This window comes from Bos indicus x Bos taurus, chromosome 12 (genome assembly GCF_003369695.1).
Source record: "Bos indicus x Bos taurus breed Angus x Brahman F1 hybrid chromosome 12, Bos_hybrid_MaternalHap_v2.0, whole genome shotgun sequence".
Taxonomy (NCBI): domain Eukaryota; kingdom Metazoa; phylum Chordata; class Mammalia; order Artiodactyla; family Bovidae; genus Bos; species Bos indicus x Bos taurus.
In genome coordinates, this window is record NC_040087.1 from 60,306,062 (window position 1) to 60,378,150 (window position 72,089).

Here is a 72,089-nt window from a genome sequence, read left to right on the forward strand (position 1 = left end):
CTTTCTTTGGCTTCTCTCTTCTTTTTTTTAACAGTGTCCTGTGGAACATTTTTTTTTTTTTTTAATTTTAATGAAGTCTAATCCAAAGTGTCTAATTTTTTCTTTCATAGATTGAGCTTTTTAGGTGTTATCACTCTAAAAAATCATTACCAAAACAAGCTCACTGAGTTTAGCTTTAATCTTATTTTCTAGAAGTTTTGTAGTTTTACATTTTACTTTTATGTAGACTCACTTGATAATTCACAAGATAACCTGTTGGAATTTTGATTTAAGATTGCATTGGATCTATAGATCAGATATGGAAAAATTTGTCATGTTAATATTGTCTTTCTGTGCGTGAACCTGTTACAGCTGTGCATTTATTTAGATCATCTTTGATTTCTCTTATCAGAGCTTTCTATTTGCCTCATATAGACATTACAAATATTTTATGAAATTTATACCTAAGTTTTTCTTCCTCTCTCTGCCCTTCCTTTCCTTCTTTCCTTTGTTTTTTGAATGTTTTAATTGGAGGAAAATTGCTTTACAACATGTTGGTTTCTTCTTTGTCCCCCCCACCCCCCACATTTTTATTTATGCTAAATGTAAATGATGTTTTGTTTTTTAAATTGGAAAGAAATTCCTACTGTTCATTGCTTGTGTATATCTCTATACAAAAGTGTTAGCTTCTTTGTATTTATAACCTGAAACTTTGCAATAATAGGTTTTGTTTGGTGTTTGTTTTCTATTAAGATTTTCTATATAGACAATCATGTAGTCTGTGAAAAAAGACAGTTTTACTTATTCCTTCTTCTAGTTGTTCACCATTTAGTATGAAGTTAGTTATAGATTTTTTAGTTGATTTTTAAATCAAGGTGGAGAAGTTCTCCCTTTGCCTAATTTCTGAGTTTGTTTATCATGAATTGAATTTGTATTTTTTTCAGATGATTCTTTTACATCTAATCCCATGACCATGTGATGTTTTCTTCTTTAGCCAGTTGATGTGATGGATTACCTTAATTGGTTTCTGAACGTGTAACCAGCTATACATAGCTGAAAAAAATCCCACTTGGAGAGATTATTTTTATAAAATAATAAATACTTTTATCATTATTTCTCCATTTTATTATTAACTTGTTGTTTGTAATATTTAAAACGTCTCGATTTTTAGTCACCAGATAAATGTGTACACATGTGTGTACCCTCTCAACAAATTTCTGACACTCTAAAATGAAAAAGAAGTAGCTAGAAGTTAATCTGTAGTATGTTAAGTGGAAGGGCAAAGCTTTCATGCTTTCTCTTTTTAAACAGTTATTTTTTTAATGTTGGAAACACTTTGAAGAATTACATATGTAGCAGCTCTTTAAAAATGAAAGTTGAAAGTGGTAGAGTCACTATATCACTGTCTCATGAGAATACTTCTATTTCCTTATGTAAAGAAGTTATTACAAAAGCAAAAATCTGGGAGGCCGTCTGAGATGTGATGATGTTACATGCTTTCCCTCACATTAGGTATTTGTCAGTCATTTACTTGCTTTGTTCTTTGCTTTCTTGAAATTGTGTTCCCTTTCTTCGTGTGCTTCTTGTAATCACAAAGGACCTGCCATCTAAGTGAATAAATAGTCCTCTCTTCCAATTGATTAATGGAAACCCAGAAATCCTGTTAGCTACTGATGAATAGTAACAGATACTTTGCATCTTGCGGCATCAGAGGATTAGAGTGGACCACTAGCTCAAAGAAACTGGACCATTTAACAAATATGCCTGCACTCAGAAGCATGCATTGTAATATTTATGGATCCTAAAAGAGATGACTAACTTTGATATATATGTATATATACTGTTATTCTGCAAAGGTTCTGTAGTGATGAAATGCCTTTGAAGAAAATTGCATAGATAAAGTCAATAAGAATACATGAAGGCCACATTTTTCCCTAGAAATGGAAGAGGGTTGTATTGAAAGCTGCACATTACTTCAGAACAACAGGAGGATGAAAACCCTGGTACACAGGATGATTGTTTAGGTGAAATTTTTTTCAAGGCTCCATGACCAACCAAAGTTTGAAGTATTCACTGTTGTCACATTCAGGCTGTTTCGTAGGAAGAAATTAAATCAATTTGAATTTTGGTTTTCTGAAATTTCGAGGGAAAATAAGCAAAAAAATAGCAAGAATCTAGCTACCTAAACTGCTTGGGAGCTGGCAGTCTCACTCACCGTTATCCTTCTCCTGCACTTTTAGGATATTGCTATTCTCCAGTTGCTAAGTCCTATCTGACTCTTTGTGACTCCTTGGACTGTAGCCTGTCCTCCACTATCTCCCAGATTTTGCTCAAAGTCATGTCCACTGAGTCAGTGATGCTATAATAACTCACAGTATACTTATTTATAAATTAATTAGGGTAAAATGTGTTCTTAATGGAAGATATTAATCTACCTTTAGATTCAGCTGGTAATTAGCTTGAGTAAGTTAGGAAGGGTCACATGCTGTAATTCTTCACAGGCATCTTGTGAACATATTGAGTTTTCTGTAATACAAAGAATAAATCCCCTTTACTACCTTATATTATCAAATTCAGTTATAGAGATGACAGTTGATGATACATGGTTAATCCATTTGAGAGTGGCAGGCTCTTGAGTGCATTTTCTTTTTCAAAAAGGAAGTGAAAATTGTTATTTTACAACTTTGAAGATAATTCTTAGTGGATTGTGAAATGGGATGTTGATAAATTAAGACTATGAAATATGAATACAAACACATCATTTATTCTACTGTTTATGTTAAAATAACCCATAGAATCTTATAAATCAACTTCAATAGAATGCAATTCAAAATCTCCAAAATTATGTCACTACTTGCATTTGGTTGTAACTGTAATTGCTAAGTGATCCAAGATGCTGGCGACTCCCATTGATTACTTCAGATTATTGACACAGTTTTGTTTTCCTCCCATAGTACCTAGGGCTGACTTATGAAACTGCAAGGATATTGAGGAAATAGCAATGTGCAGTTTCCAAGGCGAGGTTATAGTAGACATTGCAGTGTACACTTTTCCCTCTTATATCACTTGTTCGGTGGAAGCCAGCTGCCATGGCAGGAGGACCTCTCAATAGCACCATGGAGAAGGCCACATTGCAAAAAACTGATGTATTCTGCCAACATCAGCAGGAACAAACTTTGTAGGAAGCAGACCCTCCAGTGACAGTCAGACCCTTAAAGGACAGCACCACAGTCAATATCTTGATGTCACATGATGAGACGCAGATAGCCAAAACTGCTTCTGATTTCCCGATCCACAGAAATAGTGAATAATAAGTATTTATTGTTTAAACTTCTATTTTAGGGAAAAACTTGTTGAGCAGTAATAGAAAACTAATAGCAGTCTGTTAGTGAATAATTCCATGAGGATGATAGTAAACTGGGACTTCACTCTATATGTGTGAACTAGCTAATTATTGATTTGTTAAATTTTGTTGACATTTTTCTAAAATGTGTATGCTGACCACGTTCTATGATAATGTGAGGAGCATTTGGTCCATGCTTAGTGCTTTGTCATAGGTGTACGTAGCCTAAATGGCCTAAAGACACTGGGGCTCAATCCACTTAACAGTATTGCTTTTCTGTTGCTGATAGTTTACTGAGATACCCTTGTTTTCTTACTGTGTGAAACATTTTGTTTGGTACGTTTTGGTACCCGAACAATACTGTTTTACTCTTTTAGAGGAAGCCATATGTGTTATTTATTCATTGTATTCTTTGCTGACTCTCCATGATTAATATATACATTTTTCTTTCCCTAGAAATGAAATTATGTGTATTTTACAGTCCCATTCCTATTTAACTATTCATTAAATTGTAACTTCCTTATTAAAATCAAAGGCAGGCAGTCATTATTATCCATGTAACATAGTAGCCAGCCTGTACTGACATTTGATAAGCATTGTGATAATGTTAAAAGTTTAACATTATCTATACAGCAGACATGATGTTTACATTCATTGCTCATGTAACACTCATAGTAGCCTCCTATTCAGCATTGAGTGTGTGTTTTTATTCCACTTTTAGAGATAAGGAAGCTTGAGTTTCTACCTAGTACACATTGACCAGAATTACTTGACCAGTACAGAGGAAACAGGAGTTCCTCTTAGCCATAAATTATGTTCCAAAGCTGTCTTTTCAGAAATACAAAAACTGGGGATATTAAAAATTCTTTATTTTGAAATTTAGACATCATTTTTTGCCAGGTTTCTATGCCTAATGAAATCTGCTTTCTGAAAATTTTTCATTTGTTCCTTCATTCTTTACATGTTCATCCAGTGCCTATTATATGGCATGTTTTGCATTGGCTTCTGGAAATAGTCAGCAAGAAAAGAAATGATCTGACTTTGTGGAGCTCATAATTTATTAGAGAAGAGCTTTTAATCAAGAAAATACACGAGTATAGAAGTGTAGTTAATTATTTTAGTGTTTGAAAAGGGATGTGTAGTCCTAAGTGAGTGTATATACCCAGGAGTTTTGTCCAAGATGTAGCATCAGACAAGGCTGAACTTAGAACTAATAAATGAGTTAGTGTTGTCCATTCAAAGGGAAGATGGAAGTATTTTCTGGCAGAGAGAACATTGAGTGTAAAATGTCTAAAGATCAGATCTGATCAGACTGGGGAAAGAGGAGGGAGCTTTGTTTATTTTGGTTTATTAAATCTTGCCAAACACACACACACACACACACACCCCCTTGGAACTACAGTCCTCCAAGGAGATTTTTCTACAGTTCATTAGAAATAGCGTGCGTAACAATAGTGATGTAGATAGAGTAGTGGGAAGGCCAGTTTCATAGTACAGAAAAAAAAAAAAAAGCTGAGATTAGAGAACACCAGAAATTACACCTTTTGAAAAAAAAATCTAACTCCACAAATTTCTCCTGGAGAATGTTTAACAGATTGTGGCCAACTATTAAAGATGTCTTATTTTTAAAGAATTATCATGTTCAAAAATAAAAGGGAAATGCATTTAATTAAGAACATGTTATATTTTAATACTTAACATCTAAAAACACTTTTTAGGCAAATATATTTTAAAAGACATGAAAAGGTGTGGATTTTAGAGTTGTAACTGAGAAGTTAAAATTTTTACTGGCTCTAAACATCCAGTTAGAGCCAAAATAATTTGGAAATGTCACATATTGTGTTTAATAGTTTTGTTAACTGCTGCCAGCATCTCAGGTATATTTGACCTATTTAAATCATAAGTGATCACTCATGAATGGTGCCACGAGTAGGTACCAGTAGGGCTAGATGTGAATTGTCAGCAAGAAAACTAGAAAATATAAAAAGCTAAGCAACTGAAATATAAAACAAACTAAAATTAAGTCAAGTAAATCTTGAAAATAAATCTCCTACAAGAAGAACACAGTTTACAGACAAGGAACTGCTCCTATGAAAATTTAATTTAAAAACCAGAAGATAGCTCTGCTTCTCTTTAGAGCCATTATCACCCATCAAGAGTGTTAATGATATCCTGAGATCCATGTGTCAGCATAGATCATAAGCATAACTTATGATGATATGATGAACACAAGGACCATTTCAGCCTATAATATCAAGAGTGTTCGGCAGATATGGTGCTTTTATTATGGGATATTTTCATAAAGAAGGAAATTGAAACAGCTTTAATAGGAAACAAATCAATTGCAGAAAGAGATACATCATGCTCAATGAATCTTAAATAATGATCATAATATTTATTCAGTACAATCATTTTTAGCATCTTTCTACATTCACTGACTGGCACGTTTGAAAGGTACAATCTTTAAATTATATATTTTAATCCAGGCGACTTTATCAAGCTTTTGTATTTTCTTTCTGAGAACATATCACACTATTTATGATGCTTCTGTAAATAAAAAGTCAAATCATTACTAAAAAAATTAAAAACAATCAAACAAAATAAACCACATTGTGTTCTGCAAAAAATTGAATAAAGATATGTCTTAAGTGCCTATTATAATTCGTCACTGAGAAATATGCAGAATATTTGGACCCAGTTAGAAAATTAAAATATTCAAAGTATTCTAAAGTAAATCAATCCAAAATAACCTTGAAGATATTACACATTAAGAAGACAAATTATAACAAATTTAAGAGATAAATGAAAATATTCTCCAGTCATAGTTCTTAGAACTTTAATATCAAATGCAGAATAACTAAATAAAAAGAAGAAACAAAGATATTTATATTGCAATGATTTTTTATTTAATAGCAAGAAAATTTAGTATTAATACTTGTATAGTATCAATATTTAAGATACAGTAAATTACTTTTGCTTTACATGTGTGGCTTAACTATTTGTGGCTGAAAATTATCATATTCTCTGTTTACTGCTTGTAGATCACTTGAAAAAATACCTATCCTACAGGAGAAGACTCTTGAGAGTCCCTTGGACTGCAAGGAGATCCAACCAGTCCATTCTAAAGGAGATCAGTCCTGGGTGTTCTTTGGAAGGAATGATGCTAGAGCTGCAACTCCAGTACTTTGGCCACCTCATGCAAAGAGTTGACTCATTGGAAAGGATTCTGATGCTGGGTGGGATTGGGGGCAGGAAGAGAAGGGGATGACAGAGGATGAGATGGCTGGATGGCATCACCGATTCTATGGACGTGAGTCTGAGTGAATTCCGGGAGTTGGTGATGGATAGGGAGGCCTAGCGTACTGCAATTCATGGGGTCACTAAGAGTCAGACAGGACTGAACTGAACATTTTATTCAGTCTCTTAAAACTTGTTTTTTTTCTCAGTTTTGTCTCCATAAATTTTGTCAATAATTGTATCCTGCTGCTGCTAAGTTGCTTCAGTTGTGTCTGACTCTGTGCGACCCCTTAGATGGCAGTCCACCAGGCTCCCCTGTCCCTGGGATTCTCCAGGCAAGAACACTGGAGTGGGTTGCCATTTCCTTCTCCAATGCATGAAAGTGAAAAGTGAAAGTGAAGTCGCTCAGTCGTGTCCGACTCTCAGCTACCCCATGGACTGCAGCCTACCAGGCTCCTCTGTCCATGACATTTTCCAGGGGAGAGTACTGGAGTGGGTTGCCATTGCCTTCTCCCAATGATTGTATGACCTCTCACTAACTCTGATCTTAGCACATCAGTGAATAATAACTTTAAGAGTAACTTTAATAATTTCTGGGATATTTTTCTTTATTTTAAATGTTTTACATCTTTTCATGGAGGGCAGATGTGCCATCAGAAATATAGAATGCTTAATTAAAGCATAGATCTGCTTAAACTGCATTTTTCCACTGACATCTTTGTTCAAATGGGCAAATCCGAATCAAACATTTAAAAAGAACTTCAATTAAACCACTTTCTCAAAATTTTCTTACTTTGTATCTTTAGATTATTTTGTAGTTTTTACAAAACTAGTTTATAAATAAAACAATCCTGGATGTGATTGCTATCTTCAGAAATACTTTCTATGATCTTTAGCAAGCACTCAATATAATAATTTGAAGGTAATATGCTAATAAATCAAAACCCTTAATGTTTTTAACGTGGGAAGATAAATGCTATAATATGACCAGAATATAATATAATAAATATGATTTCTCAAATTTTTAATAACTAATGTATCACTATTTTTAATCAATTGACCAAATCAACAATTCTGTTCTAAAATCTAGACAATAAGTCACATCATCAAACAACGTAAGAATTTTATGGAAAGGAGTAAAATTACAGATAATTTTGTTTTCTGGTGTTGTCTTGTATGTATGTGCATGCTAAGTCACTTCAGTCATGTCTGAGTCTTTGCAGCCTTATGGACTGTAGCCCAACAGGCTCCTCTGACCATGGGATTCTCCAGGCAAGAATATCGGAGTAAGTTGCCATGCCTTCCTCTTGGAGATTTTCCCAACCCAGGAATCAAACCCATGTCTCTTACATCTCCTATATTGTCAGGTGGGTTCTTTACCATTAGTACCACCTATTGTCTTCAAGTCAGTCATTCAGTCATGTTTGACTCTTTGCGACCCCATGGACTGCACAAATTTAACAGATACAAATTGGTATATGTATTTGTATCACCAACTCCCATAGCTTGCTCAGACTCATGTCCATTGAGTTGGTGATGCCATCCAACTATCTCATCCTCTGTTGTACCCTTCTCCTCCTTCCTTCAATCTTTCCCAGGGTCAGGGTCTTTTTCAGTGAGTCAGTTCTTTTCATCAGGTGGTTTTAGATCGCCATAATCAAGGTGCTACAATTTTTAGGTAAGGTAGCTTAGTTTTCTATAAATGGCTTTATAATTATAAATTTCCATCAGTAGTGGATATGTTTGAATTTCTCACTGTCTTCATCAACTCTTATAACCTTTGTTATTTTTTTCTTTTTGATGATTGCCATTCAGACAAGTTTGAGCTGATAGCTCATAGTGGTTTGTAATTTGAATTTCCTTGCTGATTTGCAATATTGAGCACACTTTGCTATACACGTCGGCCATTTGTACATCTTCTTTGGAGAAATGTGTATCCAAGTCCTTAGCCCATTTTTAAATCAATTTCTTTCCTTATATAGTTTTGAAATTAACCCCTTATAAGATGTATGATTTGCAACTATTTTATCCCATTCTATGGGTTGTCTTTTCATTTGTTTGTTTCGTTTGCTTGCAGAAGCTTTCTAGTTTGATAGAAAAGGAACTTTTCTATTATTTGCTTTTGTTCACTGTGTTTTTGGCATTAGTACTATGAGATCATTGCAAAGACCAATGCATATAGCTTTTATACTGCATATTCTTCTAGGAGTCCTACAGTTCCAGGACTTACCTTAATGTTTTTAATTTATTACACATTGATTTCCTTGTATGATGTAAGATAAAGTGTTCAATTTACATATATATATTTTTGAATCTAGATATATAGTTTTCCTACCACTAATGTACAAGTTTCTAAAAAACTAAACATGGAGCTACCATATATTTCAGGAATCCAACTTTTGGATATTTATCCAGAAGTATTGAAATCAGGATTTTGGAAAAAAATATTCGTGCCTCCATATTCATTGAAGCAATGTTCATAATGGTCAGTAAGTGGAAGCAGCATAACTGTCCATGACAGAAGAAAGGGCAGAAGGAAACATAATACACATGCACGATGGAATATTCTTCAGTTTTTAAAAAAGTAAATCATGCAACGTGCTACAACATGGATGAATCATGAGTATATTATAAGGGAAATAAGCCAGTCACGAAATACAATGCTCTATGATTACATTTATATGAGGTTTCTAAAACAGTCAAACTAATAGAAACAAAGCAGAGAGCAGAATGGTGGTTGCTAGGGGTTGGAGGAAGGGGGAAATTGGGAGATGCTAATCAAGAGGTGTAGTGTTTTAGTTATGCAAGATGGATAAGTCCTAGAGATCTATCATACAGTATTTTGGTTATAGTTAACAATATTTTATAATAGTTAAAATAATCTGTGAAGAGGGTAAATTTCATGTTAAGTGTTCTCTCTATAATAATTTTTAATGAACTAATTAAATTCCCAGAGAATATTTACAATTGTCAAATAATTAGGTTTTGAAGTATAGAATATACATGGTAACAGGAGCAAATTTCTATTCCTGTCACTCTTTGCAAAGTGTCAGTGGTAGTATCAAATTAATATTTCCTAGTAAATTAGGAAATGTGGACTCAGTGAATAAAGAATATGTAGATTATAGAATTTCAACAGTGATGATGTTCCAAAGAAAAAAGTTTTCTCAAAGAGTTGTTGAAGCTTGACAAAGAACAAAAAGTACCAAATTATGAATATATATTTGAGTTCCTATCATGTATATGCTGGTGCTGCTGCTGCTGCTAAGTCACTTCAGTTGTGTCCAACTCTGTGCCACCCCATAGACGGCAACTCACCAGGCCTCCCTGTCTCTGGGATTCTACAGGCAAGAACACTGGAGTGGGTTGCCGTTTCCTTCTCTAATGCATGAAAGTGAAAAGTGAAAATGAAGTCACTCAGTTGTGTCTGACTCTAGTGACCCCATGGACTGCAGCCTACCAGGCTCCTCCATCCATGGGATTTTTCCAGGCAAAAGTACTGGAGTGGGGTGCCATTGCCTTCTCTGCCTACCATGTATATACTCCTCTTTAAATGTGGAAACATTGGGAAGTGTAAAATACACCTCTCGACATCAAAGACTTTGCAATCTAGAAACACAGAGGTTGGATAATAACAAGAAAGATAAACAACTATGTAAGGCAATGTATTTTAATGGTGTCTAATGAAGATTAATGAGATTATGAACAAAGCTAGTGGAGGTGATGGGATTCCAGTTGAGCTATTTCAAATCCTGTAAGATGATGCTGGGAAAGTGCTGCGCTCAAAATGCCAGAAAATTTGGAAAACTCAACAGTGGCCACAGGACTGGAAAGGTCAGTTTTCATTCCAATCCCAAAGAAAGGCAATGCCAAAGAATGCTCAAAATACCGCACAGTTGCACTCATCTCACACGCTAGTAAAGTAATGCTCAAAATTCTCCAAGCCAGGCTTGGCAGTACGTGAAAGGTGAACTTGCAGATGTGCAAGCTGGTTTTAGAAAAGGCAGAGGAACCAGAGATCAAATTGCCAACATCTGCTGGATCATGGAAAAAGCAAGAGAGTTCCAGAAAAACATCTATTTCTCCTTTATTGACTATACCAGCCTTTGACTGTGTGGATCACAATAAACTGTGGAAAATTCTGAAAGATATGGGAATACCAGACCACCTGACCTGCCTCTTAAGAAACCTATATGCAAGTCAGGAAGCAACAGTCAGAACTGGACATGGAACAACAGACTGGATCCAAATAGGAAAAGGAGTACATCAAGGCTGTATACTGTGACTCTGCTTATTTAAATTTTTATGCGGAGTCAATCATGAGAAATGCTGAGCTGGAAGAAGCACAAGCAGGAATCAAGATTGCTGGGAGAAATCTCAATAACCTCAGATATGCAGATGACACCACCCTTATGGCAGAAAGTAAAGAGGAACTAGAAAGCCTCTTGATGAAAGTGAAAGAGGAGAGGGAAGAAGTTGGCTTAAAGCTCAACTTTTAGAAAATGAAGATCATAGCATCTGGTCCCATCACTTCATGGGGAATAGATGGGGAAACGGTGGAAACAGTGTCAGACTTTATTTTGGGGGGCTCCAAAATCACTGCAGATGGTGATTGCAGCCATGAAATTAAAAGACGCTTACTCCTTGGAAGAAAAGTTATAACCAACCTAGATAGCGTATTGAAAAGCAGAGACATTACTTTGCCAACAAAGGTCCGTCTAGTCAAAGCTATGGTTTTTGCAGTGGTCATGTATGGATGTGAAAATTGGACTGTGAAGAAAGTTGAGCACCAAAGAATTGATGCTTTTGAACTGTGGTGTTGGAGAAGACTCTTGAGAGTCCCTTGGACTGCAAGGAGATCCAACCAGTCCATTCTAAAGGAGATCAGTCCTGGGTGTTCTTTGGAAGGAATGATGCTAGAGCTGAAACTCCAATAGTTTGGCCACCTCATGCGAAGAGTTGACTTATTGGAAAGGACTCTTATGCTGGGAGGGATTGGGCACAGTAGGAAGAGGGGAGGACAGAAGATGAGATGGCTGGATGGCATCACCGACTCAATGGACGTGAGTCTGAGTGAACTCCGGGAGTTGGTGATGGACAGGGAGGCCTGGCGTGCTGCAATTCATGGGGTCTCAAATAGTCGGACACAACTGAGTGACTGAACTGAACTGACCTTCTGAGTTTCTGATAATTTAATATTAATCATTAATCTGTTTATTAGTTTAAGTTTTGAGAAATGTAGAAAAGATTGGATTGACTGCTTAAACATATGTATTCTAATTTTAAATCTATTAATGATCAAAAAGTGATTGGGAAATTTTGTAATCCTGAAGTTTTGAAAGACAATATAGACTAATTGCTCATGTAAAATTGATCATAGCTAGTTATGTATTTTGGACGGTGTACTAAGTCTCTATAATAAAATGAAATGCTATTGGAAGAATATACCTTGTTATTTTTTAAACATTTTGTACCCCCTAATGCCTCAACCTATAGTTTGCACTCAGTAAAGTGAATAGGACTTGTTGAACTAGTATACTTAAAGTACACTTTTAAATTAAACTACCATAACCTTGGCTATACTTCAGTGTCAGTAAATGCCTACATAAAAATAAATTCTCTTTCATTAAATACTCTTCTTATTTCCAGAAAAATTTAAACTAAGTATATTCTATGATCAACTGGCCTTACTGCTGTATAAAGACATGTTCCTTTTGAAACAAACTGTTGCACTGTATTTATTGTCTCAGATTAGTCATGATCTGAAGGTACATTAGAAGGATCCTAGGTTCTTAATAGAATCCAGGTCATTCTAGTTCAAAAGGAATTACTTGAATGTAAGTTGATGTTGAAATTCAGCTCAGGAACCCCAACTCTTGCTGGGGTGATGACTTAGCCATCATCCCAGCAGCCTCTCCCAGGCTTTCTTTTCACTCATATTGGATGCATAGAGTTACAGGTACCCAGGAGAGAATAGCTTCAATATTATATGTGAGGAATATCTCAAGAAGTGAGTAAATGCACAGTCATACACTTATCTTATTATCAGTAGTGGTAATATAACCATTTGACACCATCGCAAGTACACATTCTTAAGTACTCAATACCTCAGTCACTGTTGATCAACCAGCATCTTTAAAGTGAAAAAGAAATGAAAAATCCTCTCTAGACAAATATAATAGCAATCTAATAGTGAGTGAGAAAGTGTCACTTAAGTGAAATGTGAGACAAGTTAGCTTGCACTAAATGTATATGTTACCTAAGAGTTTTGCTTTGATTTAAAAATTAAAAAGAATAAAGATATATTAAATCTTTTTTTAATCACAGCACTGGTTATAGTCAAAATGGCAGTTTCTTTATAAGGTCCTCTCCAATTATGAGGTATAATTTTAATATTTTTTAATATTAGATTAGAATGTTCTTTGCTATTTTATAAAAATTTATAATATTATTTTCAGTATAAATATTCTAGGGGTACAGTGTGTTTCTTGTACAAAAAATGTGTTTCTTGTGTTTTATAAATATTAATTGTCCTTGGATAAATATACAATTTGCCTTTTACCACTCAGTATTTCTAGATACTCTTTTCTTAAACTAACCAGATATCTTGACAAAGCTATTTAGAAAAAGTATGATTCATTTGAAAATCTTCACTGGCTAATTATCTCTTTGTTTATACTTTCTTTCTTGCCAACCTTCTTTTATGTTTATAGCATATTCGACTTGATAAGAGGAGATCAAACATAACAGTCAATGACAGTTTTATTAGCAGCTAAGTTTTTGTCTTTGTTATAAAACTGATGCTGTGCACTAAAATTAAGTCTGAGGGAATAGATTCAATTAATGCAAAAATGTTATTTCTTGTCAAAATAATGAAAGATTGTAAATTCCTTTTATTCTAACAATCACTTACTATCAGTTGTTAGCCCCCTTATGTTATACAGTTTAAACATCCAGTGAATTACAGTTTTGTTCCAAATAATGATTTTTTGAAAAGATAATTTAAAAATCTCTAGAATTCCATAAAATTGACTGCAAATAACCCTCTCATCATTTTTCCTGAGACTTTCTATATAATATAAACAGTTAACTATTGTCTTTTTATTTTATATTTTTAATTTTCTCATCTTTAATTAGTATTGTCATAACAGACAAATGAAGTATCCTTCAGAATCTGCAGCCTCTTTGAATTACATACATGTTTCTTCCCAGCTAAAACACATACTGTATCCATCTAATCTTTCTAAACAATAATTGTTCTCCAAAGAAGAGCCACATGTATCTTCACATATCAGTTAATAACCTCTCTTCTTGTAATTGAGTCACAAAAGGTTGAGTCTTTTACAATTTTTGAGAGCTCCAACAATTAAATGTTTTTATTTTTATTCTGTTTGATGTTTTATTGCTGTAACTATGTGTGACTCATGCACTAGAGAAAAGGGTAATGTGCTTCTGAAACGGCTAAATGCCCCACAGTGAAACACTGGTCCTATATCAATTCATCTTTCCTTTGACTTTAATACTAATTACACAATTATGTTATTTTACTAAAAAGGCCAGAGGAAAAAGACTGATAATCAGAGAAGTTAATTTTCAAGTGAAAAGGTCAAGGTCATGTGTAATTATTTTCCTTTAGAATTCTGTTCCTCTAGGGTTAAAAAAAAAGTATTAGGAAAAAAATCAGCTAAAGAAACTCAGATACAATGTACCCCTTTAAATCTGGAATTTTGCAGAGAAGAGTAGTAGCAGTAGAGAAAAGGCAGTACTAATTTTGACAAAGGCAACAGGAAATGGTTTGGTGAACTATGACCCTATAGTAAAACTGAAGTCTAATCCATATGTTATGAGATACGGATTTGAACATTACCTCATCCTGAATTCTTTAGGCACCCATGGTAATCTGTTTTTGGACCTGTGAACTGCATAAATAAAATTTTGAAAATTTATTATTTTACCTGTTTTTATACTTTAACACTTGTAGACCTCCCTTGGAGTTCAGTTGGGAAAGAATCTGCCTGCAATACAGGAGACCCAGGTTTGATTCCTGGGTTGGGAAGGTCCCCTGGAGAAGGAAATGGCAACCCACTCCAGTATTCTTGCCTGGAAAATCTCATGGACAGAGTAGCCTGGGGGCTACAGTCCATCGGGTCGTAAGAGTCGGACATGACTTAGCGACTAAACCACCACCACCATAACCACCATACATTAACACATACATGCATGTGCATTATTGCTAGTTGCTTCATTTTGTAATAATTATTTCCTAGAAGTGCTGAAATTAACATTTTACCCTATACTGGCACTATGAGTCTACATTCCTTATTTTGTTGAATTCTTTTTCCATGATTATATAACCCATTATGAGAGCTGGGAAGAAAATAATTTTCTGTGATTTAGAAATTGGTTATGTCCAGGCATTTTGGTATTATGTGCATCAATGGTGCATAGCACCAGTGCAGATACTTTTTCTGTTGGAGAGCACATGCCTTCTTAATTCACTACATTTAGCATTCTTGAGATGTGACATTTTTTCTTCATACTACTCTCATATATTTCTCATATTCCTTCCAAATTGTGAATATATTGCCTGGTTTCTATCTGAATATAGACAAAAGAGATGAATCATAAACATATTTACTGTATGATTCCAGCTGAAACTAAAAGACACAAAATTGTACTTAAACAACATGTCATTTAAAAGGCATTCACTAATTTAAAATCATGATAAGTTGAAAAATTATGTTGGCTTTTCCTTCTGAATAAAAAAAGACTTACTACATATTTTTATTTTGATTTTCTTTCCAAACTTTGTGTATTTTGATGTTTCTGTCAGAATATGGTAAGTAACTACATTTCTTACAGGTATATTTAATACTGAACCCTGTTGATGCATGGTTGATGATGGTAAAGAATTTTATGTATACACTGACTCTATCAGATAATTTAGAAAATGCATAGCTTTTAGAAAGTCATTTGAAAAGTAAGCTCTGGTTCCTTATTCTTCAGTATTGTATTTCAGTGGACTTGGGAGGAAAATTTAAACTTCTAAAAATTTCTAAACTTCTAAAGACTTTCTTTTTCTGTATTTGCAACTCAGAAATTTGTGTTCTACCTATATACATGTATCTCAAAGTCAGTGAACCATAGAGAGACAATGTTAGGCAAGACTCAAAACTAATTTCTTGCAATATAATATTAAAAACTGAAATTTTAAAGCAACTCTGTTACACTTTTAATCATCCATACATACAATGCTTTACTCATGTGATCAACATAGTCTTTCATAGACCGTTCCAGCTTCTGGTAGTGGCCAGCAATCGGATTTCGTAGACAGTAGATGCATGTATCATTGCACTTTCTGCCTCTGTAGTCATGTAGTATTTTTTTTTTTAATGTGTGTGCTCTGTATACCTGTGCACAGCCTTATTGTAAGAAAATTAGTTCCTGGATTTAGAACTTACCCTAAAATTCAGTATGAACTCAACCAATTACCCCAGCAAAGATTCTGTTCCCAAATACAGTCATAATCTGATGTTCTATGTGGACGTGAATTTTGGAGGACACTATTCAGTCTTCCACAATATTCATGACAGTATTTCTTCAAAATGGTAGATATAATTTTAGTTTAAATTATATGGAAATTATTAAACAAGTAGAATATATTATTATTTGCATATACATTAAAACATAAATTTTGTATGCTATATAAAATATTTCATGTTTAAATATGTATGTTAATACATAATATTTAATGTTAAAATATATGTTTAAATATTATATATGTTAAAATATAAATCAAAATATTTTTGCTTTACTTTTTACAATAAAGATATAGAAGCCAAATGACCGTTATTAAAAATACATTTAATTTGTTCACTTTAAATTCTATTTTATATGATTTGTTGGGGGAAATTACCCAACTGATATAAATTATATTTCTTTCTAAGAGCTGTATTACTTTTACCAATTTTTTTTTATTGCTATTCAGTTCAGTTCGGTTCAGTTGCTCAGTCATGTCTGACTCTTGGCAACCCCATGAATCGCAGCACGCCAGGCCTCCCTGTCCATCACCATCTCCCAGAATATTCATTCAAACACACGTCCATCGAGTCGGTGATGCCATCCAGCCATCTCATCCTCTATTGTCCCCTCTTCCTCCTTTTCCCAGTCCCTCCCAGCATCAGAGTCTTTTCTAATGAGTCAACTCTTTGCATGAGGTGGGCAAAGTACTGGAGTTTCAGCTTTAGCATCATTCCTTCCAAAGAACACCCAGGGTTGATCTCCTTTAGAATGGACTGGTTGGATCTCCTTGCAGTCCAAGGGACTCTCAAGAGTCTTCTCCAACACCACAGTTCAAAAGCATCAGTTCTTTGACGCTCAGCTTTCTTCATAATCCAACTCTCACATCCCTACATGACCACTGGAAAAACCATAGCCTTGACTAGATGGACCTTTGTTGGCAGAGTAATGTCTCTGCTTTTCAATATACTATCTAGGTTGGTCATAACTTTGCTTCCAAAGAGTAAGCGTCTTTTAATTTCATGGCTGCAATCACCATCTGAAGTGATTTTGGAGCCCCCAAAAATAAAGTCTGACACTGTTTCCACTGTTTCCCCATCTATTTCCCATGAAGTGGTGGGACCGGATGCCATAATCTTCGTTTTCTGAAAGTTGAGCTTTAAGCCAACTTCTTCCCTCTCCTCTTTCACTTTCATCAAGAGGCTTTCTAGTTCCTCTTCACTTTCTGCCATAAAGGTGGTGTCATCTGCATATCTGAGGTTATTGATATTTCTCCCCGCAATCTTGATTCCAGCTTGTGCTTCTTCCAGCCCAGCGTTTCTCATGATGTACTCTGCATAGAAGTTAAATATTGCTATTAAGAATTAGTAAACCATTTTGATTTAAGAGCGTAGATCCTGGTGCTCAGAAAATCTCAGGTGAATCTAGGGTCTACCATTTTCCAAATGTGTGTTTTTGTCTCCATTCAATATGGCAATATTAACATTTCCTAATTCATAATGTTATTATGTAGATCAAATTATGAAATCAAAAAGAAATCTAAACGGCATTAGGAAATACATATTACAAATGAAAACCAAGCTTTGCATCCTGAAGCTAGTTTTTTTTTTAATTATTAATTACCTACGTGGTCAAATTAATAATTAGGCAAATTTTTTTTCTGTGTTCTCATCTGTATCATTAACATGATGTTGAAAGTTTGTATTCGGATGTAGATTCATTGTTGAAACTGAAACACTTCAATAGTGTTTGAAATACACATACTTCCCAATACATTTATTTTGAAGTTGAAATGTAAACAAACATATGGAGACTTCAGACCTCGCAAAACCAAAGGTTATATTTATATTGATGATAGGCTTATGGTATGATTAGAAGCTAAACAAACATTCAACACTAAAATAATAAGTGTGATGAACGAGTACAATGTTTGCAGCTGTTAGCAATGTAATATTTGCCTCAGTCAACTAAAATGGTAATCACATTTTAAAATGTTTATATAAATTTATGAGAAGAAGCATGATGGTAGAAGCAGGAATTTTTCAAGTAAGAGAAATCTGAACTTGACCACTACTGTGTGGGTAGTTCGAGCAATTTAACATTCTGAGCTTCATTGGCTTTATAGTTAAAATAAGGATAATACTGTTACTTGCAGGTTAAAAATGAGAGTATGTACAGAGCACCTGCTACTTGGTACAGATGTCTGGTAGGCAAACACTAAACTATAGCTATCTTTATCATTTATGTAAACTCCCAGGTGTAATACAACCCTCATAAAGGACAGTGCTAAGAAGAGTATTGCTAAACTCACTTTTTTACATTCATATTGAACACTCTTGTAGCTATAGGAAGTTCAGACCCAGTGATACTAACCTTTATAATTTGATGTTTTACTCTCATATATTATTTTCTCTTAAACATGAGGTAATATGTTAATAGCACTCAAGGGTTAAATATAAAGACTGAATTATAAAGAAGGCAACAATCCATTTTAAATTCTGTATGATTTAAAAAACCCAAATTTGTTATTTCAACAAATGAGCATTTGCATGCAAAAAAAAAATCTAAATTCAAACCTCATACCTTTCACATAATTTTACTCAAAATGGAAATGGATCATGGACATTAATATAATGTATAAAGCAAAAACTCTTAGGTAATGTGGAAGAAAATCTAGGTGACCTTGACTATGGTAATGATTTCATAGATACCATGAAAAGCATAATCTGTAAAAGAAATAAATAAGCTGGATTTCATTGAAATTAAAAATGTATGCTCTGTGAACTACACTGTCAAGAGAGTGAGAAAACAAGTCATTGACTAGGAAAACTATTTGCAAAAGATACATTTGATAAGCATCTGTTATCCAAAACACAAAAGAACTCTTAAAACTCAATAATAACGAAACAGACCACATGATTAAAAAAAAATAAAGGGCTGAAAAGCTTAACAAACACTTCATTAAGGAAGATATACAGATGGTAAAACAGCACATGAAAAAGTGGTGCAAATCATATGTCATTAGGAATGTAAGTTAAAACAACAATGGGATACCACTACACATCTGTTAGAATTCCTAAAATCTGGAACACTAACAATAAATGCTGGTGAGGATGTGGAGTAACAGAAATTCCTGTTCCTTGCTGGAGGAACTCCAAAGTGGTACAGCCATTTGGAAGACAGTTCGGTATTACAAAGCTACACACACTCCTGTGGTCTGAGATTTCTTCTCTTTAGTATTACCCGAATGAGTCAAAGGTGGCACTACTGGTAAAGGACCTACTTTCCAATGCAGGAGATGTAGGAGACTGGAGTTTGATCCCTGGGTCCGGAAGATCCCCTAGAGAAGGGAATGGCAATCTACTCCAGTGTTCTTGCCTGAAGAATGTCATGGACAGAAGCTAGAGTCTGTGGGTTTGCAAAGAGTTGGATACAACTGAGCAACTAACAAATGAGTCAGAAACCTCTGTCTACATGAAAACTGGGCACAGATGTTATAACTTTTTTATTCATAATTTCCCAAACTTGGAAGCAACCATAATGTCCTTCAGTAGGTGAATGGGTAAATAAACTGCAGTACATCCAGAAAGCTGAGTGTTATTAAGTGCTATAAAGAAATGAGAAACAGCAACATTCTGTAAAGCATTATCCTTCAATAAAAACAAATTAGAAAAGAAATGAAGAATCAAGCCATGAAAAAGTATGAAAGTTTTAAATACATATTACCAAGTGAAAGAAATCCATCTGAAAAGGATACATACTGTATGATTTCAACTATATGAAACTCTGGAAAAGGCAAAACTCTGAAAGTAGTTAAAAGATCATTTGTTGCCAGAGAAGGATGAACAGATAGAGCCAAGAGGATTTATATGGGAGTGAAAACATTCTGTATAATACCATAATAGTGACTATATATCACTGTACATTTCTCAGGAACCATAGGATGTACACCATCTACAGGGAATCCTAATGTAAACTGTGGTGTTTGGCTGATAAAAATGTTTTAATGTAGATTAATCAATTATAATAACTGTACCACTCTGGTAGAAAATGTTTACAGTGGTGGTGGCTGGGTTTTGTGGGATCAGTGGGTATATGGGAACTCTGCATTTTTGGATCTGAACTTAAAACTGCTTTAAGGAAAATTTACTTAAAAAGAAAAATATAATCCTTAGTATTATAAAACTATTTTTCTAGGATTCAGATAATGAATTCATTGAAATAATGATCTTTGTCATAAAGTACTAGTGGTAATGAACCTGCTTGCCAGTGCAGGAGACATAAGAGACACGGGTTCGATCTCTGGGTGGGGAGGATTCCCCTGGAGGAAGGCATGGCAACCCCACTCCAGTATTCTTGCCTGGAGAATCCCATGGATAGAAGAGCCTGGGGGGATATAGTCCATAGGGATGCAAACAGTTGAATACGATTGAAGAGACTTAACATGCATGCAGGTAGATGTAGTTACTTCACGTAGAGGTCTTAGAAAATGAAATAGTGAAAATATCGGATACCATAATCTCTAACAACACTTAAATTACATACTGTTTGTATAGGACTTAAAGTTTTAAATCAATGAACTATGAGAACTATATATTTTGTATTATTTTGGCAATGTTTGATTCTCAGAATTATGAAAGAATTTAAATGATTAATAAATTATATTTGAAAACATGAAGAATATTAATAGTAATTCTGAATTTAAAAGTATGGCTTCAGCAGTATGTGAACCGTGAACTTCCTGATGTTCAAGCTCATTTTAGAAAAAGCAGAGGAACCAGAGATCAAATTGCCAACATCCGCTGGATCATCGAAAAAGCAAGAGAGTTCCAGAAAAACCTCTATTTCTGCTTTCTTGACTATGCCAAAGCCTTTGACTGTGTGGATCACAATGAATTGTGGAAAATTCTGAAAGAGGTGGGAATACCAGACCACCTGATCTGCCTCTTGAGAAATTTGTATGCAGGGTAGGAAGCAACAGTTAGAACTGGACATGGAACAACAGACCGGTTCCAAATAGGAAAAGGAGTTGATCAAGGCTGTATATTGTCACCCTGCTTATTTAACTTATATGCAGAGTACATCATGAGGAACGCTGGACTGGAAGAAACACAAACTGGAATCAAGATTGCTGGGAGAAATCTCTTATTGAGGTTATTCTTCAGATATGCAGATGACACCACCCTTATGGCAGAAAGTGAAGAGGAACTCAAAAGCCTCTTGATGAAAGTGAAAGTGGAAAGTGAAAAAGTTGGCTTAAAGCTCAACATTCAGAAAACGAAGATCATGGCATCTGGTCCCATCACTTCATGGGAAATAGATGGGGAAACAGTGGAAACAGTGTCAGACTTTATTTTTCTGGGCTCCAAAATCACTACAGATGGTGACTGCAGCCATGAAATTAAAAGACGCTTACTCCTTGGAAGGAAAGTTATGACCAACCTAGATAGCATATTCAAAAGCAGAGACATTACTTTGCCAACAAAGGTCCGTCTAGTCAAGGCTATGGTTTTTCCTGTGGTCATGTATGGATGTGAGAGTTGGACCGTGAAGAAGGCTGAGCGCCAAAGAATTGATGCTTTTGAACTGTGGTGTTGGAGAAGACTCTTGAGAGTCCCTTGGACTGCAAGGAGATCCAACCAGTCCATTCTAAAGGAGATCAGCCCTGGGATTTCTTTGGAAGGAATGATGCTAAAGCTGAAACTCCAGTACTTTGGCCACCTCATGCGAAGAGTTGACTCATTGGAAAAGACTCTGATGCTGGGAGGGATTGAGGGCAGGAGGAGAAGGGGACGACAGAGGATGAGATGGCTGGATGGCATCACTGACTCGATGGACGTGAGTCTCAGTGAACTCTGGGAGTTGGTGATGGACAGGGAGGCCTGGCATGCTGCAATTCATGGGGTCGCAAAGAGTCGGACAGGACTGAGTGACTGATCTGATCTGATCTGAATGAGTTTCTGCCTGCCACATGTTTGTGTTGTCCAATTAGTATTGTTGTCCAGTATGCCAATGAGTATTCAGTAATTTTCTAGCTGTATTGTCAATGTGTTTTTATAACATTTTGAATAATTTAGAGAATTATATAACCTGTGTCTAAAATTACTCAAACTTACATCTTTTCTTCCATGAAGTGTTAAGTGTGCCCTACCTAAACAAGGAAACAGAAAAATGTACGAAGGGAAGACATACATTTCTGTGATTCTCTATAGCCTGTAAATAACCTAAGGCAAAATTTTAATTCATGTATTTGTAAAATGAAAAAATTAGATAAACTATAGATATTTATCTTGTGCTGATACATGGAATTGTGTTTCCTGCATCATAATGAAATGTCTTCAAATATATATTTCCTAAACCAAAATACTTTAGAAGTCTAGGAATGGGCCCATGATATATCCATGAAAGCCTTCATTGAGGAAATCGTGTATAGCATTTAAACTGATCTTATCCTTCTATAGTCATTGTTCCTCTGAAATTTATTGTTCCTTTTCAGATACTACCATATATCAATATATTAATTTTTAACAGTATGAGTCATGAAAACATAGTAATGAAGACTTGTATATCCTTAGAGTAGTCATAATACCAAGTAAAAGGATAAAAATACATTTAACATCCACTCACTAATTATAAAATCATCACTGATAACACCACAAATTTAAAATCGGGCATGTTCATCTTGGCAACAGAATGATTCATTTTGTATATAATACTTGTTCAAGAACTTTATAACATCAAATATGATGACATGACAATTAAATTCCTGGAGATTTTATATGAAAAAATTAACTCAAAATACCATACTAATTTACTAGTAATTTTCTCACTGGTAGTGCCTTCATGATGTGCCTTCAAATAAGAGGCAATACTTATTTGCGGAACTTCAGGTTTTCTGCTTTCCATGTTTCAAATTTCTAAAATAAAAGTTCTCTACTTCAAGTTTGTAATTTTAAATCATTTTACTTGGAAATGCATCATGTATGTATGTGTGTGCAGTTTGTTGTTTTGAATTGTTCCATTTGTATTCACTAGTTTACTGAAGAACATTCACTAACAGCAGTATTTGTCTGTTTGTTTATACTCTCAGCGCAGCTACATCTGACCATCTCCCCTTTTCTATATACATAATAGATGTGCGTGTAATAAATAAGTTCAATTTTTAAAAAGATAGATGTGTTCTATAAAAGAAATAATGGAATATATTTCCATATAAAACAAATTTGTTAATGTAATTTTAATGATATAGTTATCTTTTATAAGTTGATAATAAACAACAGTTCTATATTTTATTTATTGTAGTTATAAATCTCAGGGAATATTTGGACAAATATCTGTATTTCAGTTTGTATGGAATTGAAAAGGCACAAAGAGATAACTATATTTTTAATCACTTGTCTTCTCTTCATCAAAGAGATCATTCTTGACTTGGCTGCCCGGATATAGGGTCACTTCTTGTAATTGGCCTTCCGGGGTAGCTCAAACAGTAAACAATCTCCCTGCAATGCGGGAGACCTGGGTTCGATCCCTGGGTCAGGAAGATCCCCTGGGGAAGGGCATGTCACCCACTCTAGTACTCTTGCATGGAGAATTCCATAAACAGGGAAGCCTGATGGGCTACAGTCCATGGTTGCAAAGAGTTGGACACGATAGAGTGACTAACACTTTGACTTCTTTTAATTGTCTCCTTTCTTATTATAAAATAGTGTCCATTTATGATATCCCACCTTCTCAAGAAGAAAACTGTGGCCACTCATATTTGACATAAAAGTGTTCAGGGAAAAGAAATAGAGAAGAATCTTTAAATTCATTTTAAAACCATTTCCCAATTACCAGGAGATCCAAACTTCTCTTTCTAAATGGTCAGCGTTTTCTGCACATGCATAACTCTTTTCATGTAGAGAACAGCTTCTGCCAAAGATAATTATGTGGAAAGTCTTATAAATGAGAAATACTGTGGTCTTCCCTTCGATATGTGTTTGCTTATGTTAAAGAAAACAGTTTATTGTCCAACAACTTTGAAATGTATTTACTATTTTAAAAATACCTTCAATTATACATCTACTAGGTATCATAGAATAATATTATGAATAAATTACATGATGTTGAGACTATTTACCCATCATCTACCTATTTATTAGTTTTCCAAAAATCTCTGTATGTAGTCATTTATAAAAGGTGCTTCCCCTATGGCTCAGTGATAAAGAATCTGCCTGCAGTGCAGGAGACACAGGTTCTATCCCGGGCAACCCACTCCAATATTGTTGCCTAGAAAATGCCATGGACAGAGGAGCTTGGTGGACTACAGTCCATAGGGTCTCAAAGAGCTGGACATGACTGCAGTGACTTAAATACTAACAGCACGCATATATAAATGTATAATTATTTACATATACATAAATATATATATATCAGTATATTAAAATATGCATTTTAATGACCAGGGGATAGCCATATCACTTTTTTCAATCCTGGTTTGAAACTTAAGCCTTTTAAAGTAATTGGATCAGGCAGCTTAAAGGCCACTAAGATGATCCATTTAGTTATTATTTGATTAGGAAGGAAAAATGTCCCTCTGTGGTTTAAGATTGATTCAAGAGGGAGAATCAGAGTTACTGATATATTCCTTTTTTATATGTTATGATTATCATCCTAGTATGGAGATCAATGGAAGATATTTGAAGAACACTCTTCAATTCCCAGTAAGTATTTTAATGGTAATTGTGTGAAAATAATTCATTAATACAGATGCATACAATTTATGTATAACAGATTGACAGAATCGAAAAGATTTGATCCAGTATGATTATACACTATTATCATGTTACTACAAACATCCAAGATTCAGACATTTGTGAACAAAGAGTAACGTTTAGTTAAATAAAAAACAAACAAACAAAAAAACAACTCGAGTGATGAAAAGTCTCTTTTAAGAAAGCCCAGGTATTTGTAAACGTTGAGCATACTGAATTATGATTTGGGATTTTGAATCTAACAATTGCAGAAAGAGACCACTTTAGCCTTGTAGGTAATAAACCAGGCAATATAATAAAAATTATTCTGTAGGTGAGGGGACAGGGAGAATAATAAGAAATACAGGTAAAATAACCAAAGTTCTGAGTGATTATCATAAGTCACAAGACCTGTTAAAAATTAAAGATCATCACTGGAGTTTCCAACTCTCAACTACTTGTAGTAGGGAAACAAATTACATAAGAAAGGTTCTATCGTGAAAGAAACAGCTAAGCTTTAAAAATCTCTTACTCTTTGGAAACTGTAATTATTTCTGCATCATTGTAAATAACATCAAGACTCCATAGGGTTTTATTGGGTTGACGGATAAGTTCTTTCAGGTTTTTTGTAACAGCATACAGGGTTGATGTTACATAATTAGGGGTTATACCTAATTTGAAAGATATATTTACATGACACCATAGACAACTTTGTTCTGTCTTTGATTTTTAAGTTGAGTGAATATTATTGCTTTTGGCAATTAACAGTAAAGATTAAAAAAAAAAAAAAAAAGTATATTTACCTCACTCAAAAGAGAAGAATGTTCCTCAGGACATGGCTCTGTCTGCATTCATGGATCCATTCCAAAGATCCTGCAGGCAAGTGAGGTCTGATACTTCTGTGCACTTGATTGGAATCAGGAAATGCTTGCAGATACTCTACTGAGCAGAAGTGCAGTAACATGAATTCTGCTCTTGTTTTGTTCTTTTCCTTAGAATGTAACATTTAAATTAATGCTTTGGAGGGTTTACTGTTCATTACTGTGCTGAGTACTTTTAGTGGATAAACATATAAAGTACTATATACGAACCTAGATTTCCCTTTAGTAAACATTACTTAAAAAAAGATTTCCCTTGTTTTGATTTCCAACCTTAAAGGTTAATGAAGAAATGTAGATTTTCAATGAATCTTTTAGTTATTAATACATAATTTGTTATTGCTTTATATTAGTATATGCAATGATTTTTTAGAAACCTAGTGATATGATGTCATAATAGACCCATAACTGTTCTTCATACATTCCACACAGGCTCCTCCTGTTTTTATTAAAAGAGAGGTCTTCTCTTTCATAATCAAAGAAAGAAAGTATATTTATCTAGTCACACAGACAGTTGAATGTTGAAAACCAACTCATTTAATAGAACATTCATGAATCACTAAAATAGTATAAAGTAAATTAAAAACATCCTTTCTAATAGAAAATATGTTCCTTCCTAATCCTGTGCATGCATCTGAATGGTGAACACCACAGAACTAAAATACCTTGATTAATTATAGTTTGCCTTGTGAAAATTTTCTGTATAATTGATTCTGTAACCAGAAAGAAGACAATTAAATCATTTGTACTTGTTTTAAGTAGGAAAATGATTTGCCAGAAAGGGAAAATTATGGGCCATTTAGTTGGGCTCCATGACAATCACATCCTGACACTGAAAGGCCTTCTCACACCTGGTAAAGAAAATGCTCTGTGTGTGTGACAACAAATAGAAATCCTGTTTTTGTGTGTTTGTGCCTAAGTGCCTCCATGAATGTGCATGTGTTAATCCTAACTGGACTGAATTACAGATCAGACTAATTGAAGAAGCACATATAAAAAAGGGTTTTCATTTTAGTTTTATTATAGTGAGCAGTACTTTTAATTTTCTTGAAAGGCACCCAAGAATAATTACCTTTGTGAACCAAAAATATACAAAACTGTACAGAATAAATAGTTCATAAAAATCTAGCTATACTTTCTTGTAAAATAAAGCTACATTGTCCCACTCTTGAGGCAACTTAAACCACTTACCCTTAGACGTGCCTTTTGCTACTAATTTATGGCATCTATCAGTGTACATCAATAAAAATAAAATATTTTTCCTGTTTTTTTACACCAGTGAATTATTACTTGACACAAGAAACATATTTCTATCTCATTATTCAAATTTACAAAGGATTAATGCTATGAAAGAATCCAAACTAGCGATAGATGCACTAATCATATTTACAGTTGAATATCAGTAGCATTTTCAAAATATCCCAAGAGTAAGAATTAAACTTTGAGCACAAATGACATACCTTAGTTCACAGCAGCATTAACAAGAAGATTGTCCACACAAAATGTGCAGAAAAACCAAAATTTTTTCTTCCTCATTCCACCTGAACTGTTAATCATTCTTATTTTTAAATTCAGAAAGCATTTCAGTGGCATTTTTTAATTCTCAAAGTTTCAAAGTTTTGAGCCACTCATACCCTATGTAATTCAACTTCCCATTTTTTTCTTTTCTATTACTATTTGTTAATTTTAAAGTTCCAGTTCCTTTTGCCTTTATTGCAAGAAAAGTTGGTGTATCTAACAACTTATACTTTTGTAAGTACATATAATGATTTTATAAACAATACATGTCTTACATATTATAACTACATTTACTGTTAGAGTTTTCAAATGACAAAAATCCAATTCTATTTAATCCATGGGTAATATAACTCAAGAAATTAAGGGTTAAATATTAAACCCTTTTAGATGTGCAAGAGGACATCTATGAAACACTTTACTTATATGGGAAAATATTAATATAATCCTTGAATGATTTACATGCAAGGACTTATTTTATTGGGGATAGACAAAATTGCCTGAAGACAATGCAATGGCTTCTCCCAGTGATCCCTGAGTTTCTTTTTCTTTTCCCATAGGATTGCTGCTGTGCTTAAGTTCTGATTGATGACACACTCATATAAGGCACTTATATACAAGGTCTGGACTTAAGACAGAATCACAGCATTTCTGCAGAAGCCCTTGAACTCTCTATGTTTGCTGCTCCAGGACTTCTAAGTAATCAGGTTCAGCATGTAAATTAGCTTTCAGCTCAAAATACTCATTTTTAGTCTGTTCCACTAATACCTTCCTTGGCCTTGAGTACAGTAATGTCTCCATCAACTTTAACTCTTCATGGGCTCCTGGATAATGTACCTCCGTATCAGGCTGAAGTTGAGCAATATTTTTCCTTAGGTATTCTGTGATTCCCAGTTGCTGAAGTTCCCTTTCTTTCTCTAAAATGTTCCTATATAATGAACTGGCATCCTGGAAGGTTAAAAATTCAGTGGATTGGTCTGTGGTTTTGTACTTCATATTTGAACCTGTGAGTGGGGAGTGGTTTTCTCGTTCTAAAAGACTTCTTTGGAGATGTTTTGCATCACTTCCCTCTTTCTCATTCCTTTCTTCTTCTTCTTCCAGATGCTTTGGGCCAAAGGATGGGCTCCTATAGACATGAACCATGGGGCTCACCATGTGCTGCTCATAGAGTGATGCTGTGGGTCTTTCAGTAGTATGGTGAGTTGTTTTATGGCCGTACATGCTATACTGGAGATGCACAGGACTGGTGTCTCTCATCTGCTCGTCTGCTTGTTTCTTTTTGTATCTTCTCCTGCGGTGGAGAACAAGAACCACTATCCCTGCAGCACAGAACACAATAGTTATGAATACAATCAGCAGACCTAGTATTAAAACAGATAGTGGTACAGCATCAGTAAGTGATTTAAAAATATTATCAGCTGTAGTTGTGGTTGTAGGAGTATTGACAATGATATAACTAGTCTGAGTTGGCAGGGATGGGTTATTGACTAAACCTGGGCAAAGAAGTTCACTATTGAGTGCTTTCAATTCCTTTTTGTGTAAGTGCTCTGGAGAGGTGCAGAGTATTTCATCTGTCACTGTGTTCTTACTTAACTTTTGTATCCATTGCTGCAATCCAACCAGGTCACAGGAACAATCCCAGGGGTTGTCCTCAAGGTCAATCTGGGTCAGTAAATCAAGGTCATCCAAGATATTACTTACAGGTAGATGAGTAAATTGGTTTGTTTTAAGGTTTATCCTCGTAAGAGGAACCCCTGAAAAAATATGTGGTGGTAAAACTTGTAGGAGGTTGTTGTTTAAATAGAGTACTTTCAGTTTAGGCATTGGGTTGAAGGTTCCAGGTAATATTTCCTTAACACCATTGTATTCAAGATACAAATACTCAAGATTGTGGAGACCAAGGAACATACCTCCACTCAATTTGGTCAGGTGGTTACCATTCAGATAAAGCTTTTGTAATCTTGTTAAATTCATAAATGATCCTTCTTCAAGAACCTCAATACGATTGTTTCCCAAGTGAAGCATTTCCAAAGTGAAGTATTCCACTAAGTCAGACTTCAGTAATGTATGAATGATATTCCCTGCAAGAATAAGCTTTCTAGGATTTTGTGGAGGAGGTTTCAGATCTGATAAACTTTCAATATTGCGCTCCTGACAGTGTATTAGAAGTCCTGATGGGGAGAGTACTTTGCAATTACAAGGAATAGGACAGTAGAGTCCCGGAAGTTGAGTGGATGGCTTTGTAATATAAGGTATTAAACCTGGTGCTTTGGTGGGTGGTTTTAAAAGAGATGTGGTCTTGGCTGACATGTGACTATCGCTTATTGAAGAGGTTACTGCCAGATGTAATGATCCAGAAGGATCCTCGTGTTCTTCGTATACTGGTGGAGTGGGGCAAATTGATTCCTTTTTCAGCCGGCTTAGTATGCTTCCTTTGAAAAATGGAGGGCTGTTACATACAACATCACCAATTACAGACTGTGGGGGCATGTTTTCCAACCAAAGTTTTAGCTGTAATAAGTCACAATTGCAGGCCCATTTATTGTCCTCCAACTGGAGATCCAATATTCGGCCAATGTGTTCTAAAAAACCAACATAAGGCAATGTTTGCAACTGATTTCCACGAAGATCTAGATGCGTTAGAGGAACAAATCGAAATATGTTTGGAGGAAGACTCTCGATAGCATTGTCATTTAAAATTAACACTTTAAGTCTGTTGAGCTTGCTAAAGGCACTTGGTTCAATCACTGTAATGAAATTGTTATCTGCTTGTAGGAATTCCAGGTTTTCCAGTCCATGGAAGGTATCCTCTTTAAGAATTTCTAGAGAATTGTGATTGATATGAAGTTGCTTAAGAAGGCCAAGGCCATTAAATGCACCAGTCTCAATATCTGCAATATTGTTAAATCCAAGGTGTATTGAGATAGCATTGGTAAGCCCAGAAAAGTCATTTGTGTGAAGTACTGTCAAGCCGTTATTTAATAAACTTAAGTGGAAAGGTCGTGATGGTGGCACACTTATTTGGGATAACTTCTTAATACCTTTCTCTTCACAATTTATTAGCATCGTGCCGTCTTTTTCCTCACAGTTGCAAAGAGAGTCACAAGAACCTCTGGCTGAGGCAGAGGGCATTGGAGATTGGGACTGTGAAGATATACAGGCAAGGAGAGATGAATACAAGAGATGAATCCAGAGCTTCATGTTGTCATGTGATGGATCTGATTCTGTAAAATACAATGCAATAGCAATGGGCTTTAGTGGCCAGCAGCAGGGAGGAGATGAAGCTGACATTTTCAAAATGATAAGTTTTCTCCTAATAGGCAAGATATTGATTATCTTAAATACATAAGTGCATTGCTGAGTCTACATTTTCTTTTATTTTTTACAAATATGACCAGTAGATTTGTTTTACTTTTAACTTGCATTATGATAACAATTTAAAATTTAGGTCAAGGATAACTTCAAGTATATCAATTTGTGTTCATATCACCAACTAATTGCATTTTAACAGATGTGAGGGGTGTTGGCTAAATGGACCATTGATAACTTGATATGATGCAAAGGTATGTATTTGAGAAGACCTTAACTTTTTCATTTTTTTAGCTTAAACTAGATAAATCTTTTTTTATATTTATTTTTAATTGGAAGACAGTTGCTTTACAATAATATATTGCATTGGTTTCTACCATATCAACATGAATCAGTTCCCTCTCTCTCGAAACTCCCTCCCACCTCCCACCCCTCTAGAGATAGCCAGAAGCAGAGAAACCTGTAGGAAATTCAAAAATGATAGAAAGACTGTATGTATGCATTTCCTTTAGTTCTATTTTTGAACTGGATATCACAATATAACATCTAATAACTGTGTTTAACCTGCTTTGGTTTTGGCTTAAGATATTAATTCCATTATTTATTTAAAAAAACTTGAGAAACATATGTCTATGTAGTAAAGTAAACCTTTATAAAAGAATTTTAACTATGCTGTCTAGGGTAGTTTGTATAAACCTAAGTATCAGATATATATGCTTAAAGGTATCCATTCAAATTTCACACTTTAATTTCTAGAGGTGAAATATTCACTGTTACTTTTAAATTATTCTGTGGATAAGGTTAACATCATAAAAACTAAAGAAGAAAAACTGACATATGACACACATTTCTGGCTCTTACAAAAGAAGGAACAATACCTCATATAAACTTCTAATAAATGACTTCCTAATGAGGTCTTGAACCAGGCTTTAGGGCACTGAATATCTCATAATTAAGCAGCTGATCTTTATTGTAAGGCTTAATGATGCAAACAATGAACTCTAAAACATACTTCACTCTATAAAAATATTTGAAGATCTCTCTGATTTGATAAATAAAAAACTGACAGTTCAGGATAACACATCACATATCCCAACTCCTTAAAAATTTAATACATGGATCTGAAACAGCAATTAAAAGAAATTCTAACTCTAAAATAACAGCAGTGGTGTGGTAAATACTTTGAACTCTAATGTATCTAATTTTATTACCTTCCTTCAAATAGTGCTTTTTAAATTTAGACTAAATTCAAACATAAACAAACACCACATCTTGTAACTATTCAAATTTTGGAAATGATAGATGCTTTCATTTGTCTGGATAGGATGTAAACAGTAATTTTGAATCTAATTAAAATTCACAGTCAGGTAATACATCCCAAAACTGAATCAATAATCTCAAAAGTAAACTTCCATTCCATGAAAATACACAGTCTTATTGAAAACATGTATAGTATGAAGTTTCTGAAAGGCAGAAGACAACCAAAGACATGAAACATTTGAGTAGTGCCTTTCTATATGAAGGGAAAGTTAGCTGACTGAATGTTTCCAAAGGGAAATAGTTTGATTTTAAACAACTCTGAGGGCTATGCTTAGAATCAAGCAGCTTGGGGTTGGAGTCTTCAACTTGTGGATTAGCTTCACAGCTAATCTCCATATTTCTCCATAGATGACCAAGAAAGAATACTCTTTCTTTCACCAGACAACGCATCTTAAGAAGATAGTGAATAACTTCCAGATGAGAATTTCTTGTTATTTTTATCTCACATGCATTTTATGCTCTTCAAAAGGTAGTAGGGAACAGTTTCTAAGGTTTTCAGAAATACACATAAATATTAAAAGTGGTTCTATGTTGATAGTATAGAGATACTGTGTTAAAGAGGTAAAAAACAATCTCCATTTACATATTTTCAAGTCGGGAAAAAGTAAAAGTGGTGTGTAATATACAAAGAATCTTTTGATATTCTGCTTGTATTTGAGATTCAACAATGGTTTTTGGAAGTAATCTTTCCTTCACAGAGCACACATAGGTTAGTTTCCAATAACAAACTGCATGCTGTAAAAGAAATAGTGGCAGATTATTTTACTTCTTCTCTAAAGCCAGCTGTTAGTCTAGATGTCTGCTGCTCACAGAAAAACAGGCATCTGCTACCGCATTACTTGTGCCAGTGAACAGGAAAGAAACTGGATATCCTTTAATGCAAAGTTCTTTTTTTAGAGAGGCAAACATATATTCAATCACTTTAGAATAATGCAAAAATAGGTATAAGGAAATCCTGGAAACATTCATCTTACCTGTAAAGCAGAGACTTCCTGACGTTATCTGTAATGCACAGCTGGAAGAGATGTTCAAAGTAAATTCAGTTTCTTTATTAAAAAAGAAAACACCAACCACCGTGTTCTTTCTTCTCAAATATCACTTTTTGGCAAGTTCCATCGCTTCATAAAGTTAAAACCTCTGGTCCAAGACAAAATGCTGAGCATTTCATTGAAAACATTTCAAGCAGACTGCATACTAGATCATCCTGAAGCAGTTGTCCTTTTATTCCCCAATTAAAATTCACGGCATACTTCACAGCTATGCTGACTTTTTTTGCATATAGTTAACCATTTGCAAGCTGCTACATGCAGTAAACAAACAAGATGTTTAACAGAGCTGAGATTGATCACTCTTGCTTTCTTAGGCTGTAGATCCAAGCTGCAGCACTGTTCTCCTTCCTCCCGTTCTAGTCTTTCTTGTTAGCTCAGTTTGTTGTTAGTCACATTGCCAAGGGCTGGGAGGTAGGCGTAAATAAAGAGACTTCTTGGCTTTTGACTCAGCCTTTAAGCCCTTCCCCATCAGAGCGCTTTAATCTGCCAGTGTCATTTAACACAAGAGACAGCTCCACCTTGGGACTCAACTCCTCCTCCTGCAAACGGTCTTCCTCTCCGTTTAAATACCAAATATAGTGCAAGTGAATTTTGATGCAAATAATGACATATGTTTAATAATATTTTGTTACTACAGCAGACTAAATCATACACTATACTAAAGTCTCATCTAGCACAGTATTGTACTGTTAGCACACATGTTCAGAAAAACTGCAAGCATGATACCTATAGCTCCAGTTTTATTTTTTTTAACTGGTACTCTAGGTTGAAATTGTGTACTAATTAAATCTTAAAATGTTAGCATGAACCACTTTCCTGAAATACTTGTAGTTTTGTATTTACCATTTGAAAAGCAACTTGAAGCCTCATGTCTGAGACTCTTAAATTTTATACTTCATTATTTCTTTCCCTACAGCTAGTGTTCAATTATGAGACTAGAAATGAAGTTTTTTTTTTTTTTTTCAGGTAGATAGTATTTATTTGGAATGGAGATATGATCATTTAAAAATGCATGCAAGAATCTTAATTATACATGGTTTTCTTTAGTTGAAAACAACTTATCAGTCTCAAAAATATAAAATTGTCTTTCCAGATAAAATGAAACAAGCATCTTCATCATGTACTGATTTCAATATATAGCAGTTATAATAACCTGATTTTTATGATACTAACTCTGGGAGCATTTTTTCCTAAAATATAATATTTAATAAGTTAACTTGTTTCTTCAGCTCTTAAAAGTTTCTGAATTATCACCAATGAAACTCTCAACTGTAAGATTCTTTATTTCCCCAAATGCCTGTGTTTTAAGAATCACTCTTCTTTACCTACATTCCAAGAACCTGAACTTTTTCCACAGCCAAAATTAATACACTAAATGCTGTCGTTGATTGATTTTGAAACAGTATATGTTTAGAAACTCTCTTGCCTATAGGTTCTAGAGGTTACCTATATTTTAGTAGGTCCCATTTCAGCAACAGCTATTCTTTTTAAAAAAGAGGTTATGCAGCTTATATTATTAAAACAGGAAAATATAAGATTAGGTTGTTATTTAATGATTGTCTGCAGTTATGCACTCAGATTCACAAAGTTCTCACATCTGTGGAATAGTTGTTTTAAAAGCTAAGGATTTTAAGGCAATTTCTAATATTCTCAGTTTCCTATATTATACAGTTTCTCATACATTAAGTTCATCTTTTATTTTAATAGCATGTTTTTTAAGGTAGAAAGAGATTATAATATGGATGAGAGTGTGGAGATATAGAGTAAAGATAAGGAATGAGATAATAAAGGGAATAAAAGAATAAAAGAAGGGAATTACTTTTTGCCACAGTCTACTGCTAGCTGAGGGTCAAGTTAACTTAAATCAGTCTAATGCTTTAGATAGGTGGTGACGAAAAATAGAATCAGTGAGAAAATAAGGAACTAGAATAATTTCCCTCCCAACACTGTAGACATAATTCTCCAAATGCATTCATTTAGGTTTTAGAGGTAAAATCACAGGAGAAAAGCTCTGAAGTACAGTCTGTGGTGGAAAAGCTGTTCAAATAGCCATATGAGAACAAATGGAATGAAATTTTTTGTAAATTGAATATCTTCTCCAGCTGGAGGATGTGTTGATTTTATTCATAATATATACCTAGCATATATTTGATGTTATTTATCTTTAGTCTTTTACCTATATGTAACATGTTATTTTTTTTCATGTGTAAGTTACTAGTTAACTATACAATAGTCAGAGGGGAAAGAAGTGAATAAAAGCCTTTGGAATAACTCTCTTTGTTGGGAACATAAAGGTTAAGGTAAGCATTCTGTTTGAGAAGAATTCTTTAACTTTTAACTTAATTCAAAGGGGTAATATTGATAATGCATTACTTAGTATTACCTCAAACTTAATAATATACAACTTAACACATTCACAATGAAGTGAAGTGAAGTAAAAGTAGCTCAGCTGTGTCTGACTCTTTGTGACCCCATGGAATACACAGTCCATGGAATTTCTGGGTCCGAATACTGGAGTGGGTAGCCTCTCCCTTCTCCAGGGGATCTTCCCAACCCAGGAAACGAACCCAGGTCTCCTGCATTATAGGCAGATTCTTTACCAGCTGAGCCACAAGGAAAGCCCAGGAATACTGCAGTGGATAGCCTCTCCCTTCTCCAGGGGATCTTCCGGACCCAGGAATTGAACTGGAGTCTCCTGCATTGCAGGTGGATTCTTTACCAAAGCCTAGTAGCTAAATCCACCGATCTCTATCTTTTGTTAACTGTAATTCCTCAGTTGTTTCACTCAGTCAATAATGCAGCCATCCTTTCCAAAATGCTCATGGCCAGTGTGTTAATTATTGTTGCATGCATGCATGCTAAGTGGCTTCAGTCATGTCCGACTCTTTGTGATCCTATGGACCAGCCCATAGCCCACTAAGCTCCTCTGTCCATGGGATTCTCCAGGCGAGAACACTGGAGTGGGTTGCCATGCCCTCCTCCATGGAATTTAACATTTGTAATTTCCAGTGATTATATGGAAAAGTACTTTGCCAGCATAGCTTGCTCCAAGTATTAATGATAAATTTAAGTGATCATAATAAACACTCAGTGTTAGTAATTTTTCCATGTAGTTTACCCCTGCTGCTAAGTTGCTTCAGTCGTGTCCGACTCTGTGTGACCTCATAGACAGCAGCCCACCAGGCTCCCCCATCCCTGGGATTCTCCAGGCAAAAACACTGGAGTGGGTTGCCATTTCCTTCTCCAAGTTTAGCCCTACTGACTCCATATTGAAACATTTTAAGGTATAATCATTTTTAATGATACCTTCTAAGTTATGCTTCTTTAGAATGTGCATCTTAAATAGTAAACATGAAAGTATTCTAGTCACATTGAAGAGTACCAAGCAGTCAGAGGAAATATACCAGTTTGTGTTAGTTCCTTTAGGGTGACAGCATGTGTAAGGCAATGCAGTTCATTCACTGTCAGGACTTTGGAGAAGGCCTCTCCTTCCCTGCTTATATAGGTAGTGGAGGGGATCATCTTACAAATGCAATGTGACAAAGACCAGATGAAAGAATATTTTATCAGACTGATAATGTATATGGAACAAAGAGAATGAAAATACCCAAGATTGCTCACTGGAAAAAGGAAAAATAAAAATAATAGTGAAAGATGTTTTAATTCTGTTTAGGTCTAGTTCTACCTCAGAACATCTCTCCACCTTTTTTGTGCCACATTTAAGTGGGAAAGTGAAGATGTATGTCAGATTTATTTTAACTTAAGAAAATGGAAGGTTTGAAGAGAGAAGCCTTTTGTACCAAGTGTGGTATAGTCTGCACCTGTGTGCTCATTGGTGTCTGACTTTTTGTGATCCCATGGGCTGTAACCTTCCCCTCTGTCTACAGGTTTATCCTTTCAAGAATACTCCAGTGGGTTGCCATTTCCTCCTCCGGGGGATCTTCCCATGCCAGGAATGGAACCCACGTCTCTTGAGGCTTCTCCATTGACAGGCAGATTATGTACCACTGAGCCACCGACAAAGCTGCTGGTGTAGACTGAGGCATATTTCGATACTCTGAAGTTAGAATGTATAACTTGGTGAATTGTGTATAATTGGTGTGTATATATATATGTGTGTATATATATAATTGTGTATAATGTATAATTGGTGAATCTTTCAGGATGATAATACTACAGATGGACTTTGAATATGTATTGGTGATTTCATACTTTTAAGAAAGAATGTAAACATTGAGGAAAGAATTTAAAGAAATTATTCTAAGCAAACATTTTTAAAGTACCTATATCATTATCATAAAAGAAAAAACACAATACATATCCTTGAGAAACATATTATTGTGGGCTCTATCTGCTCTGTACTCTCAGGGAATTACAATCAAATTCATGATAATACTATTGAGATTGAATATTACAAATATTTGCAAATGATATCTAAATGTATAGATATGTAGAGATCTTATACACTAATTATATACATTTTATCATTTCAAATTAAGATTTCTTTAAAATAATAATGAGGTAAAGTCTACTTGAAAAAATTTTACTTATATACACAAATGTCATTCATAGAAAATAATAGTAAAAAATGTTATCTATCTTATGCAATGCCATGTTATACAGTAAATTCTGAGTTTGATTCCCAGATATTGAACTTAAGATTCTCTTTCACATTTCACTGGAAGAGAGGCCCCAAACTCTTTACTGTAATTACTTCTTTTTTGGTTCTGTTAGAATCAGAACATAATGATTATGGATACCTTCACTTCTGACAATAACATGCAATTTAGCTAAAGGAATATGACCTTTGTATGAGGGAGAATAGATTTTCTCACATGTTAGCAGTAACATCTTGGTATTTGAGGACATTTGCACACATTCATGAAGAATAATGTCTTCTCAGTGAAAAGTCTATGCATCTTAGAAAAAATTAGTATGATAGATATACTTTCTAAATTGACACATGAAGGAGTGTTTGGGAAACTTGCCTTTTGCATTGAACCTTTAATAAAAAGGTTCATTTGTTATTTAAATCTTAAGTTTCCTTCATGCTCAATTTGATCTGAGAGAAAAGGTTTAAACTAATAATGAAATTACCTTATTCTAAGACAGGCTTTACAATAAAACTTCCTGTTTTGATTTGAAATCTGTTGGCACAAAGGAACTCTTTGATACCATTGCTTAACCTGGCAAAACTAAAAACAAACCACACACTTTCTCCTGGGAGCTTGGACTGAAAAGTGGTCTTCTCTTCATAAAAAAAAAAAAAAAAAAAAAAAAATCCCCTACTTTAAATGGATGACTAAGACTTTTTTCAAAAAAAAAAAAAGTTTACAAAAAACAGCTAAAAATTGTTGATGGATATTTCTATGATGAATATTGAGGAGTGTGTAAGGGAACAGGTCCAGTGGGATAATGGTAGACACTGTGTGTTATTATATTGATTGTAAAGATTCATTGAGGGAAGGCTAGTGTCTGTTCATAGTTTTCCCCAAGTATTAGAATTGCACTTAGAAAACAGTCAAATGAGCAGTTATTCAAGTCAAATAATTTCTTGGTATGTTCTCACTATCCTGTGATCTTAGGACATTTACCGTCTTGTTCTCAGGAACATATACAGATTGATTATAAAATACCTGTCCATATAACAAAATCTAATGTTAAAAATAAACATTGAAAATCAAAAAAAAAAAAAAATTATCCCAATGGATCTTCCCAAATGTTGTCTTACATGTATTTTAACACAACCTGTGTGACTAAATTACTTTGGATTCAGATGATTAATAGTAATGGTAGGTAAATACCACTGAATTGAATATGCATGATAGGCTTAGTGGACTAACTACAGGGAATTTTAAATTCCTGGGTGTCTTCCTATTGCCACTCACCATTTGGACCTCACTGTCTCTTACTAGCACATATTGCTGTGTCGCTGAAGGATGCAAACTTAATACTTTTAATCTTGTAATTGTGATACTCAAGCATTTTTATAAAATGTCAGTCTCATTTAGTTCATTTTACTTCAATAAGATAAAGCTATGACTATCATAACCTTGAATATAATGTATATATATAGAGAGAGAAATAATTTTTGTTACAATTAGATCTATGTTCTATAAAGAAAGAAAATAATTAACAAGGTATACATGTTTGTTGAAAATAAGTATATAGTTCAACAGATGACTCATTTTTTATTTTGCATTTTAACTCAGTAACAGTACTGTTAATATAAAAGGACACTAAACTATTGATGTCATGACTGGAATATTAATATTAACCAAGAAAGTGAATGATTAATTGTTAGTGACAAATTCCACTGAATAATTTTGGCTTATTTTGTTAACGGAAATCATGCTGAAAAACTCCAAAACAAGATAAGAAATTTTGCATTTTGCTATGTAATATTTTTCAAAGTGTTACAGAACTTAAGAGAATTAACTTCTGAGTTGTAAATAATTTACTCAGATAGCCAGGGAAAACTCTTGCTTCAGAATCAATCTATATACATGTAAAAAATGCATTGATCATTTCCCTGCACACCCACATGAAAATAAACATAAATTTTTTATTAATTATCCTTTTGATGTTTTTACCATATACTTTTTCTTATATATCTGGAATATCTTCTGGAATAATTGCAGCTTTCTTATGACATATTTTGAAAGTATACATATCCCATTGAACATTTCTATGTTTACTTTATGTTCAGGAAAATAAGTGAAGTATTACTTAAAATTTTCATGTATTCCTGTATCGAAACAGGACATGGATAATTTGGTACAGAGTAAGTAACAAATACTAAAAAATATTAGCACTTAAGAGATTCTAATAAAAATTAAGACCTAAGAATCAGCAACCCATGGAGTGTGGTGCCATTGCCTTCTCCGATAAGAAGTTATAACTTGTTTAAATTGGCAGACAGCCATTTTTTTTTTTTTTTTACGAAGGGAAGGACAGAGGGAAGAATCAAGTTAATTTTAGATATATCATACCAGATTTCTAGGGGAAATAAAATCTAATCTTCATAAAACACTCATTTGAACTAAGAAGGACTTCTAGTTCCTTTAGCATCAAATAGTATTAAATTTGAAGTCACATGACTATAGAAAAGCAAATACTCCTTGAAATATTTTACAGTTTTTTTTTTTTGGCTAATTATAATCAGAGGCATTTCTAAAAAGTAGTTTTATATGTACCTGTAATGTAATCAAACTTAAGAGCATTAAATTTTAGAAATTTCACAGCTTTAAACATTTTTTTTAGCCTTAAAGCAATGTTAAAAACACAGTTTATCTAGCTTAAAAACAGAAGAAATTCAAAATAGCACTTACCTGTTCTTTCTTCCTATACACAGAAACACATGCTTTCACCAAAACATTAAAAATCATTGAAATTAGCAGAAATCCTTGATATGGGGGGAGGGATGAAAATAAGGATCTTCAATCTAAAAGTAATCTTGAATATTGGTATAATATTGATAAGAATTAGGAGACATTCCTAACACGTCCGTTGGTTTAAAGCTTTTTCTCTCTTTCAGCACCCTCTAGTGGGTACTTAAAAAACTTTTTAACAACTGAAAAATTGGCAAGTAGGCTAACTTGTTCAAATTTTACTCTCTAAACATGCAGTTTTTTAACCTTAGTTATTTAATATTAATAACAAGTAACATTTTATACAACTAAGAGCACTCCCCATGTCTGTAACTAATGTGATCACTCTAATTATAGTAACACCTTTACTCTTTGAACAAACGAATTCCACAATTATTATTACAGTAGAAAATTGGAGCAGGAATGTTATTTGTACAATGTTACAGAACTGGTAAGGGCAAAATCTAGATTTTTAATCTACCAAGTTCATTTATGGCTTCAGAATTCATTTTTTTCATCAGATAACATTGCTGCTGCTGCTGCTGCTAAATTGCTTCAGTCGTGTCCAACTCTGTGTGACCCCATAGATGGCAGCCCACCAGGCTCCCCCGTCCCTGAGATTCTCCAGGCAAGAACACTGGAGTGGGTTGCCATTTCCTTCTCCAATGCATGAAAGTGAAGAGTGAAACTGAAGTCGCTCAGTGGTGTCTGACTCTTTGCGACCCCGTGGACTGCAGCCTACCAGGATCCTCCGCCCATGGGGTTTTCCAGGTAAGAGTACTGGAGTGGTTTGCCATTGCCTTCTCCGGATAATGCTGCAACTTAGCACAAATATTTTAATAAGTGGACATGATTTATAATGAGATCAGGTGTTAATCATCTACATAAGAGGAACAGATTTGAAAAAACACTTTTGTTTGTCCTTTTGAATAAAAAATAGTTTTATAAAACATGTCATTCAATGTGTAAACTTTATTGACAGTTGTGGGCAAATCATTGCATAAGTGGAAAACACAAAGATGAGTTATTTATATTTATTCATGCATATACATATATGTGGAGGTTCCCCTGGTGGCTCAGATAGTAAATAATCTGTCTGCAATTTTGGAAACCTGGGTTTGATCCCTGGGTAGGAAGATATCCTGGAGAAGGGCATGACTACCCACTCCAGTATTCTTGCATGGAGAATCCCACGGACAGGGATTAAAGGCTTCAGTCCATGGGGTCACCAAGAGTTGGAACAACTGAGCGACTAACACATTCATACATATATATGGCTCATACATATTTAGATGTATCTGAAAAACTGTAAGAGTGATGAGATGTGTGTATTAATAGGTTCTACAGCATATTCAGTTCAGTTCAGTTCAGTTGCTCAGTCGTGTCCGGCTCTTTGCAACCCCATGAATTGCAGCACACCAGTCCTCCCTGTCCATCACCATCTCCCGGAATATTCACTCAAACTCAACGTCCATCGAGTCGGTGATGCCATCCAGCCATCGCATCCGCTTTCATCCCCTTCTCCTCCTGCCCCCAATCCTTCCCAGTATCAGAGTCTTTTCCAATGAGTCAGCTCTTTGCATGAGGTGGCCAAAGTACTGGAGTTTCAACTTTAGCATCATTCCTTCCAAAGAACACCCAGGGCTGATCTCCTTCAGAATGGACTGGTTGGATCTCCTTGCAGTCCAAGAAACTCTCAGGAGTCTTCTCCAACACCACAGTTCAAAAGCATCAATTCTTCAGCACTCAGCTTTCTTCACAGACCAACTCTCGCATCCATACATGACCACTGGAAAAACCATAGCCTTGACTATTACATTATGCTAACTATACTTGCTTCTTCTAGCTCTGTGTCAAAGAGAACTAAGATTGGGTATAAAGACTGGTCTTAAAAGGAAATTGGTTTATATCAAGTATTCTCTTCTTACTCTAGATATGCCTGAGGGAAGAGCCTCTTGTGAAGTATACAATCAGAAGGTCTTTGGATCAGAGTCATGTTTCATGTTCTGTGTCGGAGGAGCTCTGTATTCTTCCTCACTTAGAGTGGACCTCATATATTTCTTAAAGTTCCCCAGGTAGGTACATAGTATTTCCTTTATAATATTCATGTCTCCCTCCATCCCACCCACCCCAGTCCATAATAGATAACGTGTATCTTAGTAATTGAAGGGGTGAACATGTGCCAATGATGTTAGTGGACATCCACCATACCCCTGGATTCTTGAAATAACAAACATGAGCAGGATTGAGATTTGCGGGAACAAGCCCAGCAGGCATGACAAAGTGTTTAAGTGTTATCAGTTTCTTTCTTTCTTTTTTTACAATTTTGGACTGTTCCGGGTCTTCATTTCTGTGCAGGCTTTTTCTAGGTACAGCGTGTGGGCTTCTTGTTGCAATGCCTTCTCGTCACAGAGCATAGGCTGTAGGATGCGTGAGCCTCAGGAGCAGTGGCAGCTGGGCTTAGTTGCCCTGTAGCATGTGGGATCTTTCAGACCAGGGATTGACCAGTGTCCCCTATATTGCAAGGCAGATTCTTAACCACTGGGCCACCAGGGAAGTGCTATTATTGATTTCTGATCACTTAGTTCTTCTCACAGCAAATTTAATAAGTAATTTAATACTGCTTTTTATTGACCTGAGGATTGATAGTACTATTCTATTCTTTGTTAAATTCCTAAAATATTGAACTCTTAACTTGTTATTATGGGGCTCCAGCATGCAGTTGCCTGGATTTCAGCCTGTAATCTTCTATTTCTGACTGCCTGCTGTGTGGACTTGAGGCTGCAGCATTGGATGCACAGACAACATCAGCGATATGGTGACTACTTGACTAGCTCCCAAGATTGTGTAAGGTCACTCCTTTAGACAAATTCATTGATCTCTATACTCCTAACATTGTACAGGAGACAGGGATCAAGGCCATTCCCATGGAAAAGAAATGCAAAAAAGCAAAATGGCTGTCTGGGGAGGCCTTACAAATAGCTGTGAAAAGAAGAGAAGTGAAAAGCAAAGGAGAAGAGGAAAGATACAAGCATCTGAATGCAGAGTTCCAAATAATAGCAAGGAGAGATAAGAAAGCCTTCCTCAGCGATCAATGCCAAGAAATAGAGGAAAACAACAGAATAGGAAAGACTAGAGATCTCTTCAAGAAAATTAGTGATACCAAGGGAACATTTCATGCAAGGACAGGCTCAATAAAGGAAAAAAATGGTAGGGACCTAACAGAAGCAGAAGAAATAGGAAGAGGTGGAAAGAATACACAGAACTATACAAAAAAGAGCTTCATGACCCAGATAATCATGATGGTGTGATCACTCACCTAGAGCCAGACATCCTGGAATGTGAAGTCAAGTGGGCCTTAGAAAACATCACTATGAACAAAGCTAGTGGAGGTGATGAAATTCCATGGGAGCTATTTCAAATTCTGAAAGATGATGCTGTGAAAGTGTTGCACTCAATATGCCAGCAAATTTGGAAATCTCAGCAGTGGCCACAGGACTGGAAAAGGACAGTTTTCATTCCAATCCCAAAGAAAGGCAATGCCAAAGAATGCTCAAACTAGCACACTGTTGTACTCATCTCACACGCTAGTAAAGTAAAATGCTCAAAATTCTCCAAAAAAGGCTTCAGCAATACGTGAAATGCGAACTTCCAGATGTTCAAGCTGGTTTTAGAAATGGCAGAGGAACCAGAGATCAAATTGCCAACATTTGTTGGATCATGGAAAAAGCAAGAGAGTTTCAGAAAAACATCTATTTCTGCTTTATTGACTATGCCAAAGCCTTTGACTGTGTAAATCACAACAAACACTGGAAAATTCTGAAAGAGATGGGAATACCAGACCACTTGACCTGCCTCTTGAGAAACCTGTATGCAGGTCAGGAAGCAACAGTTAGAACTGGACATGGAACAACAGACTGGTTCCAAATCAGAAAAGCAGTATGTCAAGGCTGTATATTGTCACCCTATTATTTAACTTATATGCAGAGTACATCATGAGAAATGCTGGGCTGGAAGAAGCACAAGCTGGAATCAAGATTGCCGGGAGAAATCTCAATAACCTCAGATATGCAGATGACAGCAACCTTATGGTAGAAAGTGAAGAGGAACTAAAAAGCCTCTTGATGAAAGTGAAAGAGGAGAGCGAAGAAGTTGGCTTAAAGCTCAACATTTGGAAAACTAAGATCATGGCATTTCATCCCATCACTTCATGGGAAATAGATGGGGAAACAGTGGAAACAGTGTCAGACTTTATTTTTTGGGGCTCCAAAATAACTGCAGATGGTGATTCCAGCCATGAAATTAAAAGATGCTTACTCCTTGGAAGGAAAGTTAGACCAACCTAGACAGCATATTCAAAGGCAGAGACATTACTTTGCCAACAAAGGTCCATCTAATCAAGGCTTGGTTTTTCCAGTGGTCATGTATGGATGTGACAGTTCGATTGTGAAGAAATCTGAGTGCTGAAGATTTGATGCTTTTGAACTGTGGAGTTGGAGAAGACTTGAGAGTCCCTTGGAGTGCAAGGAGATCCAACCAGTCCATCCTAAAGGAGACCAGACCTGGGTGTTCATTGGAAGGACTGATGCTGAGGCTGAAATTCCAATACTTTGGCTACCTCATGCGAAGAGTTGACTCATTGGAAAAGACCCTGATGCTGGGCGGGATTGGGCCAGGAGGAGAAGGGGACAACAGAGGATGAGATAGCTGGATGACATCACCTAGTCAATGGACTTGAGTTTGGGTAAACTCCGGGAGTTGGTGATGGACAGGGAGGCCTGGCGTGCTGCAATTCATGGGGTCGCAAAGAGCAGACATGCCTGAGCGGCTGAACTGAACTGATACTCCTGTTGAATCTTGACCAATACACTTAATAAAACTTTGGATAACCTATAGATTTTAGTTTTTTTTTTTTTTCTTAAATGAATAAGGGGGGATATATTTAATTGACTTATGTATTCGTTTATGTATTAAACCATCTAATATTAAACAATTACCATTGTAAATGGTAGTTTATATCACTTAGTAGGCAGGATCATGTGGATTGGAATATATAGAGAGGTATATTTCTTATATATGATGTATATTGCATTGTATATTTTTATTATTTAGGGATTATATATTAGTGTATATTATCATGTGCTGTGCTAAATTGCTTCAGTAGTGTATGACTTTTTGAAGCCCCATGGACTGTAGCCCCGCCTCCCCACCCCCGGCTACTCTGTTCATGGGATTCTCCAGGCAAGAATCCTACAGTGGGTTGCCATGCCCTCCTCCAGGGGATCTTCCTGGAGGAGATCAAATGCATGTTTCCTGCACTGCAGGCAGGTTCTTTAACACTAGCGCCACCTGGGAAGCCTGTATATTATCATGCTTATTTTTAAATCTTTAAATATCATATCCAGATAGTTATTATATAAATATTAAGCAAAGATTCTAGTTGTTTGTTTAAACTTAATATTGTATGAGCAAAGTAGAACAGAGTTTATTTGTATTCATTTAAATACATATAGACTTTATATATATAATATATGTATATATTATATATATAAAGGTAGCATCATATGGTGATAGTAATTTTAACAATACACTGAATGTAAATTTTTATATATATATATATTATATAGAGAGATAGCATCATACAGTGATAGTAATTTTAACAATACACTGAATGTAAATGCTTAGTGTTTTAAATTGATCTAAATTCTCTTAACTAGAAAGATTACAGATACCATATTACATTTCTAGTAAATATATTTGAAAACACATCTTCCTTTTACTATAAGTTTTAATATATAGGAGATTTGAAAAAAGTGTAAAATTGAAATAGTGCCTTTTTCTTTGTAATTAAAATATGCATCCTAATATGTAGTGAACCATATTTTCAGAAAATAATTCACAATCTTCCAGAGGACTACTCATTATCTTGTGTTCTGATGTTATCACTAACATCAGTTTATCTTCGCAGTGACCTCAGTGTCAATCCTTAGAACCTCTTTATTTTTACCAATGCAGCTTTCAATTTATTTTGAAATTCTGTTATTTCTCCCTAAATGTTTATTCTTTCTCACATTGGTTTTTCATTTTATCCACACTATTTATTCAGCTGTCTTAATATTTCTTCTTGCATACACTTAGGATAATTTTTCTAATTCAAATTTTTCTTGTGTAGATGTGTAGATGCTACACATCGCTACATTTTTTATTTACTAAGCCTGTTTCCTACTGCTCACAAATTTCAATGAAAGAATTGAATTTGTTGTTGTTGTTAGCTTTGAATTTTCTGATAGTTTAGAAATAGACTTTTTGGGACTTAACTGTTTCCTTCAATCTTCTCTTTTCTCACCTATTAAAAATACTCCTCCAATACCTAAGAGTTACATACGTGAAGACCTTAGGGAACACCTCTTTAATGCCTCAAAAAATATTAATTTCTCCTTCTCCTCTGTCCTATAGCTTTTACCAAACACTTATGCTTACTATTTGAGTCTTTTATTTGTTTCTGTCAGTCAGTGACTATCTTCTCTTTTAAGTTGTTTAGAAATTTTTCTTCTAACATTTCCTGCTTGTGTACTAACATAATTTTGAAATATTTTATAGTTCCCTCAGAGATAAAAATATAAAAGAAATTTGTTAGGCCACTACAAAAAGTGAGACATAAAAAGAGTATACACTATTTTAAGTAAATGCTTTCAATACAAGTAAATTCACAACATCCTTGTGACTTTAACATAATTGATTATTGGTTGGCAAATTAGAGTGTTAGTTGGAAACTTGTATCCATGTAGAAATAAAAATAGATTTATATTTTCCAGTAGGCTTCTGGCAAAAAGTAATTAAAATGTTTTATGAATTTGAATATATGTTCAATAACATACAAGGCATAATTTAATTCTACTTATTTTATTAAAATATATCACATTGATCTATCAGAGGCAAAAGTTACACTTTTTACATTTTCTTCCTTGAAACCATGCAGTAGAAACATATGGGTCAAAAACTGACTAGAGTACCCTTGAACAGTGTCAGTGGCTAGAGGGAATGACCTGCCCTTATCATCTTCAGACTCATGAGCAAATGGCTGGCAAATAAATTCACGCATAGGTCATTAAGATTTTCTGTGTGTTAGTTGCTCAGTCATGTCCAACTCTTTGTGACCCCATGGACTGTAGCCCACCAGGCTTCTCTCTCTGTGGAATTTTCCATGCAAGAATACTGGAGTGTGTAGCCATTTCCTCCTCCAGGAGATCTTCCTGACCTAGGGATTGAACCCAAGTTTCCTGAATTGCAGGTAGATTGTTTACTGTCTGTGCCACCGGGGAATTTCTACAATTTTATTAATCTAAGGACTCAACCTGGCATTAGAAATTCTACATAATTTGACTCCTAAATGCTTCCACACTTCTTACATGCCTCCATGTATATCTAGCAGTAGATCATACTTAGAGTTGATTCCCTCATTTCCTCTCTTTCCTCTATGATTTGCTTAAGCTGTTCCTTCTGACTGAAATACGTTTTGCTTCCTTTTGCTCATTTTGCCTGTCAAAGTCCTTGCTCTCCCTTAAGACTGATTTTGAATGCAGCATCTAGAGGAGTACTTGATTCTTCTTTACTCTGTCATTTGAATTATCTGGTAGAAATTAGGGCTGTTTGTTCTGCTAGTGGAGAAAACATTCTTCTATAACGGGAGCTTATTAGAAAAATTCTTCATAAAATATAAGAACATAATAAAACAATTCACAATATGAAGTACTTAACAAGAGTCAAATTTTAATCATTCTGTATAGAATAATGTTGCATCTAAATGAAAACTACATCAGTCTTTCCAATGAGAATGATACGGTGTGTGTATATTAGTCGCTCAGCCGTGTCCGATTCTTTGCAACCTCACAGACTGTAGCCCACCAGGCTTCTCTGTCCATGGGATTCTCCAAGCAAGAATACTGAAGTGGATTATCGTTCCCTTCTCCAGAGAATCTTCCCAGCTCAGGTATCCAACCCTGGTCTCCTGGATTGCAGGTGGGTTCTTTACCATTTGAGCTACAGGGAAGTCCTGAGAATGATAAAAACCCAAAGGAAAACTGCAGCCACTAATTTCGTTATAATTAAATTCAATCTTACACTTCCATTTGAAGTCATGAAAGTAACCTTGCTCCAAAATACAGCTGTGTGGTACCAGTATTATCTCATTTCCCACCGTTCATTTTGTAATATCCTTTTTAGGAAATATATGTGATTAGGATGGTATTTTTTTTTCCTCTAATATATGCTTTAATGAAGAGTTGAAAATACGCTTAAAATACCACTATAATAACAATCATGTATGGATGTAAGAGGTGGAACATAAAGAAAGCTGAGTGCCGAAGAATTAATGCTTTTGAACTGTGGTGTTGGAGAAGACTCTTAAGAGTCCCTTGGACAGTAAGGAGCTCAAACCAGTCAATCCTAAAGGAAATTAGTCCTAAATATTCACTGGAAGGACTGATGCTAAAGCTGAAGCTTCAATACTTGGGCCATCTGATGTGAAGAACTGACTCATTTGAAAAGACCCCGATGCTGGGAAAGATTGAAGGTGGGAAGAGAAGGGGACAGCAGAGGATGAGATGGTTGGATGGCATCACCGACTCAATGGACAGGAGTCTGAGCAAGCTCGGAGAGATGGTGAGGGACAGGGAAGCCTGGCATGCTGCAGTCCATGGGGTTGAAAAGAGATGGTTGTCTGTCATCACCAACTCAATGGACATGAGTTTGAGCAAATTCCAAGAGTTGGTGATGGATAGGAAAGCCTGGTGCGCTGTAGTTCTTGGCATTGCAGAGTCGGACACAACTGAGCTACTGAACTGAATAGTTAACTATTTCCAATTAAATTTCATGATGACAAAATAAAATAGATTTGATATCAGAGAAATGCCTTATTATATTAATTTTAAAATACTTGATTAAACTTTAGACTCCTAAACCCAAAAAACCTATTATAAAAATAATTCTCTCATACTTTAGAAGTTCTCCCAAAATATTTATTTTCTTATTTTGCACTGGATATTTCCATAGAAGATCAGGTCACATGCCTGGTGATTCTTGAAGTCTGCTGTTATATACCTATTTATTGGCATAAAGGAACATGAATTTTGGAGAAAGACCATTTTGCTGATTAATATGTGTGTGTGTGTTTTAGGTCTATTATGACTTTTGTTTCCCAACAGTGACCAGGCTAATACACCATAACTTGCAAATATATTAGTTAAAATTATAATTTCATTTTGATCACACTTACTGAAATCTTTAAATGAATAATTAGCTATTATAATAAAACCTAAAACACAGAGAAATGTTATACTAGAATAACTATATTGTACAGGACACAAACATGTAAATTGCATGTTTAGTATTCAAGTCATATCAGACACATTTGTGTTTATCATACACAAATTATTATACAGTATAAATGCAGAGTATCAGAAATGTTTTAGGTAATCTAGTTTCATATGATAATAATTGCATAATTGCATATTTTTCATGTATTCATTACTTCAATAAATATTTCTCAAATTCTAAAAGTAGTAATGATAATAATTTAATAAATATATAGACAGTTTTTAATGGGAGATTACTACTGGGCACTTAGTGTATTTCAATTTTTGAAAAAGTTCCACAGCAGCACTATAAAAGACAATATTTTTATTCTCATTCTAAAGATAAGGAAAATTATATTAAGAAAGAAAAATAACTTGCTGAGGGTCTCACAGCTAGTAAATAACAGAGACAGCCATTCCAGTCTGGCTCAGGGTAAAAAAGCCATTCTCTATTGCACCAACCAGTTCTGACAACATATAACATGCTTAAGATGGGTGTTATTTAATGTTTTACTGTGAGTTATTTAAGTAAAACATCAGTGATATTCCTATTGGCATAATGGATATTCAGGTTTTCTAAAGGACTTTGTTGGTTTTGAAACAGATTCTGGGGAAAAGACGTTTTAATAAAATAAAGAAGGTATTTTCTCAGGAAAATTAAGTTCAAAATAGGAGTCTAATTGCCTACAAAGCATTGTGCAAAAGATGTGTATTGAAAAATATTTAATTTGTAGTTCAATATCTCCCTCTGCTGTTAGAAAACACTAATGAAAATTGTTTAAGCATATATGTTTACTTAGATGTTTGACTGTCTTTATACACTTAAAACATCAGAATACATTAAAATTTTCATAAGCTTTCTTTTATTCTGTGTTGAAATTGTGATTCTTATATTAAAAATTCTATTCCTAACTCTTAGACATTAAACTGATAGTAATAATTTATATCATTAATTTGCTCTCCTGAAAGATTATGGCTGTCATAAAGTTGTTTTAGGTATTCATTCTATCTAGCAAGTATTACAAATAAAAGAAGAATGCAAACTTTTTCTGTTATCCCAAATGATAAATGTTTTCATCCATACTAATTTGAATTGGAATACTAATTTTCTTCCATTATAAGTTAAAATTTAGGGGAAAATTTCCAATTCCAAAGATTTACAGGATAAGAAATTACTGTAACTAAACATATAATTTTTAAATAGCTACATAAATAAATTGACAGGCTCTAAATACAATTTAAATAAAATTTCCTAATAATAAAGAATAAGAATCACAAGCAAGAACCATAGATCATATAAATATATTACATAACTTCAAGCATTTTTCTTTCTGAAAGTATAACACAGATATGAAAAGGAATATAACATTTTTATTTTCTGTTAAGTGTTTTATAAGCTATTTCCTAAAATTATGTTTGTCGTCAGTAGTTGAATGGATAACATTTAATACTCTATGACAAATCAAAAAACCCAGAAATTTGAAGATTAAATAAGTAGAAAAATTAAGTACTTTTATCAAAGGACAGAGATATATAGCAATTAAATTAATCCAGATTAATCTAGGGGAAAAAAGCATAAAATTATTTGTAATCTGGTGAAATATATTTCATAATGAAATTAATATATTATTTATAGAAATACCTAATATTATGGTTTAACATAGTGAAAGCTAAACTATACCTATTTGCTCCCGTTTTTACATCTGGTTATGTAATCCTTGACCTCTTTGTAACAGTTTTTGTTCCTTTGAGCCAAAGGGCCAAAAACTTTACCCACTCTTCGTTACTCCTTCCAGCAATCTAACTGTCTGCCTTGGATTCATTGTGCCTTCCTTTGAAAGAAATAAATGCCTCTCCATTTTCTTTTCCACTTAAATCTTCATTGTGATGGTATAGCTATCATTCTACCATGCAGACCTCTAATCAATTTCTCTAATTTCTTCTTCAGCTATTCACTTCCTCAGTCACATACTGTTCCTTGTCACAGTCACTAAATGCCTCATCTTTAATACATGAATTTAATTATGAAACACACTTTAGTGGTTTGATAGTTTAACACCCAGCATCCTGGGAAGTAACCATACAAATCCAAAAAAAAAAAAAAAAACAGAAAAAATAATGAGAAAAAATTTGGTACATGCTATTTGCCAAATTTTCTGGCATAAATATTCCCAGACCATCTAATTAAAAGATAATATTTTGAAATTATTGGGTGTAGAGTTATGAAAAGAAGCACAGAATCACACAACCAAGCCAATTCCAGCACACAACTAATCTCTCTGACTACAGTCTGCATTCCAGTCTCCCTGTTTGTTTAAATATTCCCATTACAGCTTATTTTAAACCCCATGTGAGTTTCTAGTTAATTTTTATAGTCCAGTTTATCTTAATTTCCTATAATAAAAATAAATGTCTTGCTTGCATGCACTCCAGTGCAGTTATTTCTAGCCAGGAATCTGTCCTCTTCACAGTGATTAAAAGGTCCTATCTCTGTACATTGTGGTGGTTACAAATTTTAAAGCCTTCAAGTCCCTCACTTCTAGTTATGGAAATAGGGAAAAAGAGACAGAATGTGAAAGATTGCCAGAGAACTATAAGGCAGACCCAGAAGTGGTATATATCATTTTCACTACTTTACATTGGAGGTCTTGATGAACTAGATATTTGGTAGAAACTATGTGTCACTAGTTAGAGAAGGAAATGACAACCCACTCTAGTATTCTTGCCTGGAGAATCCCACTGATAAAGGAGGCTGGTGGGCTGCAGTCCATGGGGTCGCAAAGAGTTGGACATGACTGAGTGGCTAAACAACAACAGCAGTCACTAGTACATTTTGTTTATTGCAACTGACTGATTTGTTTTTGAAAGTTGTTGTTTTTCAGTTGCAAAGTCATATCCGACTTGTTGCAACTCCATGGACTGCAGAATACCAGGCTTCCCTGTCCTTCACTATCTCCCAGAGTTTGCTCAAACTCACCGCCATGGACTTAAGGATGCTATCTAACCATCTCATCCTCTGCTGCCCTTTTCTTTTGCGTTCAGTCTTCCCAACATCTGGTCCTTCGCCAGTGAGGTGGCTCTTTGCTTCAGGTGGCCAAAGTATTGGAGCTTTAGTTTTTAAATAACAGTAGTAATATTTTGTATTCTCTTTGATTAATAATCACAGAACAGTTGCTTTTATCTTCTGATGAAACATGCCAAGTTCCTATTTCCCCTCAATTTGAGAGACTATATGATTAAATTCCCTTTGAGAACAGGAAAAAAAAAAAAAAGCTATGGAAAACTGTATCTGCCATGAAGAAGAATAAGGATGATGAGAAATATAAAAGGTAAAATGTTAGGACCATAGATCTTTGCTGCTTTACCCCTCTTTTCTCAACTCATTTCTTAACCTTGAAGAAGGGCATATACGATAATCCAAATAAATACCAAATAGCATAGAATGTGGAATCAACTAGTGATTCTTTTCTCTGGATATGATGTGGAAGGAGTCATAAGTCCTTAAGACTCACATCCATCTATGTAACTATATTTGTAACTGTGGAAGGGTGATATAAGCCTAAGTAAACACTCATGTCTGAACTCATTCTTGTGATTTTTATGATATAATGAAGTTCTCATGTACTTTTAGGAGATGATTTATAGAAATTTAAAAAATGGTTGATTTGTAATTTGGGGACATAGTTTGATTTGAGAATTTAATACTGCACATAAAATTGATTTTTGTTCTGGCATTTATGGAAAAATGAGTCATAATATGGCTTCAGTTCAGTTCAGTTGCTCAGTTGTGTCCGACTTTTTGCGACCCCATGAATCACAGCACACCAGGCCTCCCTATCACCAGTTCCCAGAGATCACTCAGACTCAAGTCTATCGAGTCAGTGATGCCATCCAGCCATCTCATCCTCTGTCGTCACCTTCTCCTCCTGCCCCCAATCCCTCCCAACATCAGAGTCTTTTCCAATGAGGCAACTCTTCACATGAGGTGGCCAAAGTACTGGACTTTCAGCTTTAGTATCATTCCTTCCAAAGAAATCCCGGGGCTGATCTCCTTCAGCATGGACTGGTTGGATCTCCTTGCAGTCCAAGGGACTCTAAAGAGTCTTCTCCAATACCACAGTTCAAAACCATCAACTCTTCGGTGCTCAGCTTTCTTCACAGTCCATCTCTCACATCCATACATGACCACTGGAAAAACCATAGCCTTGACTAGACGGACCTTTGTTGGCAAAGTAATGTCTCTGCTTTTCAATATGCTATCTGGGTTGGTCATAACTTTCCTTCCAAGGAGTAAGCATCTTTTAATTTCATGGCTGCAGTCACCATCTGCAGTGATTTTGGCACCCAAAAAAATAAAGTCTGACACTGTTTCCACTGTTTCCCCATCTATTTCCCGTGAAGTGATGGGACCAGATACCATGATCTTAGTTTTCTGAATGTTGAGTTTTAAGCCAACTTTTTCACTCTCCTCTTTCACTTTCATCAAGAGGCTTTTTGGTTCCTCTTCACTTTCTGCCAGAAGGGTGGTGTCATCTGCATATCTGAGGTTATTGAGATTTCTCCCGGAAATCTTGATTCCAGCTTGTGCTTCTTCCAGTCGAGCATTTCTCATGATGTTCTCTGCCTGTAAGTTAAATAAGCAGGGTGACAATATACAGCCTTGACGTACTCCTTTTCCTATTTGGAACCAGTCTGTTGTTCCATGTCCAGTTCTAACTGTTGCTTCCTGACCTGCATACAGGGTTCTCAAGGGGCAGGTCAGGTGGTCTGCCCTGAATTCCCATCTCTTTCGGAATTTTCCACAGTTTATTGTGATCCACACAGTCAAAGGCTTTGGCATAGTCAATAAATCAGAAATAGATGTTTTTCTGGAACTCTCTTGCTTTTTCAATGTGTGTATATATTTGTGATAGTGGGGTGTTTTTTTTTGAAAAACATGAAATATATATGAGATTCTGATAATTCGAGTTGTCATTACTAAACCTTTCGAAGGAAACTAAGCTTATGATTTATACCCGGTGAAGATTAGCTGCTTTTGTATATTCCGTATCCTCCCAACACCATGGCCAAGTGTATATGTAACTGAAGATCTCTTTTCGGTTTTCTTCTAGAGCTGAAGTACTTGAAAACACATAATGAATCAGGCTACAAAAGCTGCATGGTAAGCTTTTTCGTTTTTCTTTTTAAAGTTAGCCTGTGTTGCACAGTCCAATTAAAGATTTAAGATCTTGAGGACCTGCCTCCCCTCAGGTTAGTGTTTTTCTTTATGGTAAAGTTTTAAAACTAGAGGTACGTGAAAGGAATTTTAGCAATATAAGTATATAGAGAAGGCTGTCTACTCCCAAGTTGACTCTGGAGAAGCTATGTGCATGGTGTTTAAGTGTGGATCTTGTAATCCCCAAAACCCTGAGTAATGCCTAAGGTAACTTGGGTTTCCCCAATTTGTGTCCAGGAGAAGACATCATAGAATGGAAAATTTGGGGCATAGCAGACTAATTTGAGTGAATCTTTGAAATTTTACTCTTGCTTTATTTCCATTTTCATTTAAGAGTTTTGCCTGCTCATTTCTCCAAGATGCAGAAATTGGCAGCCTTAGCTGAGATTGTTAGGTCTGGGTGGACATCAGATAACAGGTAAGCTGTTGAAAGTACAAATTGACTGTCCAGCTGTCATCCGTCCCTGTGCACTCCCTGTCTTGTTTCTCCCAGGGAGTAGACAGTACCTCCAATACCAAAAAAGTTGACCTGTGCACTGGCCACACAAGATTACTGATGGTGGTTTTGTGGTTCCTGGCACTCTTCTGTCTGTATATAAAACCTCTTCTCTCTCTAGATGAGTCACTAAATAGCTTAAATTTTATTTAAAGTTAATTATTCTTATTTAGTTGGGACTGCTTCACGTTTAGGAACCCAAATTGGAAAGAAGGATGTTGAGCTTCTTTATATCTACATGGAACTCCACTTACTCTGCCACCATTTGCATGCATCCGAAAGCAATAGGGTCTGTGTGTGTGTCTGTGTGCCTCCCCATTCACACACAGAACCATATTGTTTTTGGATGCATGCAAATTGGGATCGGCCTAGTAAAGAGAGGTCACTTCCCTGGTGGCTCAGATGGTAAAGAATCTGCCTATGATGCAGGAGACCTGGGTTCAGTCCCTGGGTTGGGAAGATCCCTTGGAGAAGGAAAGAAGAACCCACTCCAGGATTCTTGCCTGGAGAATCCCATGGACAGAGGAGCCTGGGGGGCTACAGTCCATAGGGTCGCAAGGAGTTGAACACAATTGAGCAACTAACATTTTCATTTTCACCTTCGCTGGTAGCAAAGGCAGGACTTCATTGAAGGTAAGTGATCTGTTATTCCTCTGGCATTTTCAGATGCTTAAAGTTGACTCTTTAACTTGAGGTGCAAATTGTGACTTATTTTATGTTCCTGCTTTACTACACACTCTGTGATATGGAAAATTGTGTTTCTCCAACTTCCTACTTCTGTTTCTTCCTCTTGTAGTTTCTTTCTGAGGTCTCTTCTGGTCTTATGCTTCCAAGAAGGTTTTGAGGACAAAGAACTTTAAAAATGGCTACAGACCTCCTAGTTCCCTCTTAGCAAAACACTTGGTTCACGGAAACTCTTGGAGAGATTTCCTTGAAAGACTGTGGAGATTCTAGTCATCGTTCATGGAGTTCTCTTCTCTTACTCTGTCATTAGAGACCTGTCTTTTATCGTCTTCAACTTGCATTTCTAGGTTTGTGATTGGCCCATGTCCACGTCTATCACTTCAAAATCACGGGGCACACGTTATAAGTGGTCTCCTTGAGCCCCTTCTCATCACAAATTAGAAAAAAAATAAATTGTATATTTCTCCTTTCCATGGAAATTAAGAAAATGTCACAGAATTACAACATTTTCCAAAGAAGTTATCTCTCCCTTCAGAATATACGTTTATACCTGAAGGCTTATGATGACTCTGGTCTCAAAACAGATTTCTGCACCTTTATTGTTTGTCTTACGTATGTTAAGTACCACCTTGTTTTGGGTCTGGGGATCCTTGCCAAATATTTACTTATCATGGTGTTCTGATACCTCAGCCAAAAGTGATTTGGAACAAGTCACATTTTAACAATGTGTTACATTAAAATTAAATAATAATGTGATATCATCTAAGAACTTTAACTCCATGTTTACACCTGAGCTCCAATTAAATATCAGTTTGATTTGATGTGCATTCTTTTGTCATGTAAATTCTTGTCCCTTTTATTTATTATGTCATTTTAGCTCCAGAAGATATAGAAGAAATTCTACAGCAGAAATAAATGTGATAGAATGTATAGGAGATACAGAGTGGGGAAAAAGAAAACTTAAAACCAAAATAATATCTGACAGGTAAAAAAGAGAATATAGGGAAGGACATGTCCTAGTCAAATCTGTCATGACCTTCTTCTGAGCATGGAGGGATGTATTAGAAAATATAAATGGGAATCCAAAGGCCAGGGTCTTTTTCTTCCATCTCTTTTGGGGGCTGTAGGAAAAGATTATATTTCCATTAAAATCACATGACTGCAACAGTAAATTCCTGCATGATGCCTTCTAAAAAGCTAAACAGAGCCAACTATCTCATTAAAAGACAATGTAGAAATAGAATAAGTGAGATAATCCATGACAAGAATCAAAGAGAATCCAGTGGACTAATCATATATTTAAGTCTTACTGTCCCCATTGGCACAGATTGCATAACCCTTTCCCTATACAGATAGATGCCCTCTTGGAAAGGAAGAGGTAGAGAAAATCCATAAGATTGAGCTTTTATCTCTATTATAAATAAAGAAAGAAACTTAGGTGATACAGTTTTATTTAACACTTCTTGATGTGAATGGTCTTCTGTTGGGAAACTACAAAATTCAGGATAAGGCAGGAAGTTTTTATAGAACAAAGAATAAAGACGAAGAAAGGGAAAATAGGAAATACCTGATTGGCTGAGGGTACACAGTTAGTCTTGTTTGCAGTGGGAAAGCCTAGATTAGGCTTGATGTTTGGGGATTGGAACCCTGCATATACTATACTTCTGATCAAGCAGAGCATTTAGAGGGACACTTTGATTATATATTTAAATCAGTGCTTTAATTTCTTTAAGCCAATGAAATGGTGTGCTTTAAAAATTCATTTTGGTAATTCTAACTGAAGGTAGAGAAATATACATCTATAACGTAGGAATGTAGACATATATAAACACACAGACACAAACAGGTCTTACAGCTTTCCTTTTAATATTTTAGCCATGGAAAAAATCCAGTAATGCAAAAGTCACCAGGTTACAAAAGAACGGTTGTATTTAAATTGAGTTTCTGCCAGGTAGAATAAGTAATGGTTACCGGTTCAGATGATACAAACCTTTTTTCTAATATTTGTGGAGAAGACTTCAAAGATTTTTCATTTGCTTAGTTTCTGAATAGATTTCTCTCTGGATTTTTTTCTTCTGAAGTTTGTTCTTTGAAGAAATGTCTCTTAGTTCCTAGAGAAGACTTGCATCTCAAAGACACAAAGAAAGAATGGAAGTTCCTCTGAGAAGGACTTTTGTTTCTGGAGCACAGATTTTTTACAGTACATTCAAGGGGAGGGTTTAGGATTGAGAAAAAAATAGGCAGGTTTTTTTCTGTCCTACCAGTCTCAATTTTTCAGACAAGTTACACAAGTTGTCTGCAATTTGTAGGACAGATGTTTTTAAGTCCTCAAAGAATTGGGTTGCAACCCGAATTGCATTTTCTTCAATTTGCTTCTTTACATCGGAGAGAAGTCCTTCAACTAAGATAGAAATCAGATAATGCCTACATTCTAGATTAAGAGTTGCTTGCCATTGGAATGTTTCCCTCTGGGTTAATAGTTTCATTTTTTCTTAGAGAAGAAGGCCTAAAGAAAAAAATCAGGTTTTAGTATCAGCTTCTGATTTGGCCAGCTTTAGCTGGGACAGCCAAGAAATATTGCTGGCAGAATTGAATGACCCAGTAAATGAGAGAGATGTCCTTAAAGAGGGTGCAAAAGATACTACCTTTTTAAGATGTACAGCCACTTCCAAAGAGGCAAAAAGACTTAAACCTGAGAACTGACAGGAGTCCAGGGGACCCACACTGCAAATAAAGCAAAATTCACATTCCTGTCAGGCCATACCTAATTACAGTTGGTGCCAAACCCACATTTCTTTCCTTGTCATGTCTTTGGATCCCCAACCAGAAGGTTGAGGTGCCTGCATTTGCAAGAACTGACAGTCTGAGTGCCCCAGGTTAGCAGAAAGCCAAGCCACCTTTTCAGGACAGAAAATGAAACAAACAAGAAATATTTTTAGCCTTCCCTGGAATGGAATATTTATCCCTGGGAGAGAGAAGAATCAATAACCAATACCGGGCAATGTGAAATTTTATCTTCTTCTCTCAACTGGACACTCCAGAGATTCGAGAGAACTGACTTTGTTAAAAATTCTCACTCTTTGCTGACATATGCTAGTTTTCTTAAGATCCCATCGTAGGATCACCAAAGTGAGCCGGGTTTAAAGTAAAGAATGTAGCCCCAGTAACTAAAAGAATATGGCATGGTTTTTCATCAGTGTTAATTTTAGCTTCTCCTTAATTATTTAAAGGAACAACTGGTAGCAGAGTTCTGTTAACCCTGGGAGACATTCATATGGGGCTTCCTTCAAGGCTAGATTGGGAGCGTTCGAGTTGGTATTTGACCAAAGTTTCAAGGACAGTCTTTCTTTTCCCCCAGTGTCCTAGTTGATTGAAAATAAGACACAATTTTTTTTTCTGTCAGTGCTTCGATGGTGGACCCCTGTGAGGGTGAAGTAGGGGGAGGCGCAGGTGTTTTGTTTCCAGCTTTGCAGCTGCTGCTGTTGTGAAACTTCTGTTTCCAGTTTGCGATTTCTTCAGAGAGGAAAGGGAGTTCAGATAGAAGGTTTGTAGACAGAATATAGAAGGATAGAGGAGAGTAGTGGGATTCGTGTTAGTATTATAGTCTCTTATTTTCAGTATCTATTGTGTCTTTAACTTTGCACTAATCTTTTATTATGAATCTTTCAGTTAAGCCGTTTTGGAAATTTGAAGTCTTTTGGAGGCTTCTGAATGTCCATGAAAATAAGTATCCCATTCAGTTTGATTTGAGGAGCCTTGCTTGCAAGTGCACTTCTTAAATGATTGGTCTTGTCTGATTGGAACATTCCCGTCATACCCATTGTAATATGTGTAGATCAGAAGTTAGTATGGAGAATGAAGGGTATGGGTACTTGGTGGTGTTTATTCCATTACTTCAATCCCTTGTAGTTACAGTTTTACATAAAGGAAATTTCAAGTTTTCTAATTATATATGTTGAAGTATGTCTCTTGAAGAATTCTTTGAGTTTTGTCTTTGGTAGACAAAAATGTATGCCTGTGTCAGCATGAAATAAATATATATCCCAAGACTGGAAAGAAGATGTGATAAAAATGAAAAGTCTTTATGATGCACTGAATACTTTCAACCTGATGAGTCCTTTAAGTATGCTTTGCTGCTGCTGCTGCTGCTAAGTCACCTCAGTCGTGTCCGACTCTGTGTGACCCTATAGACGGCAGCCCACCAGGCTGCCCCGTCCCTGGGATTCTCCAGGCAAGAACACTGGAGTGGGTGCTTTGGGGAATGCTAAATTTGTGATTATGTGCATGGAGCAATTATGGGCAAAATCAGAAGATGCTCTTTTCAAGGAAATTTCCATCAGATAAAGTTTTGGGTGGAAAGTTTACAAGTCTTACTGTTGTTTTTGCTTGTTTGTTAAAATGTGACAAAGTGTGCACCAGAAGAGAAAGGTACTCATTTCTAAATACAATACAGAGCTCCTCTGGAGCTCAGATAGCAAAGGCACACTCAACATGAGAAGAGCACCCCCCTGATTATGACGAGGTTACCTCAAAGTAATGGAGAAGGCAATAAAAATGTGAAGCTACAAAAAGGAGAAGTACATGTAAGACTGACATGATCAGATTGGCTTGTGGGCGTCAGATGTTGATGCTGAGAGATGCTATAGAAACCAGTAGAAACATGCTGGGGGATATTACAGTGGTCTGAGATTGAAAAGGAAAATTGACTTGTTTTAATCTGCAGGTTAGTAAAATTGAGGAATATTTAAGTAGTAGTATGTACCTTTGGAGTTTAGGTATGTTTAATCATGGCTCTTGTTTTCAGATATTTGATATATTACTAAAAAGCCCCAAGTTAAATTATTTACTGCAACCATCTAATTATTGGTATTGCATCTTATCTAATCGGAATGAGTTTCCTATAAGGGCATTCTCGTTAGAGGTGATGTATATGTATACAGACTGCCTTATTTTAAAGTGAACAAAATATGAAAAAAATGTGGTTTCTTAACATGATAAATTTAATTCATATGGAAATTGATTTGTATGGAATTATTCCAAATGAAATTTAAAAGGTTTTGTTCTATTATGTTAATTATTATTGATTATTATTATCTTATTTATACTTATAGAGCTATAATTTTATAATGCCATTCATAATACTAGTCTTAGCATATCATTTTGCATAACAAGTGGTAGGTCTGTTGAGGCACTAAATACACAGGAATTTTTTTCTTTAAATATTTCTTATATATTTCAGTAAGATGTATTATCCGTTATTATTATTTTATTAATAACATCAAATTCATAAATATATCAGGTAACAAATGCTATTGAATTCAATTATTTGAATATTAATAATTTTTTAAACAAAATATAATATTGCAAGTACTGCCATCTGCTGTAAAAGAGCTATCATAGCCATGAGATAACAGTGTGGTAATGGTTCTATACTTAATTGAAGAGAATACTGTACAGGAATTCCAAGTTACCCCAAAACTTATATAAATTTAGAAAATAAATCATTGAGATAGAATATTTTTTTAAATGCTTCAATATTTAATTTGTAAAATATATCAATTCACCAATAGCTTTTGACTATAAAAACAGTCTGTCACTTCCTAACAACTTTCAATATATTGCACTGTATCTTCTGAAGAATTAGAGCAGTCAGTTTTTCTACATTATCAGATCAAGAAATGGATGTCTATGTCTGATATCACCAGTTTTGCTTGCTTCACAGGTAATTACAAGTATAATTTTGAAGATTGGTTACTGGTAGAAAAATCTTATTTATCTGAATTACACAAGTCTCAAGATGTATGTATTTTTAAATTTGGAGGAAAAAAAAAGAAAAAAAATAAATTTGGAGAAAAGAGTACATCTAGGAGAAAAGAAATTGAGAGGTTGAAGACAAGGAGAAAGACTAGAGATATAGGCAACATTTCAATGTAAAGTTAACTAGACTTTAGATTTATTTTAATAGAATATAAAAACAGATAAGAGATACTGACACATACAGAGAGACATTGCTTTAGACAGTGGTGGGAAATTTAAGTAGAGGGACAACAAAAATTATTAAATCCATAATTCATCACAGCTTTAAACATATTACATTTGCTCATCTTGAATGTTTGAGTTTTGTTGGCATTAACAAAAGATGATTGTAATGAGGAAAAATAAAACATGTTAAAGAAAATTCATAGTTGTTATGCATATCTAAAGTTACACTGACAAAAATTAGAGAAGAAAACATACTGTGAGATTAGAAAAATATGAACATTTTTCAGCCCTCTTGTGTGTAAATACTGTCAAAAAGTACAGGAGTAAGCACAGAGTTAGTGCATATATGGGTGGAGAACCACCTATTGAAGAAACCTGACCACTGATGTGAGTGAGGGGGATTTGCGTGTCAACTGTCAGTTGCATGTCTCTTTAGAAAGTGTGAACAAGTATTTAGGAGATTATGGGGACAGACTATCTGAAATTGTCAGACTTTTAAGAAAGTGCCGACCTGGAAATCAGACTGACTTGGATATGCCTCTTGATTCTTCAAAAATTTATTTAAACATCAGGAAAATCCCTTCCTTTAACCTTAGTACACTCCTGAGGTATCTCAGTGGTAAATAATCCACCTGCCAATGCAAATCTAACAGTCATGTTAGATTGCCCCCTGGAGGATAATTTATGGTTGAGATTTGCCCAAGACAAATCATTCCCAGTAAGGAAGTCTCCAGCAGCAAGTGGAGAGAAAAAAAGTTACAGACACTGGAATCAATTTTAAGGTAACTAGTCCTCTACAGATACAAGGTAGTATCATGCAATGGTTAAAAGAGGAACTAGAATGCCAGCAAAACTATGTAACCTTGAAATTCCATTCACTCTGCTAGTTGCCTTATCTATAAATTGGGATAATAAAATACCTATTTTTTGATTTTTTATGAATGTTTGATTAAATTTAAGTTTATTCACTGTAGGTCATAGTATAGAGCTTGATGTTTGATAATACTAGATATTTAACTATTTTTATTTTCTCTTAGCACAATAGAGTTATTAAAAAACATGATGGGGCTAGATATCATTTACCTGCCTACCTTCCCATTTTGAAAAAAAAAGAAAAAAAATTGAAATTAGCACTTTTCTTTTACCAGTGGTACAGCCCTGAAATATACTAAAGAGTAAGTTTCCAGTCATTTGTTTCTGCCATAGCGAATGCCTCGCTCAATGAAAGAGTATGTGTTACAATTAGAATCAGGTTTATAATTCCATGATCATGTTTAGATGTTAAGTTTGACATATCTTGTATGTGGTATGCTCAGACTTTTTGTTCTCTATTACACTTGCATTTCACTGAACAAAATATTTCTCATGATTATCATTGATAAAAACAAAAATTAAACTCACATATTTTTATTTAGGATATCTAATTCTGTCCATGTTTTAAAAGAGTTGTTGTTAAGTTTTGTCCAACTGTTTCAACTCCAGGGACTACAGCACACCAGGTTTCCCTGTCTTTGACTATCTCCTGGAGTTGGCTCAGACTTACGTATGTCCTGGAGAATCCCAGGGAGGGGGGAGCCTGGTAGTCTGCCATCTATAGGGTCCCCCAGAGTCGGACACGACTGAAGCGACTTGGCAGTAGCAGCAGTATGTCCATTGAGTGTGGGATGCCATCTAACCATCTCATCCTCTGCCACCCCCTGCTCCTCTTGTCCTCAGTCTTTTCCAGCACCAAGGTCTTTTCCAGTGAGTCAGCTCTTTACATCAGGTGATCAAAGTATTGGAGCGTCAGCTTTAGCATCAGTCTTTTCAACGAGTATTCAAGGTTGTGTTCCTTTTGTATTGACTGATTTGATCTCCCTGCTGTCCAAGGTACTCTCGAGTGTCTTCTCCAGCACCACAGTTAGAAAGCGTCAGTTCTTCAGCACTCAACTTTTTTTATGGTCCAGCTCTCATATCCATACATGACTACTGGAAAAACCATAGCTTTGACTATACAGACTTTTGTCAGCCAAGTGATGTCTCTGCTTTTTAATATGCTGTCTAGGTGTGTCATAGTTTTTCTTCCAAAGAGCAAGTATGTTTTAATTTCATGGCTGCAGTCACCATCTGCAGTGATTTTGGAGCCAAGCAAATAGTCCGTCACTGTTTCCATTTTTTCCCCGTCTGTTTGCCATGAAGTGGTGGGGCCAGATGCCATGATGGCAGTTTTTTGGATGTTGAGTTGTTTTTTTTTTAATTTTAATTTTTAACTTTACAATATTGTATTGGTTTTGTCGTATATCAACATGAATCTGGCACAGGTATAAGCCAGCATTTTCACTCATCTCTTTGACCTTCATCAAGAGATTCTTTAGTTCCTCCTCACTGTCTACCGTTAGGGTCATGTCATCTACATATCTAAAGTTATTGATATTTCTCCCAGCAATCTTGATTCCAGCTTGTGATTCATCCATCCTGGTATTTTGCATGATGTCCTCCACATATAAGTTCAATAAGCAGATTTAGGGAACATTCCTAAACATTAGAATTCTGACTAACCCACTTTAAGTCCTGTAAATTCAAATAATGCAAATATTAGTCTTCAACAGAGTGAGATCCTTGTGAAGCACCTCTGTGGCTCTCAGAACTGTATTTCACACGCAACATCTTTCTCTGCACTGACTACTAAGCACCAGTGCTGAATATTTTCTTGGCTTGGTTATGATTCATACCCTTTCCTAACAATAGCATCTATCGAGGTCTTAGCTAGAGATATTTTTATTTTCTCTGAACTGGGATTTTCCAAAGCTTGAAAGTTTGGGATCTTCATTTGAATAGCAAGTGATAAGAAGACTGCATTACAGATAATGAGGACTGTATCTAGGGGCCAGAAGGAGAAGGCTAAATTGATGCAGAAGCTTCCATAGTTCTGGTAAGAGCTACTAGAGGCTGAGTGAGCAGAGGAGGATCATCAGTCTTAAGACACAACAAAAGATCCTGAATATTTATCCAACTGCTAAAAGACTGAGAATTCATTCATATTTTACAATGTTTTATGCACCTTATTCAACTAGGGAGACCAAAAAGGAGTCATGAGGGAGATTAAATGAGTTACAGAAGATGTTCAGTGTATTTGTGATCCCTATACATCTGTGACACTTCTCTCTCTTAGTTTTTGTTTTAATTATGTCATGGTTTCTCAGTTCACTGCATTAGCCCTTTAATAAGGAAATTTTTCAGGATTTTGTGTTCAGATATTTTGTAAAGTGAAGGGGGAAATTTATTTCTCTCATTAATGAAATTTTTTTAAAAAAGCACTTATACACATCTAGTATATTATTTTCAGTCCTTCTTCTTGATATAATTACGGCACATAATTTCTTCATGTATATAATTTAAAAGGGAAGGATGTTTGGGTACTAGAAAGTGTAACATTAATTTCTAGCTTATACGAAGCACAAAATAGCAATAGTTGCTCTCCTGAATGCAGTCACAATTCATTGACTCTCTATTATGAGTTTTGATCTTAAGGAGATTAGTCTGGTGGACTTCAATCATGGTAAATTCTATAGCATGATTTTGTTACTAAGCACACCATCTAGAATATACATTAAAAGGACTGATATTCATCTACAGCTGGTATTTGTCAAGAGAAATGTAATATAAAAATTGGTTCCATCTTTATGAGGCACCAGTGGTTTTAAAATACTGTTTTTGGGAAGATATCAGTATGCTGTTTAATGTACAGATGACTCTAATATAAAAAGAAAAGCAGTCTTTACTGTTTTGACTTTGCTCAGCATTGAATTAATCAGATGATTTTCTAATGATTAACATTTGTTTAAATGTAAGATGATTTACATCTGTCTAAATTTTAAAATGCATTAGTTATTACTTAAAATTATGGATTAAATAAAGTAATATTTTCCAAATACATACAGATTGGTTACAAAATTATCAAGCAAAATGATCTATCTCTCTAATTAAAATTTTGAAGCAAATGAATTCAGTTCTCTTAAGTGTTACACTCACTGTCAAAAACTAGTGAAACCAAGTATCTACACACCATAGGTATAAAACTAACACACACACACACACACACACACACGTAAAGCAAAAGTGGTTATACAATGACTTAATTGTTTTTATTTTTCTCATTTTTACAACTTCATAAGCTGCAGTTTTTATGTTTTTAGTCTTTCAGTAATTCCACAGAATTTAATTTTAGTTTCTTAACACTATAAATCTTATGGTATTGAAAGGGAAGGAAAAATCTCATAAACCAGGTGAAGTTGCAAATTCTGTCTCTATGAACAATTTATTCCTGATTATTATGAATGGTTTTCCATTTTATAGATAAAGTTATGTCAATAGAAATACACAGCTCTCATAGAGATTTCATTTTATGTAATATAAACTTTCTTCTGAGATTGTCTAAGTTCATTCATTTCACCAGTACTATTTCTTTGAGGGCTTCCCTGGTGGCTCAGTGGGAAAGAGTCTGCCTGCCACTGCAGGAGATGCTGGGGATGCAGATTCCATCCTTGGGTCGGTAAGATCCCCTGGAGAAGGAAATGGCAACCACTCTCATTTTCTTGTCTTGGAAATCCAGTGGACAGAGGAGCCTGGTGGGCTGTATAGTCCATGGGGTCAGAAGAGTTGGACACAACTTCGTGCATAAACAACAAGAACATTTCTTTGAAAACTACTACACCATATCGCTGTGGTCAGTTCCCTGGAGGATCATGGTGGAACCCAGGCTGTGTGTCATGTGTAGACACATGTGAATTGTTCATCACATTTAAAATGATTTAGGAGGCACATATGCAATTCTTTTTTTTCTAAGTAGGCAAATATGAAAACTGAATCATAGTTAAATAAAGCTGGAAAAAATAGGCATTGTATTGGGAAATGGAGGAAATGATATGTATAAGTAAAACCCTACACAAATTCCAAGAGTGTTTACCACATACTAAATTATCTAAAGTGCTCAGAGGAAACACTGCATTCACAGATTTAAGATATCAATGGGGAAACCTGTAAATCTAAAGAGAAAGTATAACGTGTTTAAATACATATAAGCAAAAACATGGAATTTCCAGTATGTTTGTAATAGTTAATTTGAAGAGAAAATGCCTGAACTAAAATTAGTAAAATAATTGTGTATTATTTGTTAAAAGAGCAAAACTTTATTAAAAGACAGAAGATCATGTCTGGACTAATTTGAAGCATATTACATCTCAGAAACTAACATTGAGAATTGTGAGTTCTGTTAAAAATTAGTACATAGTTCCCTGGTGGCTCAGAGGTTAAAGCATCTGCCTGCAATGTGGGAGACCTGGGTTTGGTTCCTGGGTCAGGAAGATCCCCTGGAGAAGGAAATGGCAACCCACTCCAGTATTCTTGCCTGGAGAATCCCATTGACGGAGGAGCCTGGTAGGCTGCAGTCCATGGGGTCACAAAGAATTGGACAGGACTGAGCGACTTCACTTTCTTCCTGATGTAAATATAAAGTAGTAGTTGAGTTGATAATTGTTTTACTGGGGGTGGAAATAGACTAAATAGCAAACAAATTTGCCCCCTGGGTGGGGGGGTGGGGAAGAACAGAAGAAGGTGGGGAACTAAGTCTTGTCTATAAAAAAAAATACTCATGGTTTGAATACAAGACTGTCATGGGTTGAATACAAGACTGACAAGTAGATAAAAGATATAGAAGCATAAACCCAATAAAATAAACCAGGAATATTTGTGAATCCAGGAAAAAAAGTAATTGTTTCTTTTATATTAGATTTTGCTCTTATATTTTAACTGCTATGTAAACTACATAAAGAAAACTAAATAGCGAAACTATTTTTATAATTTTTAAAATAAATGAAAGCTCAGAAAAATTAAATAACCTGAACAAATCAGCTTATAAATATTATCAAAATCTGAATCTAGAAAATCTGGCTTTGGAAATTGAGCCCATTACCATAATATTGTATCATCTTTAGTGTTTAATAAATATTGCATTTCTTACTACATGGAGAAAGGACAGGATACGTAACAAATGGTTAGGAATAACACTCTTATCCATTTACCAAAATAGAAATCAAATAGACAAAAATTAAAACTCTAATAAATAATAAGTGTTGTATTTCTGCCTCATATCATGTACTTGATAACCTTTAGATGGGTTAAAAAGATAAATTTAATAATTTTATAATCTTTGAATCTTAAAATATATAAGGACTTTTCTAAGTAAGACATACCATGTAAGAGCGTCAGTAACTTAGATCCCTGGCATACAGTACTTAATACTCATTTGTTGAACAAAAGTAAGATTGAATGAATGAAATAGATGAATAAAGTAGGATAGTTGTTATATAACTTTATACATATTTTCTCAAGGGAAGATTTATTATCTTTTTCCTCCTAAGTAATCTTCTTTTATTCATGTCTTATCCTAAAAGAATGACAGTAGTATTTAAACTGTTTTTAAGACTCTTTGCACATAATACTGGGGATCAGTGATAAGTTTTAGGTATTACTTGGTCACAGGTTCAGACATTACATTTGTCTGTGCAAGGTACAACAGGTGGTATCTCAACTAATCAAGTGAGTCTGTCAGAAGAGTATTCTGTATATCCAGTTATGACTAGGAAAAATGAGAGATGGAAAAGTTAATTTTCTTTTCAGAATGATTCTATGGATAAGGGAGGCCCTGTGACACCCCCTCCCCAACCAGTCATACACAGAACTTATATGCAGGGGCATCCATTTAGGATATAGCTTTGATGGCAGTTAAAATTTAAACTTCTATAAGGAAAATTGGAGTTTGAGTTGGTATCATCTGTTGGCATAATACTGTGTATAAAGACTCTCAGAGTAGACCTGAATAAGGGGAATCATATAAGGCACTGACTGGGTTTGTTTAGAATACTCTGAAGATTAAGGACTTGCCTTTAAAGTTTATCTAAATCCTTAATCCATTCTAAGAAGATTCCACTGAATCTTTGTGGACCTTACTGTCCTATAGTTCTTGCTACTTCATGCATCGACAGACAGACAGACAGACAGACAGACAGACACACACACACAAATGAGTGCATTGCACAAGCCAAACAATGTTTTAGAATTCTTGACTTTTTTTTTAGTTCTTTGTAATCCAAGTTTTCAGTCATAATGCAGTTTTTTTTTAATTATAAGAAATCTTCTAAAATTTTTAAATTGTTATATATTCTTATATAACTACATATAGAAGTATCAGTGATGTGTGTGTATATTTATGTAAGCTCATGCTTGTAATAATTGGTTAGAAAATATATGGGAGATTGTCTCATTCAAAAAGCAAATGAAATTATCAAAACATTATACAAGCAGGCGCACACACACTTTTCACACACTTCTCAAACTCTAGGATATAGATTGACTTGTTTTAATTTATCTTATGTTACCATTATATAAGAAAAATACTATACTGAATCCAGGAAAAATAAAACTAGGATCAGTAGAAGCAGTTTATTTAAAACAGACTTAAATTTAAGTAGTAACATAAGAATAGCTTGAAAACTTTCTGCAGAATATTTTGAAAAATTTTAAATGAGAGTCTTATTTGTTTTTGTTTTCCTAAAAGCCAGAGAAACTATCATTTTCTGAAATACGTTTATGTGATTGCTTAATTAATATAGATAAAATGAAGATGAACTACTCATTAACATACAATTAATTTGATTTTATTTTTTTTGAAAGAAAAGTTAGTTACAATGCTGTAAGCTTTGCTATGTTTTTCTCCTTGTACTAGTTGTAAAAAGCCAGAAGTCACTTTATTATTCTGCAATGCTTTTTAAATTAATTCCTCACCAGCAAGTTCTATAAACCACGCTCCTCAAGTATGTAATAAACCATCATGTGTTTAACTGCATCTAGATCACAAAAATGTACAACCATTTTCTCATTGCTGTTACTTCTAGATGAATTAGAGTGTTATCTTCAAGATTCCTTAACCAACATCATGTTAAACATTGTAAAACAAGTTCTTAATCTTTACTTCACATCTTTTCTTCATGTTTAGCTTTATGATCTCTAAAACAAAAAGCCTTTGAGGCATTCTTACTAGGCTGTTTATCCTCTTAGATAGAAAAAAAAAAAAAAACCTTGAAGAAAAAGAAGTTATTCATACCATTAAAAAGGTAGAGAGCAAAATTAAAATGTGAATAAAACTCAGTTTTACTTTATCCTGCATATTGCTTTTTATAACCTCCAGCAACTTAGAATAGCCATAATGCATAGTATATTTGCACAGATAAAAGTGATGGATATATTCCCCATTAAGATTCTTACCTCAAAGGACTGCTAAAACTTTTTATTTTGGGGCAGAATAATAAAAAAGTATTACGATCAAGTTTCAGAACCCTTTTTTATTTTTCCAGTCTCTTATTTTTCCTTTTAATTTTTGAACTCTCAGTAAAAGCAACCAGAAGGCTATGAGAAGTAGCATAATAGACAATGAAGGTTATATGTATTGGCTACGCAACAAAATAGTTGCTCTCTTTTACTGGCTATTTATTTGCAAAATAGTAAATGGATTATTCCTTATCTATAAATCTAGAACTGAAAGCAAATATAGAATACAAAAATGGCTTTAACCCAATAGGTACCTAATAGTATCTATGACCTTCCATTTTAAACTTGAGTTTCAGACAGACATGCTTCAGATGATATATTGCAGTTCTCACTGTCTTTTAGAAAAACAATATTATCACTGTACTGGCAATTCCTTTTACACTGACACTAGAATTACTAATACTATTATAAGGCTGTCTGAAACTGCTCTCTTCTAAGTTGGTAATTTCCCTTTTTCGTTTAATATCTTTTACAGACTCTCTTCACTCTAGAGGTTAGCAGTTCATTTCCATTGAAATATTCATTGGAATAATAGTAGTATTTTCAGGACCTGAGATGCTGAAAGTAACATAAGAGAACATGTTGAAAGCTTTTGTTTTATTTTAGATATTTGCTAGAAAAAAAATTTGGTATCTCTTTTATGCTAAGTATGGAGAAATCTATAATAAATTGATAATATACCACCAGGTATTATGTAAAACAATATATATGTGTGGAGAAGGCAATGGCACCCCACTCCAGTTCTCTTGCCTGGAAAATCCTATGGACGGAGGAGCCTGGTGGGCTGCAGTCCCTGGGGTCACTGAGGGTCGGACATGACTGAGCGACTTCTCTTTCACTTTTCACTTTCATGCATCGGAGAAGGAAATGGCAACCCACTCCAGTGTTCTTGCCTGGAGAATCCCAGGGACGGAGGAGCCTGGTGGGCTGCCGTCTATGGGGTCCCACAGAGTCAGACACGACTGAAGTGACTTAGCAGCAGGGTCACATAGAGTCAGACATCGGAGAAGGCAATGGCACCCCACTCCAGTACTCTTGCCTGGAAAATCCCATGGACGGAGGAGCCTGGTGGGCTGCAGTCCATGGGGTCGCTGAGGGTCGGACATGACTGAGCGACTTCACTTTCACTTTTCACTTTTCATGCATTGGAGAAGGAAATGGCAACCCACTCCAGTGTTCTTGCCTGGAGAATCCCAGGGACGGGAGCCTGGTGGGCTGCCGTCTCTGGGGTCGCACAGAGTCAAGACATGACTGAAGCGACTTAGCAGGAGCAGCAGAGTCAGACATGACTGGAGCGACTTAGCATGCATGCATGCATGCATGCATTGGAGAAGGAAATGGCAACCCACTGCAGTATTCTTGCCTGGAGAATCCCAGGGATGGAAGAGCTTGGTGGGCTACCTTCTATGGAATCACACAGAGTCGGACACGACTGAAGCAACTTAGCAGTCACATCTTACCTCTAGTAATTTTATAAAAAATATAAATAATAATAGTCACATCTAATCTCTAGTAATTTTATAATATTCTTATAATTTCTCATAGAAAGATTTTTCAAAAAGGAGGAAAAAATACAACATGAAATTGTATTTTTCAATACACAGATCTGACGTGACATGTATTTTCCAGTTCAGGCTGTGGCTATCTAAAATGGTCTTAAAACTGGTATATTGTGATCTGGTTTGAAAGGTACAGGAAAGACTCCCATGCCTTTCAAGTAAGTTACATTTATTCAAAATTGTCA

The 72,089-nt window shown here is 35.1% G+C and overlaps 1 protein-coding gene across 1 annotated transcript; it reads right to left on the minus strand.

The window, feature by feature from the left end:
• Positions 1-24,769: 24,769 nt before the first annotated feature.
• Positions 24,770-33,420, minus strand: SLITRK6 (SLIT and NTRK like family member 6). Its single transcript, XM_027557790.1, has 2 exons — positions 32,807-33,420; positions 24,770-30,427 (listed from the first exon to the last, which is right to left on the minus strand). The coding sequence occupies exon 2, from the start codon at positions 30,402-30,404 to the stop codon at positions 27,876-27,878; it is 2,529 nt and encodes an 842-aa protein (XP_027413591.1). The 5' UTR covers positions 30,405-30,427; positions 32,807-33,420; the 3' UTR covers positions 24,770-27,875.
• Between the last annotated feature and the right edge of the window lie 38,669 nt (positions 33,421-72,089).

What these genes read in the sequence shown, in the direction of transcription:
- SLITRK6 (XM_027557790.1), bottom strand. Translation starts at nt 30,404, where the DNA reads ATGAAGCTCTGGATTCATCTCTTGTATTCATCTCTCCTTGCCTGTATA.